This window comes from Onychomys torridus, chromosome 3, assembly GCF_903995425.1.
Source record: "Onychomys torridus chromosome 3, mOncTor1.1, whole genome shotgun sequence".
NCBI classification, from domain to species: domain Eukaryota; kingdom Metazoa; phylum Chordata; class Mammalia; order Rodentia; family Cricetidae; genus Onychomys; species Onychomys torridus.
This window is the reverse complement of record NC_050445.1, coordinates 22,301,848-22,373,936: the sequence shown is the minus strand read 5'-3', so window position 1 is coordinate 22,373,936 and position 72,089 is coordinate 22,301,848. Positions and strand designations below refer to the sequence as shown.

Here is a 72,089-nt window from a genome sequence, read left to right as displayed (position 1 = left end):
TGGTATGATTGAGCATTCCTTGGGTATATGCCCAATAGTGCTATAGCTGGGTCTTGGGGGAGATGGATTCCCAATTTTCTAAGGAAGCATCATATTGATTTCCAAAGTGGCTGTACAAGCTTGCATTCCCACCAGCAGTGGAGGAGAGTTCCCCTTGCTCCACATCCTCTCCAGCATAAGCTGTCTTCTGTGTTTTTGATCTTAGCCATTCTGACAGGTGTAAGGTGGTATCTCAGAGTTGTTTTGATTTGCATTTCCTGCATAATTAGGGATGTTGAGCATTTCCTTAAATGTCTTTCAGCCATTTGAACTTCCTCTGTGGAGAATTCTCTGTTTAGTTCTATAGCCCATTTCTTAATTGGACTGTTGGGCATTTTGATGTCTAATTAATTGAGTTCTTTATATATTCTGGATATCAGCCCTCTGTCAGATGTGGGGTTGGTGAAGACTTTTTCCATTCTGTAGGGTGTCGCTTTGTCATGTTGACCGTGTCCTTTGCTCTACAAAAGCTTCTCAGTTTCCACAGGTCCCATTGATTGATTGTTTCTCTCAGTGTCTGTGCTACTGGTGTTATATTTAGAAAGTGCTCTCCAGTGCCAATGCGTTCAAGAGTACTTCCTACTTTCTCTTCTATCAGGTTCAGAGTAGCTGGATTTATGTTGAGGTCTTTGATCCAATTGGACTTAAGTTTTGTGCATGGTGACAGATATGGATCTATTTGCAGCCTTCTACACATTGACATCCAGTTATGCCAGCACCATTTGTTGAAGATGCTTTCTCTTTTCCATTGTACATTTTTGGATTCTTTGTCAAAAATTATATGTTCATAGGTGTGCGGGTTAACGTCAGGGTCTTCAATTCGATTCCATTGGTCCACATGTCAGTTTTTATGCCAGTACCAAGCTGTTTTTATTACAGTAGCTCTATAGTAGAGCTTGAGGTCGGGGATTGTGATGCCTTCAGAAGTTGTTTTATTGTACAGGATTCTTTTGGCTATCCTGGGTTTTTTGTTTTTCCATATGAAGTTGAGTATTATTCTTTCCAGATCTGTGAAGGATTGTGTCGGTAATTTGATGGGAATTGCGTTGAATCTGTAGATAGCTTTTGGTAAGATGGCCATTTTTACTATGTTAATCCTGCCTATCCATGAGCATGGGAGATCTTTCCATTTTCTGACATCTTCTTCAATTTCTTTTTTTCAGGGACTTAAAGTTTTTGTCTTATAGATCCTTCACATGCTTAGTTAGAGTAACCCCAAGGTATTTTATATCATTTGTGGCTGTTGTAAAGGGTGATGTATCTCTGATTTCATTCTCAGCCTGTTTGTCTACTGTATATAGAGGGGCTACTGATTTTTTTGAGTTGATCTTGTATCCTGCAATGTTGCTGAAGGTTTTTTATTAGCTGTATCAGTTCCTTGGTTGAATTTTTGGTGTCACTCATGTATACTATCATGTCATCTGCAAATAGGGAGAGCTTGACTTCTTCCTTTCCAATTTGTATCCCCTTAATCTCTTTATGTTGTCTTATAGCTCTGGCTAGAACTTCAAGTACTGTATTGAATAAGTATGGGGAGAGGGGACAGCCTTGCCTTGTTCCTGATTTTAGTGGTATTGCTTTGAGTTTCTCTCCATTTAATTTGATGTTGGCTGTTGGCTTGCTGTAGATTGCCTTTATTATGTTTAGGTATCTTCCCTGTATTCCTTATTGCTCCAAGACCTTCATCATGAAGGGGTGTTGGATTTTGTCAAATGCCTTTTCTGCATCTAGTGCGATGATCATGTGGTTTTTTTTTTCTTTGAATTTGTTTATATGGTGTATTACATTGACGGACTTTCGTATGTTGAACCACCCTTGCATCCCTGGGATGAAGCCTACTTGATCATGGTGGATAATTGTTTTGCTGTGTTCTTGGAATCTGTTTGCCAGAATTTTATTGAGTATCTTTGCATCAATGTTCATGAGGGAGATCGGTCTATAGTTCTCTTTCTTTGTTGCATCTTTGTTTGGTTTAGGAATCAGGGTAATTGTAGCCTCATAGAAGGAGTTTGGTAATATGCCTTCTGCTTCTATTGTGTGGAACAATTTAAAGAGTATTGGTATTAAGTCTTCTTTGAAGATCTGGTAGAATTCTGCAGTGAAACCATCAGGTCCAGGGCTTTTTTTTGGTTGGGAGACTTTTTATGACTGATTCTATTTCCTTAGGGGTTATTGGACTGTTTAAATGGTTTATCTGGTCTTGGTTTAACTTAGGTATATGGTACCTATCCAGAAAATTATCCATTTCTTTTATATTTTCCAGTTTTGTGGAGTAGAGATTTTTGAAGTATGACCTGATGATTCTCTGGATTTCCTCATTGTTTGTTGTTATGTCTCCTTTTTCATTTCTGATTTTGTTAATTTGGATGCTCTCTCTCTGTCTTTTGGTTAGTTTGGCTAAGGGCTTATCTATCTTGTTGATCTTCTCAAAGAACCAACTCTTTGTTTCATTAATCCTTTGTATTATTCTTTTTATTTTTATTTTATTGATTTCAGCTCTCAATTTGATAATTTCCTGGCGTGTGTTCCTTTGCTTCTTCCTATTCAAGGGCTTTCAGGTGTGCTGTCAAGTCAGTAGCATGAGATTTCTCCAGCTTCTTTATGTGGGCATTCAGTGCTATGAATTTCCCTCTTAGCACTGCTTTCATAGTATCCCATAAGTTTGGGTATGTGGTATATTCATTTTCATTGATCTCTAGGAAGTCTTTAATTTCTTTCTTTATTCTTCCTTAACCCATTGGTGATTCAGTTGAGCATTATTCAGTTTCCATGAGATTGTAGGATTTCTGTAGTTTTTTCTGTTGTTGAAATCTAACTTTAAACCATGGTGGTCTGATAGAACACAGGAGGTTATTCCAATTGTTTTGTATCTGTTGAGATTTGCTTTGTGGCCAAGTATGTGGTTGATTTTAGAGAAGGTTCCATGGGGTGCTGAGAAGAAGGTATATTCTTTTTTGTTTGGGTGGAATGTTCTGTAGATATCGATTAAGTCCATTTTTGCCATAACATCAGTTAAGTCCATTATGTCTCTGTTAAGTTTCAATTTGGCCAATCTGTCCCGAGGTGAAAGTGGTGTGTTGAAGTCTCCCACTATTAATGTGTGGGGTTTTATATGTGATTTGAGCTTTGGTAATGTTTCTTTTACATATGTGGGTGCCCTTGTGTTTGGGGCATAAATATTCAGAATTGAGACTTCATCTTGGTGGATCTTTCCTGCGATGAATATGTAATATCCTTCATCATCTCTTTTGATTGATTTTAGTTTGAAGTCTATTTTGCTAGATATTAGGATGGCTACACCAGTTTGTTTCTTAAGACCATTTGATTGGAAAGTCTTTTCCCAGCCTTTTATTCTTAGGAGGTGTCTGTCTTTGAATTTGAGGTGTGTTTCTTGTATGCAGCAGAAAGATGGATCCTGTTTTCATATCCATTCTATTAGTCTGTGTCTTTTTATAGGTGAATTAAGTCCATTGATATTAACAGATATTAATGACCAGTGATTGTTTGTTCTTGTTGTTATTTTTATTTTTTGGTGGTAGTGTGTGTGTACTTCTCTTCTTTGGGGTTTACTGCTGTGGTGTTATCTATTGCCTGTGTTTTCATGGGTATATCTGCCTTCCTTTGGTTGGAATTTTCCTTCTTGTGCTTTCTGTAGGGCTGGGTTTGTGGATAAGTATTGTTTAAATCTGGTTTTGTCTTGGAAGGTCTTGTTCACTCCATCTATGATGATTGAAAGTTTTGCTGGGTATATTAATCTTGGCTGGCATCCATGGTCTCTTAGTGTCTGCATTATATCTGTCCAGGTCCTTCTGGCTTTCAAAGTCTCCATTGAGAAGTCGGGTGTTATTCTGATGGGTTTGCCTTTATAAGTCACTTGGCCTTTTTCCTTTGCTGCCCTTAATATTCTTTCTTTATTCTGTACGTTTAGTTGTTTAATTATTATGTGGCGAGGAGACTTTTTGTGGGGGTCTAGTCTGTTTGGTGTTCTATCTGCTTCTTGTATCTTCATAGGCATTTCCTTCTTTAAGTTGGGAAAGTTTTCTTCTAAGATCTTGTTAAATATATTTTCTGTGCCTTTGAGTTGTTATTCTTGTCCTTCCTCTATCCCTATTATTTGTAGGTTTGGTCTTTTCATGGTGTCCCAAATTTCTTGGACATTTTGGGTCATGACTTTGTTTTTTTAGTGTTTTCTTTGACTGATGAATCTAAGAATCTTCTACCGTATCTTCAACACCAGAGATCCTCTCTTCCATCTCTTGCATTCTGTTGGTTATACTTGCCTCTGAAGTTCCTGTTTTTTTACTCAGATTTTCTCTTTCTAGCATTCCTTCTACTAGTGACTTCTTCATTTTTTTCTGTTTCCCTCTACAGGTCTTGGACTCTCTCCCTTGTTTTTTTATGATTTGATTTCAAGGACTTATTGTTTTCTTCTGCTTTAATTGTTCTTTCCTCTAGTTTTTTTTTATAGCATTCTTCCCATTTTTTGTTTGTCTGTTCCTCTACTTTATTTTTGATTTCTTCTATATAAGGCTCTAGCCTCTTCATGATGTTACTTATAAGGTTATTTTCTTCTTCTTCTTCCATTCCGTGATGTTCAGGTCTAGCTGTTGGAGAAGGGCTAGGTTCTGGTGATGCTCTATTGCTCTTCATTTTGTTGTATGTACTTCTGCCTTGACGTCTGCCCATCTCCTCTTGTGTTTGTTCTTGGTCTTATCAGTGTACTTGGTCCAGAGAGAGCTGACAGATTTAGGGAGCCTCTCTCTGGTCCAGATGGAAGCTCTGGGCCAGATGGGAGTGCTGGTCCAGATGAGAGTGCTGGCCGGATAGGAGCTGGGGTGCTGGACTCTGAGTCTCAGGAAGTCCCTGGGGTCTCCTTATTTTGTCCAGATGGGAGCTCCTCTTGTCCAGATGGGAGTTTCTCTGGTCTCTGGTCCAGATGGGAGTTCCAGGGCAGGATGGAAGCTTGGGGCTGGTCTCTGATTCTCAGGAAGTGGCTGGGGTCTCTGGCAGATGGGTGTGGGGGCAGGGTGTGGAGACTGCAGGGTCTGCCTGCAGTCTTGGAAAAGGGGATCCTTCCTGCAGGGCCCGCAGATTGGCAGGAAACTGGGGCCAAGTTGGTCAGGTCCTCCTGGGATGGCCTGTGTCCAGCGGTGGGACCCAGGGGCAGTTGCCTCTCTGGCTATAACCCCAGGCACTCACCACAATTCTTTATTGTGTTATTACAATGCTCTTCTTTGACATTACAATTCCCTGTTGTGGTCTCACAATGCCCAGTTATGACACCACAATTTTACACTGTGACATTGTAGTACCCCATTGTGATATCACAATTCTACATTGAGACATCACTACATTTGATTGTGATGTTATAATGCTATGCTGAGACATCACACCTCTCCATTCTTCCATCACAAGCTGAATTGTGTTCAATTGTGACTTCAAAATACCCTAGTGTGACAGCACAATGCCCAGTTGTCATGTGAAAATTAACCTGTTTTGGCATTACAGTGTTCTACTGTAAATCATAGTGACCCATTGTGACATCACAATGCTCCACTTTGACATCTCAGTTCTTTAATGTGACATCACAGTATCTCCCTAGGACACTGCAATACTTCTTGTGACAATGTAATCTCCTTAGAAATGATGTTTGTAAGTTGTTTTATAGGTCAAAGATTTCCTTCTTTTCTGCTGGAAAAAAACAAAAACAAAAACAAAACAAACCCTTAGCCTGCACTTAGTGTGATGTTATTGCAACCTTTTTTCTTTAAAATCCCTACCCTGCCTTGCTTTGGGTATGAGAGTTCCCTGTGGGAAGATCCTGCTCTTGGTCCAAGGCTTAAATAAAGAACTCTCTCTATATTTAATTAGCTTAATGAGTGTGATGACAAGTAACTTTCTTGTGTCATCTGTGACAAATTTGGAGGCACCACCACTCTGGACTCAGCCTCACTCCAGGCCTTCCTAGCCAATGTGGAGGTTTCATGGAAGCTGCCCACTGAAGATGTTCCAGGATCCCCCTTCTCTTGTTAACTCTGGAAAGGTCTGGAATGACTTTATTGTTCCTGGACACCAAAACAGACAGAGTCCTTCTGATCCCCTAGGAGGTAAGCCTGCACCCCGAGTTCAGTTCTGAGTCTGGTTTGGGAAAGGTGCTCCTGATGAGGAAGCTTTCCTGTCTTTTGGATTTACATTAAATTGCCAGTTACAAAAGACTTGGTATTAAAATTGTATCTTATGAGTGTGAGAGAGATTTGGTTTCAATTCTTTGTGCTGTGAGTATTTGGGAGACCTGGGTTTTGAGTGGATGGCTGATCAGATTGTATGTGAATGACTGGATGCCTTCTGGACAGGTTCTGCCCGAAAAATGTCTGTAGTTATTGGTGTTGTCTCTTTGTTGCTGTATGGAGAAATAGGCTGTCCTCATCACCTCTGTTGCCTGAGAGGAGTGTGTTTTTCAGGGTTATATTAACAGTTCTAGTAAACTCTGCCATCTGTGTTTGTCTGTTCTCCATTCTGTGTGTTGTCTGCAGACTCCTCCATCATCCTCTCCCCTCCTTTTCCCCTCCGAGGGTAAGAATTCTCCTATCAACATGAACCCACTCCAGGGTCCCCCTGCCTGGCTCACGCATCTGCTTGCCCCAGCACCACAGGTTTTGCTGGTCACACATAGGTTGCCTCTTATTTATTGTTGCTGCCTCTGTCCTTGTAATCCTAGACTTCATTGAGTCACATAAATCTTTTAAACATGGGGATCACTGAGCTTGCCCTACTTCAATACATGCTGAAATTTTTTCCTTAGGGGCTTGGGGATAATTACAGTGTTGCTCTGCTAAAAGGAAAACTGCACACCTTTTGTGAGATTGACTGCTCCTCTTAGGAGGTAGGATGCCTGTCACCCAAGCAGTTTGGTTTAAGGTTGTAGGAACTCCCGGACACCCTGATCAGTACCTTTACATTTATCAGTGGTTAATACTTGTCCCAAACCTTCCTGCCTCACTTGAATTCTGTCCTCTCAGGAATTATCCTACTGTCTTGTTTTCCAGAAAACTTCCTGCTACTCCACCCCCAGCTTGATCCCCTTACAATGTCCAAAGATCCCCTTGATTCCTTTCCCTCACCGTATAATCTACGTCCTGTAGCAGAAGTTTCTCTGGTTCTACCTGGCCCTGTGGTCCCATAGTCACTTACAAAATAATCATTCAGAGGCTTATATTAATTACCAACTGTATGGCCTATGGCAGGCTTTTTGCTAGCTAGCTCTTTCATCTTAAACCAACCCATTTCTATTTATCTATGTATTGCCACGTGTTCTGTGGCTCTATTTGCGTCCTGTTACATGTTGCTCCTTGGACCTCAGTTCTGCATATTCCCCCATTCTCCTTTCTCCTCTGATTCTCTCAGATTTTCCTGCCTGGCTCTATCCTGCCCTGCCATAGGCCAATGCAGCTTTATTTACTAAGCAATGAGAACAGCATATATTCACAGCGTACAGAAAGACATCCCACGGCAATGCCCAGCATCGTTATTTCTCTCCCCAGCCTCAGACTTCTCTACCTGCCAGACCCCACACTATCCATCCATTCCCTTTCCTCTACAACCCTCTGCCAACCTCACAACCTCTCCTGATTCAGGCGTGCATCCACTTTTATCCATCCACTTCCCTTCACCCCCAATGGCTTCTTGCTTAAAGTCCCATTGTGTCCCAGACCCGATCAGACCCCAAAATTTGTCCTTCCATTGCAGGAAGGTTCTCCTCCTAAATCAGAGAATGCTTTCTGGTGTACCTTCTGATCTCTGTAACTGAAAAACTCCAAGCTCTCCTTTTCTGGTACACCCTAACCACCCTTCTCAAGTCTATCCTTCCTATCTACTGCTCCACTTTGGATGACTGCCAACTTTGCTCTAACCTTGTTTACTTCAGAGGAATGAGAGTGTATTATAGTGGAGGCCTCAACAGCCAAATGGATGCACATAAACTACTTGATTTTTGAGGGAGTCTCCCCATCTAAACACCCTAATTGGGATTCCTATACATCTGCCAATTCTCAAGCATATCACTTTTCACCAGTACATTATGAATATGATATGGGGTACAACCTGAAAACTACTGACTTATATAAAATACCCAAGACTCTGAAAGGGCCAGCAGAATTCCTGAGTCATTCCTCAGGCATATGTGGAAGCTTTCTGGACCCTACATCCCCTTGCACCCTCTGGCTCAAGAAAATGCTAGGGCATTAAATTTGGCCCTTGTTTCTGAATCCGTTCCTTATAGCCTATAGGATGGAAAGCTTGAGAGCTTTGCTGGTATTAATACTTCCCAACTCCTAGAGGTGGCCCAGAAAGTCTTCAATAATCAAGATACCAAGAGACAAAGATAGGCTGTCCTGGCTGCTGATTGAGCCACATACTGGCAGGTCAAAATTACTATGGCAACATTCCAGCAGCTCATCCTGAGGCTTCAACTGACCATATCCAAGAAAGAGAACCCTAAAACAAAAACAAACCAACAGACAAAGAAAAATAGAGAGGATAGAGAGGCCCACACTAGAGAAAGACCCATGTGCTTACTGTAAAGAGAAAGAAAAGGGTCCTGATGGACAGAATGCTCCCAAGCCTAAGAAAGCACTGACCTCCCTGTTATGAGGGAAATGGACAGCAAAGCAGACTGAAGACGCCAGGGCTATAACCTGTCAGGCCTCCAGAGGTCATTGGCCATGGCATCGTTTGGAGTCCACTCTGTTAAGTTCTTGGTGGACACTCCAATGGGCTTGTTCCAAACAAATAAGCAAATGTCAGTTCAGGAGGCTCCCAGAACACTTAAGGATTATTCAGACCTCACACCTATAAAGATAGTCAGCTTAGCTACAAGCAGGTGACACCTTCATAATGATCCCAGACTGTCCTTTCCCAATTCTTGGCAGAGATCTTCAAAAACTAGGCACCACTGTAGTGGTTTGTATAGGAATGGCCCCCATTGCAGGGAATCATGGAGTTGGCCTGGTCTAGCTGCCTTGAGAGGCATGCATCATAGGTTTTTCAGGTTAGAGTCTGTGGCTCCTGGGACTCTGTATGCCTTTCAGTTCCTGAGAAATTGAGGCACTCCCTTGGGCAGTGAAGCATTCAGACCACCTGGTTATCTCTGTGTTCCCTAGAAATCAGTTAAGTATATAGAGGCTTGGATGAACAATTGGTCTTAGACATTAATCTTATGTACTCTGTGTAGCTTGCAAACATCACTGTATCCTAGTAACTAAAATTGCATTCTTCATGGCAACTGCCATTGTATTCTGTTTCTGATAAGGAGATAAAAGGCCTGATTGCTTGCAATAAGCTTGTCTCAGCCTTGGTTATATGTGTGTGTGTGTGTGTGTGTGTGTGTGTGTGTGTGTGTGTGTATTCTTTTTTGAGACAATGTTTCTTTGTGTAACAGCCCTGGCTGTCCTGGAACTCACTTTGTAGATTAGGCTGGCCTCGAACTCATTGAGATCTGCCTGCTTCTGTCTCCCAAGTGCTGGGATTAAAGGTATCAGCCTCAAGTCTTCTTGAGACCCCTGTGTCACAGCCTGGTTGACATTCCCTCTGACCATAATCAGGTAACCCTGGATTGATAAGTAAGTGCTTGTGATTGCTTAAGTAAGCTCATCTGTTTGAAGGCTTGGTTATTAGGGAGTGGCGCTACTTAATGGGGATTAGGAGGTGTGGCCTTGTTGGAGTAGGTGTGGCCTTGTTAGAGGAAGTGTGTCAGTGTGGATGGGCTTTGGGGTTTCAAATGCTCAAGCCAGGCCCAATCTCTCTCTCTTCTTGCTGCATGCTGATCCAGATGTAGAACTCTCAGCTTCTTCTCCAGCACCACATCTGACTGTGTGTCCCTATGCTTCCCACCATGATGACAATGGACTAAACCCCCATTTAAATGCTTTCCTTTATAAGAGTTGTCATGGTCATGGTGTCTCTTCACAGCAATATAACATTGACTAGTAAAACCACCATCAGCTTTACACCCCCAGAAGAGTAAACTTTCCTTTGCACCCACTTACCGACTCAGTCTAACTCTCTCTGTCTGAAGAATGCCTCCTAGCCCTTTCAGACTCCACAGAGGAAGCAACCTCTGATCCTCAAACCTGCTCTGAGACCTGCAGTCATTGTTTCCTAAGGTATAGGCAGAGGCAAACCCTCCAGGTTTGATGGCATACAATCTACCAGTCATAGTAAGTCTCTTGGCTACAGCTACACCAATACGAGTCTGGCAACATCCCTTAAGCCAAAAGGCTAGAACATGGATTGCCTCCACAATTCATACTTATCAAGAGACTGTTGGAAATAAGCATCTTCACCCCATGCCAGTCTGTCTGTAATGTACCTTTCCTGCCAGTCTACTAACCGGGAACTTCAGATTATCCGTTAGTCCAGGATTTCCAGAAGGCTAACAAGTGAACAGAGACCATTCCCATTATTGTTCCAAACCTTTACACTCTGCTTAGCCTCTTCCACCAGAGCATCAGGTTTGTTCAGTCCTGGACTTGAAGGAGGCTCTCTTTCCTATTTGACCTCACTGGGATTGGTATGTCTGCCTATATTTGTCTTTGAGTGGACTGATTCAGTGTTTGGTCAGACAAGCCAGTCAACCTGGATGTGATATCTAAGGATTAAATTTTTTCCTCCCACTCTTCTGGGAAGCGTTGGAGAAGGACTGGACAAATCTCTTGACTCAACTCTACTCCAGCATGTAGACAATCTTTTGTAGATGTAATTCTGAAAGTTTTATTAAATAAGAAACACAGAGCCAAATGCAGAGTTAAAAGCCCAAGAGATCAGAGAGCAGTAGCCAAGAGCTGAGACCACCTTCTTACCACCCACTGCTGCCGCCACTGTCTTTCCCCTGGTAAAGAGGCCTACTTCCTGTGTGTCTGTATTTTTTATTGACTTTCTGTTCTGCCTTCTCATGGTTGTAAAGCCAACCACATGACCTCCTCGTCACTGCCTGTCTATATAGACCTCCAGGTCTCTATGGTTGGTATTGAGATTAAAGGTGTGTGTCTCCATGCTGGTGGTGTCCTCGGGATTAAGGGCATGTGCAACCACTGCCAGACTTCTGCTAAATGGCTTTCTATTAGCTCTGACCCCCAGGTAACTTTATTTATTAACATACAAATAAAATCACATTTCAGCACAAATAAAATATTACCATAATCTTTTATTGGCAGTAACCAACTCAGTCACCTGTTTAAAAGACACCAAAGACTTGTTATACTTGCTTCAGATATTGGGGTATCAGGTCTCTACAGAAAAGGCCCAACTCTGCCAGATAGAAGTTTCCTACCTATGGTACAAGCTCACACAAAGGAGGAGGATTCTCAGTGCCATCCAGAAGGAAGCCATCCTCTGGGTCCCCATGTCCCAGACCAAGAAACAGGTATATGAATTTGTGGAGGACATGATCCTGCAGGCTCTGGATTTCATAATTTGCCAAAATAGCTCAGCCTTTCTAGTAAGCAACAGCCCTTAAGTTGGACAGAGATACAGTAATGGGGTTTCCAAGACTTGAAGTGGGCCCTAAGCAGAGCCCCTGCCTTGGCTTTAGCTCTTGCCACTAAGGTATCTCATCTTTTTGTCCATGAGACTTGAGGAATTTCAAGAAGTATTTTATCTTAGACACTGAGAACCTGGTAGAGGCCTGGGACACATCTAGTCAAGTGCTTGTATAGATCCAGTGGCCTTGGGAGGCCTTCCTGCCATGGGGCCATAGCCACAATCTCCATGATGATAAAAAGAGGCTGACAAGCTCAACTTAGACCAAGATTTGTGCTATCGAGACTCTCCTGCAGGAGGCAAATGGCCGATGAATGTCAAATGCCCGTATCACTCTGTATCATAGCCTCCTGCTGGACCAGGTCTGGCTCACCTCTCTTGCCATTCAGAGCATTAACCCAGTGGCACTGATGCCTGCTGACAGCCCCAAAGCCCCTCTGCATGACTGTGAAAATCTGCAGGATATCTCCCAGACTAGCTGCCAGGATCTCAGAGATGCTTCCTTGCCCCAAGTGGATATCAACCTGTTCATAGATCTGGCCACTGATGGAGTGATGACCTAACAGGATGTCGAAAGGCAGAACTGATTGCACTTGCCCCAGCTCGGTGTGAGGGAAGGAATAACCAAGTGAACATCTATACAGACAGCAGACATGTTTTTGTCACCCTGCATGCTCAGGTCATGACTTACAAGGAAAGAGGACTTTTGACAGCTGAGGGAAATATCATTAGAAAATAAAGAAAAGATGCTAGCTCTGCAAAGGCCAGCTGGCTCTCCAAAAAGGTGGTTGTCGTACACTGCAAGTGTACTACAAGACGACTAACCCTTTGAGGCCGAAGGAAACTGGATGGTGGGTCAGGCAGCCAGTAGGCTGTGGAGCTGCTTTACTATCTTACCTCTAACATTTCCTGACCCCAAACTTCCTCCATCACCAACTTGTGTCCTGGCAGGAAGAGAAATGGCTCACTCCCAAGGTGTGTGATGGAGCAGGGGCAGGACAGTGGGTCTCGCTGAAGTCTAGGATGATTCTCCTGGAGACCCTTGGACGTCTTCTGGTGAATCATTCAGGGGTTGTTAAGGAGACTTTACAAAAAGCCAGAGACGATTTAGATGCAAGACAGAAGCCTGAGTCAAATAACTCCCAGTGCTATGCAGGGTTGACTGGTTGACTGGAACCCCTGCTTACTGGCCTCCTCCTCCTCCTCACAAGGCATGTATTGTAGTGTGACCTTGTGAATCAACAGTGTCTTAAAAATTTGTTAAACAAAAGGACTCAACATTTACCCCTTAATAAGAAGCAAAGATCTGAAAGTTGCTAAAGAAGTGGGAAATGAAATGGCCTAGGAGAGGCCAGGTTACCCAACCCCATTTCTCCTCTCCCCTTTGGAGCCACAACCTGCTTGTAAACAAATGGTTTCTCCCCTCTGAGAAATGGCAGTTATAAGATATTTTATAGATCAAAGGATTCCTCCTTCCTTGCTGAAAATTACTTGAAACAAACAAACAAACAAACAAACAAATAAAATCAAACCCTTAAGCTTGTACTTAGTATGACTTGAATTTAGTCTTTTTATCTTTAAAAATCCTACCTTGTCCTGCTTATTGGGGGTGGGGTGAGAGTTCCCTGTGGCAGGAACTGCTTGAATGAAGGACTATTTTTATACCTAACTGGACTAATGAGTATGGTGGTCCGGAACGTTCTTGCATGATTTATAACATTATAATGCTAAATATAGCATCATAATGCCCTGTGTTACTCCACAGGGCTTCACTGTGTCACAGTTATCACAATTCTCCACTGTGAAATAATAGTGCTCTACTGTGACATCACAATAATTCACTTTGACACTACAGTGAGATCACAATGAAGCATTGCGTCATCCTGATGCTTCATTGTGAAATAAGTTTCTCCTTGTGACATCATAATGCCCCATTGAGATATCACGAGTCTCCATTCTACCACCACAAAGCTGAATTGTGACAACATAGTGCTCAATTGTGCCTTCAAAATGCACCATTCTGACCAGACAGTGTTCATTTTGGCATCAAGATGCTCTTATGTGAGGTCACAATTTACCATTGTGACATTGTAATACCCTACTAGAACACCATAATTCTTCATTATGGTATGATTCTCGTAATTTCCATTTTCACATTATAGTGCTCCACTGTGACTTTACAATCCTCCATTGTGACATAATTTAGATACCACAATTCTTCATTATGACAGGATAATAGTGGCATTGTGGTGATCACTGTTTGATCGCTTTTTAATCACAATTTTTGACAACACAATGCCCACTGTGACAACATAATGTCTTATAGAGACATAACAATGTCCCATTGTCATATCATAGTTTTTCCTTGTAACTTTCCACTTCCCAATTTGACAACACAATGCCCTGTTATGACACTGTGGTGATATTTTGTGTATGCTCTAACAAATAAAGCTTGCTTGAAGACCAGAAGGCAAAGCCAGCCACTAGTTAGCCATAGAGGCCAGGCAGTGGTGGCACACACCTTTACTCCCAGCACTTGGGAGGTGGAGACAGGAAGTGATATGACTGGGTGGAGAAAGGACTATAAAGTGGAAGACAGGAGCTCAGTCTTTTCAGCTTAGGAGTTGGTGAGGTGAGAGGTGATTGTGGCTTGTTCCTTTGTCTCTCTGATCATTCAGCATTTACCCTGCTATCTGGCTCTGGGTTTTTATTAAGACCAATTAGGATTTGTGCTGCATGACACAATTGTCTATATATTGTGACACCCTATTGTTTCATTTGGCATCAGACTGCTCAGCTTTGTGTTTACAGCTCTCCACTGTAACAACATAAAGTCCATTATGATGTCACAATGCCTGTTTTGAGATCAGAATTTAACATACTGTCTTGTTGTGACATCATGGTGCCCATTATTAAATCATAATTCTCCATTTTAACATCAAAATATCCTATTATGATGTGACAATGATATACTTTGACATCACAATTTTCCATTATGACAACATAATATTTTATTGTCACATTAAAAAGTCTCTCACCAGGAGGTGGTGGCACATGCCTTTAATCCCAGCACTCAGGAGGCAGAGCCAGGTGGATCTCTGTGGGTTTGAGGCCAGCCTGGTCTACAGATCTGAGATCCAGGACAGGCACCAAAACTACATAGAGAAACCCTGTCTCAGAAAACAAAAAACAAACAAATAAACAAAAAAGTCTCTCTGTGACAATTCAATTCCCTATAGAACATTACAATTTTCTATTGTGACAACAGAAGATTCCACTATGATAACACAATACCCTGCCGGGCGGTGGTGCCACACACCTTTAATCCCAGCACTCGGGAGGCAGAGCCAGGCAGATCTTTGTGAGTTCGAGGCCAGCCTGGTCTACAAAGTGAGTTCCAGGAAAGGCACCAAAACTACACAGAGAAACCCTGTCTCAAAAAACCAAAAAAAAAAAAAAACCAAAAAAAAAAGTTCAAATACAATACCCCATTACAGCATCTTATATCTCCATTTCTAAAAAATGGAGACCTTTTTAAGACAAGGTCTTGGTAGTCGGACTTTTTTTTGGGTGGCCTGCTCCAAAATAACAGGATGGAGACATTACTAATTAGAAAGCTTGGCCTTACCCTAATTGTCATCAGAGAACCTTTATCCAGTAACTGATGGAAGCAGATGCAGAGGTCCATAGCCAAGTACCAAGTGGAGCTCTGGGGAGTCCTGCTGAAGAAAGGGAGATGGGATTGTATGAGCCGGGGTGGGGTGGGTGGGGTGGGTGGGGTGGGGTGGGGGGTGTCAAGGTCATGATGGGGAACCCACAGAGACAGCTGACCTGAGCTTGTGAGAGCTCATGGACTCTAGACCAACACATAGGGAGCCTATATGGGACCAACCTAGGTCCTCTGCATGTGTCTGACAGATATGTAGCTTGATCTGTTTGTAAGGCTCCTAGCAGTGAGATCAGGACCTGTCCCTGGTGCTTAGCTGGCATTTGGGAATCTGTTCCCCATGATAGATTACCTCTTGCCTCAACTTGATGTGCTATGCTTTGTTAAAGTCTGTGGGAGACCTGCCCCTTTCTGAATGGAGATGGAGGAGGAGTGGATGGGGAGTGGGGTAGATGGGAGGTGGAGGAGGGGATGGGAGGAGAAGCGGGAGGGGAAACTGTGGTCAGAAAATAAATGAAAAAAAGTTAAATAAATAAATAAAAAAAAAGAATATAAGGAAAAAGAAAGCTTGGCCTTAGCTTAGGATTTTCCCACTAGCTGTTACAACTTAAATTGACCCATGTTTTTATTAGTCTACATTGTACCACATGGCTTTTACCTCTCTCCCATTCTGTGTGTCCCACTCATTCGGAATCTCCATGGCTTCTCTTCTTCCTCTCTCTGCCAGGAAGTTCCACCTAGCTCTCTTGCCTCGCTGTTGGCCATTCAGCTTTTTATTACACCAATCACAGAAACACATTTTCACACAGTGTACAAATATTCTGCATCAGGTTTCTTTACATAGCCTTGCCTGTCTTGGAACTTGCTATGTAGAACAACCTGGTCTTGGACTCATACAAATCTGCTTGCCTCCACCTCCTGAGTGCTGAAATTAAAGACTCATATGCCTAGCCATAAGTGACACCTTTGACATCACAATTATCCATTTTGACTACACCATGCTCCATTGTTACAACACAATATCTCCTTGTAACATCACAGGGAGCCATTATGACATCACAACTTTCCATTTTGACCACACAATGCCCCATGATGCCACTGTAATTCTCTATTGTATCATCATAATGCCCCATTGTAACATCATGCTTCACTGAGACATCACAATGCTCCAGAGTAACATGACAATTCTTTATTATGAAGTCATAGTTCACTATTGTTATAACATAAAAATTTTTAGGCAGCCTGGCTATTAGTTTCTTCTCATAAAATAGACAACCAACTTTATTCTTCATTTGTATTAACAGCCTCCAGGAGGTGTGCAGTCCTGAAGCCAGGGACCATATTACCTGACACACACCAACAGCTTAAAAGGAAAGAAGAAGGCACATATTCTCAAGTTCAGGATGATGTTCCTGTATGCTAACATGTGCAAATACCTGATAAGTAGACATTTTTGCAATATATGCAACCAAGTTTCTCTTCTCTTAACCTGATTTGATTATTTTTGATACTATTCAAATATGTTCTGATCCTTGGTTTGCTGTAGAATAATCCTCTTTTATACTATAAAGATTTGTCACTTGAATTGGTTTAATAAAACTCTAATTGACCAGTAGCCAGGCAGGAAGTATAGGTGGGGCAACCAAACTAAGAATGATGGGAAGGAGAAAGGCAGAGTTAGGAGTTACCAGCCAGATGCAGAGGGAGCAGGAGATGAACATGCCATGCTAATAAAGGTACCACCACATGGTAGAGCATAAATAAGGAATATGGGTTAACTTAAAATATAAGAGGTAGTTAGTAATAAGCCTGACCTATTGACCTAGCAGCCTGAGCTATTGGCCTAGCATTTATAAGTAATATTAAGCCTCCAAGTCAATTATTTGAGAAGTTACTGCCAGGTCTTTGGAAACAGGCAGACAGGGGAGAAATGTCCAATTACAGTGGCCCTGTTTGGGGATGCTTTGGAGGTGTGAACACACTGAAGAAATTATGTCACTGGAGGCTGGTGTTAAAAGCTCAAAGACTTGGTGCCATTTTGAGTTTGTTCTCTCTGCTTCCTGTTTATGAGTTGTGACATGTGAGTTCTCAGCTGCTGCTCAGCTAATACAACTGATGCTTGCAGTCATGCTTCTTGGCCATGATGGACTCTTATCCCCTGGAACTGTATACCAAATAAACTCTTCCTTTTATAAGTTGCCTTGGTTATGATGTCTTATGAGAACAACAGCTAACTAAGATACACTGGATGAAGAACAGCACCATGTCTTGAGATTTTTGGTTAGTAAATGAGAAGTGAGAAAAAAAGCATTTGAAGGAAGGTAAGGGACTCATTGCTCTGCTGCTGGCTTCTGGTTTGGTGCCTGGACTTTAGGATGAACTATCCAGTGGTTCTAAGACTGATTCATCAAAGCTGAATAAAGAGGTAGAGCTTTTCCATACCTAAGAGATGAGTCTAGCATTTCAAACGCTTCTCATTTTGATGCCATATAGATGTTCATTCCCCATATGAGGGTAATTTTAAATATGGATTGATGCTATTAGTGATGAGTACAATAAAACCTGCATCTGAGTATTTGCTCGTGCTAGCTCTCCTTAGAGTTCTGTAATCAAGAAGGCCATGACTCCCTGGAACATCAGGAGTATTCACTGGGGAGACTGGACTGAAACTGGCATCTAAACATCAAACATAAAAGTATAGTCTTGCCTGCAATGCATAGGCATTAGTCTACTATCCGATGGAGACTTTTACTCTATCTCCCTGTGACACTCTTTAGGGCCTCTGGATTCTGCCATGCCATCCCCCAGATATTTACATCTTAAGAGAAATCACTTGGCCTCTAGTTTACATTCATGGTTTTGAACAATTGTCCTTCTTCTTTCAGAGACTTCTCATGAAAAAACAAAATATGTTACTGTGCTTTGGTGGTGTTTCAGTAATTTCTGAGAAACTGAGTCATTGAGCCGTTTTTCAACCAGAGAGAGGAAAGTTTATGACGTTGGCTGGCCACACCTAGATCACTCTGTAATTGTGTAGGCCTCCTGCTTTGGGTTCAACAGCTTTTTATGGGAAGTGAGCAAACAGGAAGTGGAAATACAAAAGCAGTTGTGGTTAGGCAAGGTTAAAATTCCTTAACTCCACCCCCTTAGTGCCTTGAGTTCCTGGAGATATTGCAAGTCGGGCAGGGCAGTTCAACAGAACTGTTTCAGCACTGGGGAATTTCTTTGTTTCAACACATGGCAGTTTGGGGATTTCCCATCACATTCCCTCCATTAGGAATATATGCAAAGCCATTTTTGTATAACCTGGAAATTCTGTTGAAGACAAGTCACGTCATTTTAAACCACAAATTTATTTTGACAAAATGATTCTAAACATGTTTTGACTTAAAGAATATCTAAAATTATTGTTGTAAAAGGTGACAAGTATTTACAAACAGTGTGAACATAACATGTATTGACTGTGAACAAAACCAAGAAAAATTGTGCAAAATAATTATTTCAAAGTCAAACATGGTGAGCCTGATAAGCCATGAGCTGACACACCCAAAGAGTTAACTGAAATTAGACAGGGCCGAGGGACTGCAGGTCATCTCAAGCCTTTGCACTGACTTCCAGCAACAACAGGACTTTGAGGTTGGCTTCTGTGTGACTGACTCTGGCTGTTGTTGAGTGTCCAACGTCATTGCTGAGTCATCTGCAGTGGTCATCACTGGCTGGACCTTCTGGAATTTCCAACAGTGCCATTCCCCTGGCCTGCAATAGCTGAAGGACCTCATAGTGGATGTGGGTTGAATCTCTCCCAAAATCTCCTCCTAGGAGAGGGTTCCTCAGCAGATGCTGGCACCTTTTCCTGCCCTCCTTTTCTGCTTGGTGAGATGGCTGTTTATATGGATTACTGTAATCCTTATAATAGCATGATATTGTAAGAAATGTGAATAAATCAAGCATATTCAAGAAGAAAATCTCATGTGGGCATCCTAATTGCCAACTCCCCACAGCTCACAAGCTGTGCTCTCCCTGCCTTCTCTTCTTGGTCATAACCCCTTATGATCCTTCTGAAGAAATTCTCCAATACTGGTGGAGGATCTGGAGTCTAACTGCTTCTATCCTGTTTTGATGAAGAGAGTTAGAAGATTTATAAGACTTGGACCAAACAGTAGAGTCAGGAGAATCATAACCAAAGGCCTCACTACGGGGAGTTAGCCATGGACTCAAGGAGGGCCAGGTCTCACCCCAGTAAGATCATTTGGGTTTTGTCTCAGGCCTTGATTTGTTCTAACAATTATCATTTTCTCTTACTATCCATGACTGATTTGCATAGAAACAACATTCTTTTCCTCAGAAGCCACATTTGCCACCCTTTCCAGCCTTGATTAGGGCTAGCCTTCTACCATGGCGGTCAGGGAGTCTATTGGTCTACCTCTGATTCAAGGAGACTGTCTAGGTAGCAAGTCAGGAGTACCATCCTATACCCACCCCCCAATCACTTGCATGCTCAACAGGCATATACTCTACTAGTACAAGTGAAGTACGCGCCATTCAGGACCTTGGTTCTAGTTGCCAGCAGGTTATCTGCTTCGAGACAAAGTCCATTGTTTGGCCACCAATATATATTTTAACCATAGGCTCTTGTGAGCCAGGCCCAGGTGTGCCAGGCCACTTTCATTCCGAGTCTGTCTCTCAGGGGACAGCACCCCCCAATGGGGACTTTTGTTTCAGTGGGGTTACTGGAGGGGCCTCACTTCTTTCCTCTTCCTAGGGTACTTTTCTTCCAGTGTCCTTTTCTCTTACAGAGGTACATCCCCCCTCACCCCGGGCTCACAGATCCTCTCTCCTTTTGGTTTCTGGCTTCCATGAATTTACCCAGGCCCACAATGTAAGAGCCATCCCTTCTGCCTTTTTCTCTAAGTAGTTTCCTTTGTCTTTGCAGCCTCATAGCTAACAACCACTTTGATGATGAGACTATGGGCTGACTCACCCCATATCCCTCTAGCTTTTGGAATTATTGGCAAACTGTGCTGTTAGACAAAGCAGTGTTGACCATTGACTCATCAGCCTCTGGCTTGAAAGGGGTGTACCTCGTGTAAGCATCACAGAGAGGTACACAGAATTGGTTCCCAGACTTCTGGGACTCTTCAGGGCACTAGGAGAGGTCTCCAGTTTTGGCCAGGTTTGTGACTCAGGAGCTTCATTCTGAACTGCCTTGAGAACAAGTTGGCTTATTCTGAGAAGGGCCTGGAGGATCCTGGGTGTGTTGAGATCCCAGTTGAATGCTCCTCAGGAAGGATGGTGCCAGAAAATCACTTCCGGTTATTAGAGTGCTTGTGCAGGGTTGCTTGAGTGATCAGCCAGGCATCTGAAGGCAAACGGGCTGAGGTTAAAAATGCAGTCAGGAGCTGTTAGCAGTCATCCCCAATAGGCTGGTGGACATGCATAATGGTGGTCAGAAAGGTACCTGTGGCTGTTCCGGGGCACCTCTGATTACAGGAGGTGAGAAGCCATTCACGTTAAGCGATCTCAGCTGTACCACAGGCCCACTCAGACTCTGTAGCTTTAGATCCGTGGAGCCATCATCTTCATCCTCACATTCATACTCATTCATCCAGCATTTGAACAGGTGATCCCTAATTATTCACTTTGCATTCTGTTCTAGCCAGAAATCCAGAGCCTGAGTTATCTTGGCCAAGATGGAAGGATGGCTCCCTGAGTGCTGGCCTTACCCAACTGAGGGGCATGGGGCGGGACAGGGGTGCGTTGGTGCAGTTTCTCTGGAGCTTCTGGAATGCTGCTGAAATTTTTGGGAAACTGAGTCACAAAACCATTTGTAAGTTGGGGAGAGGGAAGTTTATTAAAGTAGTGGGCTTCACCTAGATCTCTCTGTAATGTCATTGGTATTTGGCCGTCTTTTAGAAGAGCAGACCCTCCCCCCTCCAAAAAAAAAAAAAAAAAAAAAAGAAGAAGAAGAACTACAAAAGCAGGTACATGGGAGTAAATGATGTGGCTGGGCTGGGTTACCTACCCCCTTTTCTGTTTCTCTATCCCCTCACAGCCAGATACCATGAGTAGAGAGGGGTAGTTCAAAAGAACTGTGCCAACACATGGCAGTTTGGGGATTTTCTACTAATGGTTAGTATTTTTTAAGTAATTTGACAATGTGTATTGTCAGAGAAGTGCTCTGATTCAGGTTTCCTCACACACAATGTTTATCAGGTTTATAAAGAGAGATTTCATTTCCCACTCTCAGCTCTGCAGCCAGGCTTCTCATAGGCAATGGGGTGGTTTTCCTTTCTCTACAATGACCTAGACAATGACCAGTGGGAAGCTGAGGGGCACTGAAAACTGGCAAGTTCAAAAACAGAGTTTGCAGGAGGGAAGAGCACACTCAGAATTTTCAGGAGTTCTCTACAAGATTTTTGTTTTGCCCCCCCCCCCCCCCCCCCCACCTTTCAGCCCTTCTCTGCCAAGAATTCTTAAAGGCTCTGCACTGTGAAAGTGGATTACATTTCTTCAGGAGTAGAGTGACATCTCCTTTTCTTCCAATTTGGCTTTATCAGCGATCTAAGCTGGTAAATCCTCACTTTGCCGTTCCATCTGGTGGAGATGCAGTACTGTGTTCAGGATAAGAACTAGAGTTAGACTCAACTTTCAGGGCCCCAGAATGTCTATGGAATGGACAATTTAAGATGTAGGAAGGCATCAGGATTGCGAGGATTTGATGCACACTTGGAGAACAGAACAGAGAATGCCATGGAATTTGCATTCAGAATGCCTGCTAAGGAGGTAAGAATGCCAAGATCTTAGGATTCTGCCAGAAAACCATGATGCGTGAAGATGTTCCAAACCTTAAAGATAATATACAATTTTATTAAGTTAATACATACCATTAAATAAATATACTTTCAGTTTTTCTCTTTTTTCTTGACACTTTTTTGGGTGTTTTAAAATGATGCATATACTACAAAAACCCAAAATGGTCAGGTGTTTTGGCATATTCCTCCATTTCTGTATTTGCCTGCAATCCTGGCACTAAGAGGCTGAGAGAGGAGAACAGAGAATTTAAGGCTAGCCAGGGGTACCTAGTGACATCTTGCTCCAAAAGAAAAAAATTATGAAAAGAGTGGGTATATATTGTCCTCAGATATGTCTCGAGTACTCCTTTTATTTTAATACTGAAAATACACATTTTGTAAAAAAAAATAAAATCATGGCTTGCTACTTTCTGATAGTTTAAAAGCTTTCTTAATTGTATTAGAAATGACCTCACATGATTGTTGCCAGGGCTTAAAAAAAAAGAAAAGAAAAAAAAGGAAAAACAAAGAAAGAAAGAAAAGAAGAGAGGAAAATGCAAGTCCAAGGCAATGCTATGTAATTCCCCACAGACATCACCACTGTTGTGATACTACAGGGCCAGGAAAGTTCTATTTCTTCCCTTGTTCCAATGGCTTTGTTTCAGTCAACCACACTGACAATCCAAGATTTTATTTTTTCATGGTTAAATTATTCTGATAACTATTTTAGAACAGGAATAACCCACTCATCAGTAACCATAAGAAAAATAATATAAAATATGACTGAAAAAAATGATAGTTTAGTTAAGAAAGATTTTAACAGTCCAAGTGTGATGATCTCTGCTGTGGGGTGTTCTGTATGCTGTGAATGTGTTGCTCTGATTGGCTGATAAAAAAACAAAAACAAAAACAAAAAACTGGGGTTGGGGATTTAGCTCAGTGGTAGAGAGCTTGCCTATCAAGCGCAAGGCCCTGGGTTCAGTCCTCTGCTCCGGAAGTGGGAGGGAAAGGAAAAAATAACTGAATGGCCAGTAGCCAGGCAGGAAGTATAGGCAGGATAAGCAGAGAGGAGAATTCTGGGAATAGGAAGGCTGAGTCAGGATGCTGCCAGCTGCCACGAGGAGAAGCAAAATGTAAAGATACCGGTCAGCCACGAGCCATGTGACAAAATGTAGATTTATAAAAATGGGTTAATTTAAGATGTAAGATCTTGCTAGCAAGAAGCCTGTGCCAACAGGCCATACAGTTTGTAATTAACATCAACCTCTGTGTGTTCATTTGGGTCTGAGCAGCTGCAAGACTGCAAGGACAAGGGAGCTGGGTAGGCACAGGAAAACTTTGAGCTACTGATCTCATTTTCTTTTTGTGCTGAGAAATGTTCTGGGCTTAGAGCAGATGTGCAGTGAATATTTCTATACGATTCAGAAGTGTGGCTGCAGTTTAGAATCTCCTTCCAAACAGAGCCTACATAGTGGTGAGGAAATGGAAAAGGTTTATTGGAATGTGGGTAATAATTGGGGGAAAGGATTTCTAATCATTTTCCTTCAGAACAAAAATTGGAGTATTTCCCATGAAATCTCCAAGAATCTTTCAGTAAAAAGCAGAAGAAAATTTGACATTTTTCTCTTCAGCTGGGCCAGATATTGTTGTGTGAAGACACACAACATGTAGGTTAGAATAAACACTTGGTAAATATTTCTTAAACGCATGAATGAATATTGCACAAGATCTTTGTTTTTATGGATTTTTAAAGTCTCACACTAAGCATTCATACCCTGAAGCTTCAGGTTACAAACCTGAGCTCCCTGAGTCTCTCAGTAGATCTCTCTGCTGCTTAACCATGAGTGGATATGGAGCTTCCTTCCAGCCAGGACAGAACCACCATTGGTAATCTTTCTTAGCACTCTGGGAGACAAAATACTAGTGGTCACAGAGAGCTTTCCACAGGAGACCCTTGAAGAACATGTTTCTTTCCTACTTCTGTATTTCAAAAGCTGAAAAATATTGAGGTAAGCAGAAAAGCTGCTCCATCCATGTGTCTGTCACTCATGGTCATGATTTCGGTGGTCCCGCTTCTCTTCCAGCCTCTGGAAGGAAACCCACCCTTTGCACTCCTTTTTGAAGAAGTGTACACTGCAGATGCACAAACTAACCAGCTGTTAATGTTTCCTGTGAATTAGAAATAATTTTCATGGCCTCTCTCTAAATGTGATGGCTATTTTTGGTTGTCAGTTTGACTGAATTTGAAATAAACTAAAACCCCCAAATGAGGACACCTGTGAGGGACATTGCCTTTGGATTCCTCTCCCTCATCTGTGCCTATAATTTCAAAGTTTGGGTTTTTCATGGTGTTCCACATTTCCTGTGTTTTTTTTTCACATTCTTTACTTAGTTTGTCTAGATCGTCTATTTTATCTTTGGGACTTGATATTCTGTCTTCTGAATGATTCATTCTGCTTGAAAGCTTTCCTTTGAGTTTTTTAGTTGGGCTAATGGATTTTTCAATTTCTTCTTCATTTCAGCTTGAGCCCTCTTCAATGACTCTGTATCCTGGTTGAATTCTGTTCTCAATTATTGTATTGTCTTCATCACTTCCATCAGCCGTAAGTTTGTGTTTCCATGGGCATCACTCAGGCATTTATTCCCTGTGTACTCTTTATCCTTCATTTCATTGAGATGTTTCTTGGTATCTCCTTGAAATCATTGAGGAGGTTTATAATTTTTTTTTTAAATTCTGTGTCCTGGGTTCATTTAAGAGGTTGGCAAACATTTCTACAGGACTGGTGGATTTTGGAAAGAAGATATTGGCTTAATCTTTCATATTATTTGTATTCCTGAGATGAGAGTGGAGCATGTGGACTTCCTTTGTTGGTTTTGAGTTTGTTATGGAAGGAGCAGGTTGGGGGAGAAGAGAAAATGTGGTGGTGAGGTGTCTAGGAATTGGAAACGGCTTTGGAAAAATGAGGTCCAATGGACAGAGGAGACTCAGCTGGTATACAGGATGTGCATCCTATTCTAAGATGTGAGTATGAGCTTAGATAGTCATCTTAGTTACTTTTCTATTGCTTTGAAGATATATTATGACTAAGTTAACTCATAAAAGGGAGCATTTAATTAGGGGCTTTCCTATATCTTCAGAGGGTTTGTCCATTATCATCACGGTAGGGAGCATTGTTGGCCAACAGGCTGGCATGACACTGGAACAGTAGCTGAGAACTCATATCTGATTCACAAGTGGCAGGCATAGAGAAGGAGACACTGAGCTTGGTATGGACTTTTCAGACCTCAGAGGCTATTGACATACCTCCACCAACAAGACCATACCTACCACACCTGGGCCACACCTTCTAATCCTTCTGAACTATTAACTGGAGGCCAGGCATTCAAACACACGAGCCTGTGAGGCCATTCTCATTCAGACCACCACACCCCCTCCCTAGCCCCATAGGCTCGTAGCCATATCATAATGTAAAGTGCATTGAGTCCAGCTTCAAAAGTCCCACTGTCTTTCATAGTCTCAATACTGTTTCAAAGTCCAAAGTCCATGTCTTTTCTGAGACTCAAGTCAATCTCTTAATTATAAAAAATATCTTTTATAATTTAGGGAAAGGGAAAAGCAAAAAAGCCAATCACATACATACAACGTAACAATGGCACAGAATATATGTTACCATCCCAAAAGGGGGGAAAGGGAGCACAGTGAGGAAATATTGGACCAAAGCAAAACCAAAACCCAACAGTGCAAAGTTCAAATCCTTCATCTCCATGTCTAATGTTAAAGCATTTAGTAAACTGCTCTTCCCTTTCAGCTTTGTTAATGGTAACATGTAGATGAATTTCTAAATGGTCTTATCAAATAAAAAAACACGTAGCCAAATATAGGGGTGAAAGCCTTAGAGAGATCAGGAAAATATGGAAAGCCACCAGCCAACCCTACCTCACCAACTCTGCAGCTTCCAAATGCGAGCTACTTCCTGTCTTACCCATGCCTTTATTGCCTTGCTGTTCTGCCCTCTCATTGGCTATCTTAGTCCAGCTACCTCACTTCCTTGTCTGGAGGTCTGTAGAGACCTCCAGGTCTCCATGGTCGGTACTGGGATTAAAGGTGTGTGTCACCATGTTTGGCTCTGTTATCTAGTATGGCCTTGAAAACACACACACACACACACACACACACACACACACACACACACACACACACACACATCCTGCCTGATAAGTGATTGGATTAAGGGCGTGTGTTGCCTGACTTCTTGTTTACTTAAAATGGCTGACTCCCTCCCCACTCCCCCCCCCCCCCCTCCTGCCCCATCTCCAGTCAAGCTTTATTAAATCATAAATAAAATATCGCCACAGTAAAATACTTTTCTCTCTTGGGCTGGTTCCACATCCTGTATGCAGCTTTCATTGGCAGGTATCCGATGGACCTGGCATCTCCACATCTTAGGGTCTCCACATAATCCAGGCTTCATGTCCATAGATTCACACAATGGCCTCTCTGGGTCACCATGTAGGGACTCCCTTATCACATGCCTGGCCTCATTGGCTTTCCTTAAGAGTAGAGAAAGATTCCACAACTCCTTCCCTGTATTGTTATTGACTTTAAATCCAGAATCAGATGGCCAAAGCTGCCATTTTTTTTCTTTTGGGGCTAGAACCTGCTCCCTCTACCATGACTTTGTAAACAGCTTTCTGTTATTGTTTGGGCCTAGGAAATCCCTCAGGCCTTTCCCATTCACTGATTATAGGATTAGCTGAGTGAGGTCTTGCCATTCCCTCTATTCCATTTACCATCAGGCTTTTCATTAAGACTTGGCTCCAACATTACATTTCCTGGTTCTCCTTTTCTCCTCAAATTGTACATTATATTCATCTTTGTCCTATTTGCTCCTTTTCAATGTAGACCTTTATAAAAGTCATCACTTATGACCATCTGACACAGTCAATACTAGGATGTCTTGAAATCTCTTTTGCCAAAGACATTAATCCAAAACTCTTCAGTTTAGCCTCAGGCAGATTCTTAGGACAAAGGCAGAAACCAGCCACATTCTTTGCCAAACTACCACAAGAATGATCTGTAGGCCATTTGCTAATATTTGTCTACTCTGAAACTGCTTAAGCCAGGGCATCCATTGTCCAAATTTCTCTCAGCACTATTGTCTTCTATGGTCCTAATAGAATGGTCCATTAAGCTCTATTAAAGCATTCAACTGCTTCTCTAGATCAAACTCTCAAAGTTTTCCACATTTTTCCAAGAATTGGTCTGAGCAGAAAGGCTGGATATGACATGGTAGAGAGCTGTGGTTTGGTGGGAAGAAGGTAAAGTAAGCTCTGGGCCAAGCCTAGAGCTCCTTTGCAGCAGAGGCAAAGAAGGTGAGACTAGGCTGGTGCACTGGCTATGGGACCACCCAGGATGAATTTGATAGTTACAGAAAAGGTGTGGATAAGGAGGTTGGGGTATTCACCAAGATTTATATCCTGTTGAAAGATCTGGAAACTCTGGGTATGGAGTGGAGTAATAGGGGTGGCACAAAGGATTCTCTGGGTAGATTCAGGTAGGTAGGTTATGGAGGAAGACTAGAGATTAGCTGTGTTGTAGGTGGAAGTCTCATATTTTTCAATTTAGTGGAATATACATTTTTTTTTTTTTTTTTTTGGTTTTTCGAGACAAGGTTTCTCTGTAGCTTTGGAGCCTGTCCTGGACTAGCTTTGTAGACCAGGCTGGCCTCGAACTCACAGAGATCCACCTGGCTCTGCCTTCCGAGTACTGGGACCACAGGTGCCATCACCGTCCAGCCTGGAATGTACATTTTAAAGGATTTTAAAGGAATATCTTTATGGTTTTCTTTTTTTTAATAATTTTTTTTTTTACTTTATTATTATGTGTTTTAAATTTTATACATCAGCCATGGGTTCTCCTGTTCTCCCCCCTTCTGCCCCCACGCCAACCTTCTCCCCAGCCCCCCCCCCTCCATTCCCATCTCCTCCAGGATCAAGGCACCCCTGGGGATTCATTTAAACCTGGTGGATTCAGTATAGGCAGATCCTGTCACCTCCTTCCAGACTGAGCAAAGTGTCCCTGTGTAAGCCCAAGGTTCCAAACAGCCAGCTCATGCACTAAGGACAGATCCTGGTCTGGGTGCCTCCCAAGCAGATCAAGCTATTCAATGGTCTCACTTATCCAGAGGGCCTGATCCAGCTGGGGCTCCACAGCCTTTGGTTCATAATTCATGTGCTTCCATTCGATTGGCTATTTGTCTCTGTGCTTTTTGCAATCTTGGATTCAACAATTCACGCTCTTGCAGACCCTCCTCTTTCTTGACAGTTGGACACCTGGAGCTCCATCTGGGGCCTGGCTGAGGATCTCTGCATCCACTTCTATCAGTTATTGGATGAGAGTTCCAAGATAACTGTTAGGGTGTTTGGCCATCTGATCACCAGACTAGGCCAGGTCAGGCTTTCTCTCGACCATTGCCAGCAGACTACAGAGTATATATCATTGTGGATTTCTGGGGACCTGTCGAGCATTCTGCCTATTCCTGGTTTCATGTGGTCTTCATTTATCATGGTCTGTTATTCCTCATTCTCCCTTTCTGTTCTTGATCCAGCTGGGATCTCCTGCTCCCCTAAGCTTTCTTTCCCTTAAATCTTGCCCTTCATTACTACCTCTGTCATCCAGGTTGTTCATGTAGATCTCATCCATTTCTCTGTCATTGGGTGATCCTTGGGTTTTTCCTAGGGTCCCGTTTTCTAGGTAGCCTCCCTGAAGTTGTGTAGCAGTCTAGTCATCTTTGTTTTACATCTAGTATCCTCCTATGAGTGAGTACATACCATGTTTGTCCTTCTGAGTCTGGGTTAAGTCACTCAGGATGATTTTTTCTAGATACATCCATTTGCCTGCAAACCTCATGATGTCATTGTTTTTCTCTGCTGAGTAGTAATCCATTGTGTATATGTACCATATTTTCCTTATTCATTCTTCAGTTGAAGGGCATCTAGGTTGTTTCCAGGTTCTGGCTATTACAAACAATGCTGATACAAACATAGCTGAGCAAATGCCCTTGTGGTATGATTGAGCATCCCTTGGGTATATGCCCAAGAGTGCTATTGCTGGGTCTTGGGGAAGATGGATTCCCAATTTTCTAAGGAAGCATCATATTGATTTCCAAAGTGGCTGTACAAGCTTGCATTCCCACCAGCAGTGGAGGAGAGTTCCCCTTGCTCCACATCTTCTCCAGCATAAGCTGTCTTCTGTGTTTTTGATCTTAGCCATTCTGACAGGTGTAAGGTGGTATCTCACAGTCATTTTGATTTGCATTTCCCGGGTAATTAGGGATGTTGAGCAATTCCTTAAATGTCTTTCAGCCATTTGAACTTCCTCTGTGGAGAATTCTCTGTTTAGTTCTATAGCCCATTTCTTAATTGGACTGTTGGGCATTTTGATGTCTAATTTCTTGAGTTCTTTATATATTCTGGATATCAGCCATCTGTCAGATGTGGGGTTGGTGAAGACCTTTTCCCATTCTGTAGGCTGTCGCTTTGTCTTGTTGACCGTGTCCTTTGCTCTACAAAAGCTTCTCAGTTTCCACAGGTCCCATTGATTGATTGTTTCTCTCAGTGTCTGTGCTACTGGTGTTATATTTAGAAAGTGCTCTCCAGTGCCAATGTGTTCAAGAGTACTTCCTACTTTCTCTTCTATCAGGTTCAGAGTAGCTGGATTTATGTTGAGGTCTTTGATCCAATTGGATTTAAGTTTTGTGCACGGTGACAGATATGGATCTATTTGCAGCCTTCTATACATTGACATCCAGTTATGCCAGCACCATTTGTTGAAGATGCTTTCTCTTTTCCATTGTACATTTTTGGCTTCTTTGTCAAAAATTTTATGTTCATAGGTGTGCAGGTTAATGTCAGGGTCTTCAATTCGATTCCATTGGTCCACATGTCAGTTTTTATGCCAGTACCAAGCTGTTTTTATTACAGTAGCTCTATAGTAGAGCTTGAGGTCGGGGATTGTGATGCCTCCAGAGGTTGTTTTATTGTATAGGATTCTTTTGGCTATCCTGGGTTTTTTGTTTTTCCATATGAAGTTGAGTATTATTCTTTCCAGATCTATGAAGAATTGTGTTGGTAATTTGATGGGGATTTTGTTGAATCTGTAGATTGCTTTTGGTAAGATCGCCATTTTTACTATGTTAATGCTGCCTATCTATGAGCATGGGAGATCTTTCCATTTTCTGACATCTTCTTTAATTTCTTTTTTCAGGACTTAAAGTTCTTGTCATATAGGTCCTTCACATGCTTAGTTAGAGTAACCCCAAGGTATTTTATAACATTTGTGGCTATTGTAAAGGGTGATGTATCTCTGATTTCATTCTCAGCCTGTTTGTCCACAGTAGAAGGGCTACTGATTTTTTTGAGTTGATCTTGAATCCTGCAATGTTGCTGAAGGTTTTTATTAGCTGTATCAGTTCCTTGGTTGAATTTTTGGGGTCACTCATGTATACTAACATGTCATCTGCAAATAGGGAGAGCTTGACTTCTTCCTTTCCAATTTGTATCCCCTTAATCTCTTTATGTTGTCTTATAGCTCTGGCTAGAACTTCAAGTACTGTATTGAATAAGTATGGGGAGAGGGGACAGCCTTGCCTTGTTCCTGATTTTAGTGGTATTGCTTTGAGTTTCTCTCCATTTAATTTGATGTTGGCTGTTGGCTTGCTGTAGATTGCCTTTATTATGTTTAGGTATGTTCCCTGTATTCCTGACTGCTCCAAGACCTTTATCATGAAGGGGTGTTGGATTTTGTCAAATGCCTTTTCTGCATCTAGTGAGATGATCATGTGGTTTTTTTCTTTGAGTTTATTTATATGGTGTATTACATTGACGGACTTTCGTATGTTGAACCACCCTTGCATCCCTGGGATGAAGCCTACTTGATCATGGTGGATAATTGTTTTGATGTGTTCTTAGAGTCTGTTTGCCAGAATTTTATTGAGTATTTTTGCATCAATGTTCATGAGAGAGATCGGTCTGTAGTTCTCTTTCTTTGTTGCATCTTTGTTTGGTTTAGGAATCAGGGTAATTGTAGCCTCATAGAAGGAGTTTGGTAATATGCCTTCTGCTTCTGTTGTGTGGAACAATTTAAAGAGTATTGGTATTAAGTCTTCTTTGAAGATCTGTTAGAATTCTGCAGTGAAACTATCAGGTCCAGGGCTTTTTTTGGTTGGGAGACTTTTTATGACTGATTTTATTTCCTTAGGGGTTATTGGACTATTTAAATGGTTTATCTGGTCTTGGTTTAACTTAGGTATGTGGTACCTATCCAGAAAATTATCCATTTCTTTTGTATTTTCCAGTTTTGTGGAGTAGAGATTTTTGAAGTATGACCTGATGATTCTCTGGATTTCCTCATTGTCTGTTGTTATGTCCCCCTTTACATTTGTGGATTTGTTAATTTGGATGCTCTCCCTCTGTCTTTTGGTTAGTTTGGCTAAGGGCTTGTCTATCTTGTTGATCTTCCTAAAGAACCAACTCTTTGTTTCATTAATCCCTTGTATTTTTCTCTTTATTTCTATTTTATTGATTTCAGCTCTCAATTTGATAATTTCCTGGCACCTGTTCCTCCTGGGAGACTTTGCTTCTTCTTGTTCAAGGGCTTTCAGGTGTGCTGTCAAGTCAGTAGCATGAGATTTCTCCAGCTTCTTTATGTGGGCATTCAGTGCTATGAATTTCCCTCTTAGCACTGCTTTCATAGTATCCCATAAGTTTGGGTATGTGGTGTATTCATTTTCATTGATCTCTAGGAAGTCTTTAATTTCTTTCTTTTTTTCTTCCTCAAACCATTGGTGATTCAGTTAGCATTATTCAGTTTCCATGAGATTGTAGTATTTCGGTAGTTTTTTTCTGTTGTTGAAATCTAACTTTAAACCATGGTGGTCTGATAGAACACAGGAGGTTATTCCAATTGTTTTGTATCTGTTGTGATTTGCTTTGTGGCCAAGTATGTGGTCGATTTTAGAGAAGGTTCCATGGGGTGCTGAGAAGAAGGTATATTGTTTTTGTTTGGGTGGAATGTTCTGTAGATATCGATTAAGTCCATTTGAGCCATAACATCAGTTAAGTCCATTATGTCTCTGTTAAGTTTCAATTTGGCCGATCTGTCCAGAGGTGCAAGTGGGGTGTTGAAGGCTCCCACTATTAATGTGTGGGGTTTTATATGTGATTTAAGCTTTAGTAATGTTTCTTTTACATATGTGGGTGCCCTTGTGTTTGGGGCATAAATGTTCAGAATTGAAACTTCATCTTGGTGGATCTTTCCTGCAATGAGTATGTAATGTCCTTCATCATCTCTTTTGATTGGTTTTAGTTTGAAGTCTATTTTGCCAGATATTAGGATGGCTACACCAGCTTGCTTCTTAAGACAATTGGATTGGAAAGTCTTTTCCCAGCCTTTTATTCTTAGGAGGTGTCTGTCTTTGAATTTGAGGTGTGTTTCTTGTATGCAGCAGAAAGATGGATCCTGTTTTCATATTCATTCTATTAGTCTGTGTCTTTTTATAGGTGAATTAAGTCCATTGATATTAAGGCATAATAATGACCAGTGATTGTTCATTCCTGTTGTTATTTTTATTTTTTGGTGGTAGTGTGTGTGTACTTCTCCTCTTTGGGGTTTACTGCTGTGGTGTTACCTATTGCCTTTGTTTTCATGGGTATATCTGCCTTCCTTAGGTTGCAATTTTCCTTCTAGTGCTTTTTGTAGGGCTGGGTTTATGGATAATTATTGTTTAAATCTGGTTTCGTCTTGGAAAATCTTGTTCACTCCATCTATGATGATTGAAAGTTTTGCTGGGTATATTAGTCTAGGTTGGCATCCATGGTCTCTTAGTGTCTGCATTATATCTGTCCAGGTCCTTCTGGCTTTCAAAGTCTCCATTGAGAAGTCGGGTGTTATTCTGATGGGTTTGCCTTTATAAGTCACTTGGCCTTTTTCCTTTGCTGCCCTTAATATTCTTTCTTTATTCTGTACGTTTAGTTTAATTATTATGTGGCGAGGGGACTTTTCTGGGGGGTCTAGTCTGTTTGTTGTTCTATAGGCTTCTTGTATCTTCATAGGCATTTCCTTGTTAAGTTGGGAAAGTTTTCTTCTATGATCTTGTTAAATATATTTTCTGTGCCTTTGAGTTGTTATTCTTGTCCTTCCTCTATCCCTATTATTTGTAGGTTTGGTCTTTTCATGGTGTCCCAAATTTCTTGGACATTTTGGATCATGACTTTGTTGGTTTTAGTGTTTTCTTTGACTGATGAATCTATTTCTTCAACCGTATCTTCAACACCAGAGATCCTCTCTTCCATCTCTTGCATTCTGTTGGTTATACTTGCTTCTGAAGTTCCTGTTTGTTTACTCAGATTTTCCATTTCCAACATTCCTTCTTCTAGTGGCTTCTTCATTTTTTATATTTCTCTCTTTAGGTCTTGGATTGTCTCCCTTGCTTTTTCATGATTTTCATTCAAGGATTTATTGTTTTCTTCTGCTTTAATTGTCCTTTCCTCTAGTTTTTTTATAGCTTTCTTCCCATTTTTTGTTTGTCTGTTCCTCTACTTTATTTTTGATTTCTTCTATATAAGTCTCTAGCCTCTTCATGATGTTATTTATAAAGTTGTTTTCTTCTTCTTCCATTCCTTGATGTTCAGGTCTAGCTGTTGGAGAAGGGCTAGGTTCTGGTGATGCTCTATTGCTCTTCATTTTGTTGTATGTACTTCTGCCTTGACGTCTGCCCATCTCCTCTTGTGTTCGTTCTTGGTCTTATCAGTGTACTTGGTCCAGAGAGAGTTGACAGATTTAGGGAGCCTCTCTCTTGTCCAGATGGAAGCTCTGGGCCAGATGGGAGTGCTGGTCCAGATGACAGTGCTGGCCAGATAGGAGCTAGGGGCTGGACTCTGAGTCTCAGGAAGTCCCTGGGGTCTCCTTATTTTGTCCAGATGGGAGCTCCTCTTGTCCAGATGGGAGTTCCTCTGGTCTCTTTGGTCCAGATGGGAGTTCCAGGGCAGGATGGAAACTTGGGGCTGGTCTCTGAGTCTCAGGAAGTGGCTGGGGTCTCTGGCAGATGGGTGTGGGGGCAGGATGTGGAGACTGCAGGGTCTGCCTGCAGTCTTGGAAAAGGGGAGCCTTCCTGCAGGGCCTGCTGATTGGCAAGAAACTCGGGCCCAGTTGGTCAGGTCCTCCCGGGGCGGCCTGTGTCCAGCGGTGGGACCCAGGCACAGTTGCCTCTCTGACTATCTCTTTATGATTTTCTAAATTTCATCAGTGTCTGTTGTAATGACTCTCTTTTCTGCTCTAATTTTCTTAATTTGGGTCTTATCTTTGTTTCAGTTTGGCTAAGGGCTTTTTAGTCTTGAGTATCTATATTTGCTCTCTTGATCTGTCATTCAGTGGTAGCTGTATCTTCTGTGTTGGTGCTTTTACCAGTGTGAGTGAGAGCATCCAGATGAAGGTCACCAAATCCTGCTCACTCTTCCCCTTGAACTACATTACCAGGGCACTGATTTTAACAGTGATAACCTCCAAGATGTCTTTCTTATAGGAGTTATGCTGATCACAAGTGCATATGTGGTGATTATCTTGTTCAGATATCAGAGGCAATGCAAATATCTTCACAGCCTCAGTCACCCGAGAACATCCCCTGAGAAGAGGGCCACCCAGACCATCTTGCTGCTGGTGGTTTTCTTTGTGGTTATGTACTGGGTGGACTTCATCATCTCATCCACTGCAGTCCTGTTATGGATGTACAACCCAGTCATCCTGACTGTTCAGAAGTTTGTGATGAATGCCCATCCCACAATTACTCTTTTGGTATAAGTCAGGTTCTGATAATAGAATAATTAATATACTGAAAAACTTTGGTTTCAGAATATTTTCTTAGATAATATTGTCAAATCTAATTATATATAATAATTTATATGGTAAAAATAATCTTATTATGTATGTAGTATTTTGCCATCCATAATATACCAATTGACATATATTATTTCATATCTTGGTTCTTGTGAATAGTGCTGAAGTGAACACTGGAATGCAATTGTTTCTGTGGACTATCAACTTAATGTCCTGTATATACATTCACAAAAGTGGAATCATAGTTGTACTTTATAAATCTACTTTGAATCCTTGTGAGGAACCACAATAGTCTTTCACACAGTGTCTGCACCAATCTACCCTTTCACCAAAAATGAATAAGTATTCATTTTTCTCCACGTCCTAACTCTTGTTATCTGTTGAGATTTTGATAAAAGTCATTCTAACATATGTGAGGTGATATCCATATTTTTTGTCTTTCCTTGACAATGAATAATAATACTGTGCATGTTTGGCCATTTGTATTATTGGAAAAACCCCTGTTCAGATGCTAGTTTCAAATTGAGTTATTTATGTATTTGTTGAATTATGTAAGTTCTTTGTGTATTGCATTGGCTCATTTATTAAATGGGTTGTTTGACTTCTTGTTTAGTTTTTTCAGTTCTTGGCATATTTGAGCTATCAATCCTCTGTCAGATGCACAGCTGCCCAAGCTTTGTCTCCCATTCTGTGGGCTGTCTTTTCAGTTTATTAACTGTGTCCTTTGCTATGCAGAAGCTGTTCCATTTCACAAGGTTTCCGTTTGTCAACTGTTGGCATTATCCCCTGAGCAACTGGAGCCTGATTTGGAAAGCCCTCCCTATGTCTATATGTTAAAGTGTTTCCCCTACTTTTTCCTTTAACAGTTTCAGAGATTCAGGTCTTACATTCAGGTCTTCAAGACTCTTGGAATTAATTTTTGTGAGGGTGCAAGATAGGGCTATAGATTAATTATCTTCCATGTGGACATAACATTTTCCTGCACTGAAAGCTGAAGCGTCTGGCTTTTCTCCAGTGTGTGATGTTCGCATCTCTGTCAGAGATCCGTGGCTGTAGATAACGACCTTATACCTGGATCTTCTGTTCTGTTTCACTGATCTATGTGTCAGGTTTTGTGTAAGTACCATGCTTTCTTTTTTATTATGCCTCTGTAAAATAGTTTGAAATAAAATATTGTGATACCTTCTGTTATATTCAGTGGGTATAAAATAACTATGTAAGTTTCATTATCCTTCCAACAAAATTGAAATAAAACTAACTTCATTGTGAAATAAGCCATATGCTAGTAATACCAATTAGAAAAATCTCTAGGGGAAAGGTTATTCCACCATGTAATTATTTAATATCACAGATTCAAGTATCTATAAAATGATTATTATGGTATGCAGAAATATGTGGTATCAGCTTTCCCAGACATTTCTATATTATATCTTAATTCTTAGTCATATAGTCTGTTTTAATAATACAGAACCCAGATTTCAAGTAATTTGAATATTAAAGTGCAGTAATAATTTGTTCTGCTTCTCATTCATTTAATACAATAGTAATGTTACTTCCCTTATGAAACACTCTAAGATACATCCCCAAACATGTAGATATCATCACTTGTTTAATCCCAGAAGTGTCAATCTATATAATTATTAGACATTTATGATACTATCTTTAATTAAAATCATTATATGGTATCTTTTGTGGTCATTTGCAAATTCTGGAAAAGTAGGCCATAAAAGACACTAATTGAATTATGCTGAATCATCCTTATGCTGTGCACCACAGAAATAACCCACCCTCCATCCAAACACAACCTCACCAATGTCTAATTTGTGTCAAGAACAGTGCTAGGCACTAGAAAAAGAAGAACGTACAAGAATCATGTTTTCAATATGATCTAAGTGCAGTTTCCAGCCACTCTACTGGCTACAGCCCAGGAATCAGTAGACAATTGCACATCTGGCCATTTCTCCTTCCAAACAAAACATACAACCATGTGCACTGACTGAAGTTGTACCTACTATGAAGATTTCCCTTCACGTATGTCTTCCATGGCTGTTCCAGAAGGGGCTGTAATGCTGCAGCCGTCCACTTCTGGGTGCTGTCTGCACAGCGTGCAGAACCATCACTAACCAGGCACTGGTCTCTACTCATCTCATCATAGGCCACACCCCATAACGCCATCGGCGGCGGGTGCTTGAGGACAGAAGATGGTGCAATAGGAGTAGAATAATAGGCATTCTTCATTACTTGCTGTGCCCTCAGAACCTGCTGAGGCCTTATCACATATGTACCTCTTCCATTTGATGATGGATGGCTCCAGTGCACATCCAACCTTTGCAAAGCAGTCTGTACCACAGCATGGACTTCTTATTTTAGCACCATACAAAACTAGCACTTTTCCACGTTACTTTGCATATGGCCTGGAGTAACACATTCTAGTAAGGGATATGCTGTTTCCAGAATCTGTATAGGCCTACTAAGCATTCTGTTTCTTTCTTGGAACTGGGAGGGACCAGGTACAGCAACTTACCTTCCACTATAGAAGGAATATTTCTACATGCCCCACACCACTGGACTCCTAGAAATTTCACTGAGGTAGAATGTCCTTGGATTTTGGTTGGTGCTGTGGGATAAGGCTTTTGTACACTGATTTAATAAAACACGGATTGGCCAGTAGCCAGGCAGGAAAGTATAGGCAGGGCAAGCAGACTAAAGGAATGCTGGAAAGAGGAAGAGCAGAATCAGGATTCACCAGTCAGACATAGAGGAAGCAAGATGACAGGGCAGAACTGAGAAAAGGCACCAAACCACATGGCTGAACATGGATAGATTATGGGTTAATTTGCTTGTAAGAGCTAGTCAGTAATAGGCCCGAGCTAATGGCCAAGCAGTTATGATTTATATAAGCTTCTGGATGATTATTTAATAAAGGCTGCAGGACTGTTGGTGAGATTTGTCCCAACCATGGGCCAGGCGGGACACAGAAAATCTTCCAGCTACAGGTTGGAATTGCTTCTCATCTTCTAATGTGCATATGTTTTATCAAGTCCAAAAAGGCTTCTACTGCCTGCTTACTTGGTCTAAGCAGCATAATGTTACCAGTGTTGCAGATTAGCATGATACCTTGAGGAAGAGGCAGGAGATCAAGATCTCTTTGAACTTATTTGTGAAAGAGATGGAGAATGAATATACCTTGAGGTAGAAATATAAAGATGTACTGCTGGCATTGCCAGATGAAAACAAATAGGTTTTGGTAGTCCTTATGAACAAGATTTTAGAAAAGCATTTGTGAGATCTCTATTTGCTTACCAGGTATCAGGAGATATGTTTATCTGCTCCAGTAAAGAAATGGCATATCTGGTATATCAAGTGCAATGGAGTCACTTCTTCACTCAGTTAAGTTCATCAGAGTCAACAGTCATTCTCTATAAATGAATGCTCTATCATGGAGTTCCTCAGAAGTTTTCTACAGATGCCAAATAATAGTCAAAGGGACATGTGATAAGAACTATTACATCTGTATCTCTCAAATCCTTGATGGTGGCATTAATTTTTGTATTCCTCTGGGAATGTGAAGTTGGTTTTGGTTTGCTGTCTTACTTGGTACAAGCAACTCCAATGATCTCCATTTGATCTTTCCAACCACAGTAGTCCTCAAATAACAGGTGAGGGAACAAATGTGGGGATTTTGCTGTGAACAAAAATTCCTGAGAAGAAGCTGTGTCTGGCTATGAACAAAAGACTCCCTGAAGGAGTCTCTGTCTGCAGAGACTGATGAACCAACTGGAATCTCAGTACTGCGGAGAGACTGAAATTTTGTAGGATCAGAGGCTAACTGCTTTGCCTTGGGCTAGTTTATGTCCCCTGGAACAGTCATTCCATGCCCTACTGTGTATCTGAACTAACACCTCATGATAAATAAGTTAAAAATCTCTTAGAAGCTATTGATTTAAACTAACAGCTCATGATTATAACTAAAAACTTTTCAGAAACTATTAACTTAGCAGAACACTAGCTTCTACCAGTCCAAGAGCTAAGAATGTCGCCTGGAAACATCTAGGGCCTATAAAAAAGCTTTCCACATCTCCATGTACCCACATCTCCAGTGTGTCCACCAATGGATTTTAAACTTGTCTTGATTTATAATGTTCTTTGTTCTGTAAAACTATAAAAACTTTATGGAACTGCTTCCACATTGGAACATAGAGTTTTGGGGCAACCTGAATTTGTGTTTCTGGGCCATGGTCACTCATGAATTAATCAAGTCTTTTATTGATGTGAGAGCTGTTTCTTTTGCGGACATTGCCAACTTCAAAGGTTATGTATCTTAATTATACATTCTGGGACTGTGTAAAATACCACAGCTTGAATTTGGGGCCCCATTGTGAATTGGATCTTAGCTGCAATTCTTTCAAACTCCTGCCATCCATCAGCCCATACTTCAACTGGAAAGCCATGATGTTTTTGAGATCTCTCGGAACCCCTGTCAATTCAGAACCAATATCGATAGTTTCTTTTCCCCCAATGTATACCTACCCTAGAAAAAGCTTGGAGGTCTTTCTTAAGGATAATGGGGAAAAAGGCTATCAGTAAAACTCTACTTTTGAGCTGCTCAATGTGGGTGCTGGGAACTGGATTTGCGTCCTTTGGAAGAGCAGCAAGTGTTCTTAACCACTGAGCCATCTCTCTAGCACCAAGACAAATTTTAAGCAGTGAATCTGCTCAAACATTCTAATTACCCTGAGCCTTAAAAACCTTTCATTAACACTAAACCAAGGGCTATCAGGCATCCCCAGCTCCTTCTCAATAGGTTATCATTTGACAAATACTTCAGTAAACTCTTGATGTCTTAAAAAAAAAAAAAGTGTGAGCCTCAATGTTAACCCTTGAAGCTCTGCTCAGCGATCTCATTACAATAAACTCAGACTGATTCAGTTTTACATTCCTTCTGCCATTACCCCATAAGCCTTAAAATGCACTCCTACACATCTCCTGAAGACTTGTGCTTCCCATTCTTTGGAAATACGGCATACCTCTTCATGCACAACTCTTTGTATCTTACCTCTAGGGGCCTATTTAGCCTGGAGTCTAGTTACAGGTCCAACAAAATGATTGATGGGCCCTGAGGAACATCCCCATTGTCTGTTCTGTCATCTCTGTAGGAAAGGTCACTGCTTGCTCCATGGATGTGGCAGGATTTTTCAGAAAGAAAAACATAAGCATCTAGAATTGTTAATGCCTCACTTTTCATCATTGTTTGTCCATGGTTTTATGTCTCCACCATATAAATAACTTGAGAGAATTTAAACCATACATGGCTTTGTTTGTTGGTGGGACATTTTCTCAAAAACTGCCCTTGAGAACTAACTAGAGCTAACTTGCTCAGCAGGAATTTTGCTGTGCCTTTTGTAATTGAATGTTCTTGGGTTCATGTTTGGGACCAGAGACCTCTGACATGTTTTCTAATGACTTGAAAGTATGTGTGACATGAAAGAAAGGTGGTCTCTTTGTGGGGAGGGAAGAGGCCAGAAAGAACGAGTAGGATGGCTGGGGAAAGGTAGTGAGAAAGGGCTACGGAAACCCAATGGACTCTGAGGAGGTTTGAAAGAAAATGGACCCCAAAAGGAGGGGCACTATTAGGAGGTGTGGCCTTGTTGGAGTAGGTCTTGTTAGAGAAAATGTGTCACTGTGGAGGTGGGCTTTGAGGTCTCATATATGCTCAAGACACTGCCCAGTGTCTCAGGCCACTTCCTGTTGCCTGCAGGTTGTAGGACTCTGAGCTACTTCTCCAGCATCATATCTACCTGCACATCACCATGTCCTACCATGACAATAATGGACTGAACCTCTAAACTGTAAGCAAGCCCCTCCCCTACAATTAAATGTTTTCCTTATAAGAGTTGCTGTGCCTCATGGTATCTCTTCACATCAATAGAAACCCTAACTAAGTCTGTCTTCACAGGCTCAGTGAGGTAGATGTTAGTATTAGTGTTAAGTCTGGGGCAGATTCCTTGGGCTGAGTTTGAACCTTGTTGTCCACACCTAAGTGAGTCTGACTAGGGAGCCAGATCTAGTTCTTTCTCCTCAGTGAGGAGCTGAAGGTGACTGGGCAGAAAGGACCCTGTCTAGTTCCCTTATCCTCAGCATGCCCCACCTTGGCCATTGTCATGGCTTTTGTCCTCACAGTGAGTTCTTGGCTTTTTGTCTTGGTGTAGGAAAACTGCACTGTGATGGGTAAGGTGTAACCCAACTTTCTCTGCATGGATATGTCTCCTCCTATGAATCATTAGCCAGAAAGCCCTTCACTTTGTATGGCTTTTGGAGCAAACTCAGATTGGGTAACCAGTTATCTCTGGACCAGATGTTCGTCATGGCCTTGAGAAAGAGGTCTGCAGATGAAGAGGTAAGTGACAGGTTGTGTAAGCAAAGGGTGGTCTTGGCAGCGTAGAGAAGGCTTCAGGATTTATATACCCAAATGGCATCCAAAGTAAGCATAGGGCCTGGCACAAGTAGGCATGCCTTGGGATTTAAACAAAGGAATGAATGTAGGGAGGCAAGTATTCGAGAAGAAAGTGGGCCTGAGAGGGTGTGGACCTGAGGCTCCTGCATATAAACTGAGTAGTAGGTATGGCAAGACCTCAGTGTCCTGGTAAAAGGAGCCCAGTAGACACTGAAAGCAGGTGTCTGATCCCAGGAAGGGCCTATAATGACCAAAGTGGCACAGGGAAGGCCATGCAGCCCCTGCTTAGCAGAAGTGCCTCTGCTCAATGAACACAGAATGTTTCTTTTAGGTGTAGGATGTGTGTGTTTGGGGGATCTTGGTGGCCCTGAAGATGACTGTGGCATCCATAGGCCACAGTGACTAAAGTGTCATAGAGTAGAAGGCAGAGGAAGTTGGAGAAAGAACTAGGGGCTTGGGAGATGGGGATGAGGGGGGAATTCCCTTAAATCACGCTGAAGCCATTTTGATTCCCCCACTCTAGGGGTCAAGCCTTAGCTTCAAGCCAGGGCTGCACCCTGGGCATGGGAAACAAGCTACCCCCACAACTAGTCTTGGGGAAAAGAAAATAACAGAGGGCATGGTGAGTCCTGGAGCTGGAGACCTTGAGGCCTGGAGAGCAAACAAAGACTGTTATTCAAGACCTATTACCTGAGCTGAAGCCCCAATAAGGGCAAAAGGAGCCTGCAGGGCAGTACCAACTGCACAAAGATGGCTACTGTGCCAGGCCCTGATCTGAATTATACTCCGAAGAGTGGGCTTTTAAACATGGGGCTCAGCATGCCCTGAAGCTAGGGTGGAGCCTGGCACAGTCTATTTAATGGAGCAGTCACTGGCTTGGCGACTATCCAAATACAGGGCAAACGGAATTGAGCTCAGTGGGCCCCTAGTACTGCCTTCTATGCCAGACACAGACTTAGACCTGTGCCTGACCCGGTGGCAGGCCTCAGCCCCTTGTGGTTATTGTGGGGCACTCAGATTTGGCCAACAGAAGCTCCTTACCCTCGTCTTGGTGTCTACAGGGTAGCCTGTGCACACCTTCAACTACCACAAGGAAAAGGTCAAATTGAACACCCTGGGAGTACAGGAGAGGGAGAGAAATAGACAGTCACGGGTGTATTTGTCCCCAGGAGTCAGCAAACTGTGAAGAGAGTGCCCTGGGGAGTGGTGAAAAAGACTGACAAAGTCCAGCAAGCCTCCATGGTAAAAGTCTTAGAGAATGCAGGGCCAGAGGGAACATGCCTCAACCCCGTGAGAACCATATATGGGAAACACACAGCTGACATTATGCTAAATGGAGAAAAGCCTGAAGCAATCTCAGTGATGCCAGGAACAAGACAGGAACCTCGTTCTTTTTCCACGTTTTGCTCAAAGTACTAGCTGGAGTAATAGGGCAAAAGATGAAAACTGAAGGGATAAAAATAGATTAAAAATCAGTCAGACTATCCCTATTTGCCGATGATATGATACTATACACTAGAAACTCCAAGAATTCTATCAGAAAACTTCTAGAAATCATGAGCAAATTCAGCAACAAACTTGCAAAAATCAATAGCTTTTAACACACTAACAACAAACATACAGAAAAGGAGATTATAGACACTCCAAACCTGTGAAGTAAGAGACGAGAAAGTCACAAGAAGATGGAAAGACATCCCATGCTCATGGATTGGTAGAAACAAGATTGTGAAAATGACCATTCTACTAAAAACCATTTACAGATTCAGTACAACCCCAATCAAAATTCCCATATCCTTCTTTGCGGACATGGAAAAAACTATCCTAAAATTCATATGGAACCACAATAGACCACAGGTTGTCAAAACAATCCTGACCAAAAAAGGACAATGCTGAAGAGATTACAATTCCAGATCTTAAGATATATTACAGAACCATTATGGTGATGTATTGTGTCCCCAATAAATTGTATACCCTAATAAAATTTATCTGAGGGCCGAGAACAGAACAGCCACTAGCTTAGACACAGAGGCCAAAAAATGGTGGCACACACACCTTAATCCTATCACTTGGGAGGTAGAGATCCATCCAGATCTCCGTGAGTTCAAGTCCACACTGGAAACAGCCAGGCATGGTGATACACACTTTTAATCCCAGCACTTGAGATCTCATGTCTTGCTTGGGAAAAACACACATGCCTTTAATCCCAGGAAGTGATGGCAGGAAGCAGAAAGGAATATAGGCATGAGGACCAGGAACTAGAGGCTTTTAAGCTTTAAGGCTTTTAGCAGCAGTTCAGCTGAGATCCATTCGGGTGAGAACTCAGAAGCTTTCAGTCTGAAGATTGGTGGAAACAGAACCCGATGAGGAGTTGTTGAGGTGAGGTTAGCTGTGGCTTCTCTGATCTTTCAGCATTCACCTCAATACTGGGATCTAGGTTTTTAATTAATAAGACTGCTTAGAAATCTGCATTACAAGCCATAGTTATAAAACCAATATGGTCCCAGCACAAAAACAGACATGTAGACCAATGGAACAAAAATTAAAGACCCAAACATGAGCATGTACTAAAATTCAGCAACCTAATATTTGACAAAGATGTCAAAAACAAGCCGTGGAGGGGGCGCTGGGGGGAAGTATCTTCAACAAATGATGCTGAGAAAATTGGATATCATGCAGCAATAATGAAATTATACCATATCTATCACTTTGGAAAAGGTAACTCCAAATAGATCAAAGACCTAAATACGAAACACTGAAACTGCTAAAAGAAAACATAATCAATACCCTACAGGTGTTGGATATAGGTGTAGGAAAGGACTTTCTGAGTAGAATTTGATTTGCCTAAGAGTTAAGGACAACAATTGGCAAGTGAAGCCTCATGAAACTAAAAAACTTCTGCATAGCTAAATAAACAATCACTCAGGTGAAAAGGAAGTCCACAGAGGAGGATGGGAGAAAATCTTTGTTAGTTATACATGAGATAAAGGATTATTATCCAGAATATACAAATAACTCAAAAAATCAAAGAGAAAAAACAGCCTAACAAACAAATGACCCATTTAAAAAAAAAAAAAAAAGCCTGAGACCTGAATAGAAAGCTCTCCAAAATGAGACAAAATGGCTAATAAATACCTCAACAAATGTTCATCACTCTTAGCAATTAGGAAAATGCAAACAAAAACTTTCAGATTTTGTCTTAACCCAGGTATACTAGCAAAGATCAATGGAACAACCAACAAATTCTGGAGGGAATTGGGGGAAAAAATTGAACCCTCATTCACTGTTGGTGGGATTGCAAGCTGTACAGCCAGCATGGAAATCAGTGTGGAAAATTCTCAAAAAGCTATAAATAAATCTACTATAGGACTCAGCTATACCATTCCTTGGCATATGCCCAAAGGACTCAACACTCCACTCCACAGACACTTGCTCAGCCATGATTATTGTGCTCTAATCACAATAGGTAGGGAATTAAAAAACAAAACAAGGGTTGGGGATTTAGCTCAGCAATAAAGCGCTTGCCTAGCAAGCACAGGGCCCTGGGTTCGATCCTCAGGTTAAAAAAAAAAAACAAAAAAACCAAGAAACCAAGAAAACCAAACAAACAAAAAACCCAAAACTAAATGTCCTACAATCAATGAATCTGATATATGTACACTATGGAATAATATTCAGATGTAAAGAAAAACAAAATCAGAAACATTGTAGGTAAACAGATGAAAGTAGAAAAATATCATATTGAGTGAGGTAACCCAAATCCAGAAAAACAAACTGAATGTTCTTATTGGAGGCTCTTAGCTCCAAATTGTTAGATGTGAGTACATAGTCTGTAGTAACTCTAGAAACCAGGAAAGTAAGCAGAACTACTTCCAGATAGGTGTTTGGGGGAGCAACAGAGAGAAATAATAGGGTACAGGTCTGATCAGGGAAATGGGAAAAGGGAAGGCTCTTTAGGGAAGGGGAGGACGGAAAATATAGAAGGAGAGAGGTTGGTAAAATAACAATAAGGATGTCTAAAAAAGTGATAAGGAATTATACTATTAGCTATTTTAAAAAAACCCTCTACTACATGTAACTCTGTGTATAAACATATAGTTTTAATGAACTTTTCTTGTCTGGGCTGATGGTGCTCCCTCCAAGAGCCAAAGACCATTTAACAAAACCCCAATACCAGATATGAGAAGCCCTCTTTCGAGTTGTTGGCCAGGGTTGTCCAAGAGACTCCTGAAACAACAGCCTATTGCTGTTGCCCCCCCAGAGGTAGAAGTGAGTCTCTATTTTTGAAGACACCATATACTTCAGAAGCAGGGCTCAGACACCTGTGAGCTAGACATGACCTGAATGGTCCCTCCCTAAGGACTACCTTTCATGATACCAGAAGAGGTCATGCAAGCTTCTAAAGGAGGGAAACAACCAATAGTCCTACCCAGCTATGATGCCTATGGACATCAATGACCAGCATGGCACAATAACCCTTATAATGCAGTAGTGGCACACATATCTTGGTGGTAACCAATGGCTTTCTAATTGGACTTAATACCTAATCAACAACAGGGAGAGTATGTCTGGTACTGGAAACCTAGCTAACTACTCAGTGCTAGTGAAGTCATGGTTATTGAAAGAGAATCTATAATCACTAATTTACCAAACAAGTACAATCCTTATCAATAATCTATAAACATTTGTCCCAATACCCACAGATAAATGGAGATAAAAACCATCATCAAGGAAATTTCTCTTTGCAAAAGATGGAGACCACTGCAGAAAACCACAACCGATCAGAATGCAGAAATGTAGAGTCCTGTAAGTGCCAGTACTTACTTAGCAGGCCAAGGTTACCTGATACAGCTGGTGAGAGATGAAAACCAGGCACAGATTGGAAGGGCCACAGCAAGACTGAGGCTGGGACAAGTTTATTCCAAGCAACCAGACTTTTTATACCCTTACCTGAAACAGAATATAATGGTGGTTGCCAGGATCAATACAATGGTAGTTGCCAGGATACTATGACATTTGCAAGCAATACAGGGTACATAAGATTAATGTCTAAGACCAATTGCCAGCCAAGTTTCTATATGCTTCCTTGACTTCTAGGAACAGAGCAGATGGAATGCTTCACTACCTGCGTGAGTGCCTTGGTTTCCCAGGAACTGAAAGACACACAGTGCCTCATGAGCCATGGAATCTAACCTGAAAAATTTATGATGCATGCTTCTCAAGGCAGCTAGACCAGGTCAATGCCATGATTCTCTACAGAGCCCCACCCCAATAGATACATTTACAAAATTCTCCTGCACCTAAGGTTCAGGGAACATTGTGGAAGAGGGAATTGAAGGAATGTAAAGGCCAGAGGACCAGGGAGTTTCCTGTGAGATTGTGTCTTTAAGTAACATCTGAAGCAGCACCTATAAAGTCTTACCATCATGACTACCCAGATGTGAGTTAAACAAGGATGATACCAAAGAACATGAAAAACCAGACAAGAGAAAAACACAAGGCCTCAACCCTACAGGAAGAACTACAGGTAACAGAGAAAAGCTGAGGATGGGAGATGTGCCCCTCCCTCAGGGAAGAGTACATCAAGTGGTTGTCTATTGCCAAATGGTCAACCCTAAATACATCCATACAGGTAGCATCATACAGACAGAACAGGTTGTATTCCATCTCCCTCTCTACAATTCAGTAGAGTGCCATTTATCACATTCTCAGCACCAGCATCCAAGGGACAACATATTCTAATGTCAAAAATGCATATCAAAGCATGTCCTTCAGGAATTATCCCAGAGATTGAACCCTCAAGAGATCATCTCAATAAATAGGTATGAAAAGGGAGGAAACATAAAAGAAGATGCAAAAAGAGCAACCTTAATTTCTTAAATGCCCAAGTATTGCTCTGGAAGAAGCAATTCCTTAAATTTCTTAATCAATATTATACAATGTTTATGCATCTACAGGTACCATTGTATATAAATACATAATATTGACATAAAATAGACATTTTTTACTTGGACTATAGACTTATAGAGCAATTTCATTGTGCTATGATGCTTATTTCACATGGAATTTGAACTGAGGATGCAAGAGGAGTGACCATGCAGAGATTAATATCATATACAGTTGCTACATTTAGTTTAAAGCTGGGCTGACGAAATATGGCTTGGACATGTATAACAATCAAGTACCTTGCAATAATATTTAGACATATTTATTTCAATATTTATGGAACATAAAAACAGAGTTGATTTTTAAACGAAAAGAGCTTACAAGTCACCTACAGGTGCTTCCAGGAATGTTACTTCTCTATAATATCATCCACTGTGCCTGAATTTGTTGCTATTACAGCTAAAGGCTAAAAAAAATAAAATATTACTAATAAAAATTTGAAAGCCCACATATTAATAGTTATTACCCACACTCTGTAACTGAAACTTGTTTCTAGGTAACAATACACTAAGGCATGTAGAGAGCACATTTTTTTGTTTGTTTGTTTTGTTTTTTGAGACAGAGTTTCTCTGTGTAGTTTTGGTACTTGTCCTGGATCTTCCTCTGTAGACCAGGCTAGCCTTGAACTCACAGAGATCTGCCTGTCTCTGCCTCCAGAGTGCTGGGATTAAAGGCATGTGATACTACCACTCAGCCTAAGAGCACAAATTGTAATTATAACTTTTTTTCCCTTGATTTTGTATTTAACATGAAGCCAGTAGTAAGACTTTTCATCTAATGTTTTTAATTTAAAAATAAAGATCTGGAGCAGTCAAAATAGAATCTGTTAGGCTGGACAATGAGGAAAGGTAATATGGATTCAGAAAAGGCATAGGGTTGTCCTCAGCTCTTTGAGTCCACTTTCATAGTGGGATGGGTGCTACAGAAAGAGGAGTGAAGGCTTTCTCTTTTCTATCCAAATCCTGACCATAGGATGATTTACTTCTTTGTGTGTTGTATACTAAGTTATAGTAAAGTCAGAAATGAACTGGGTAGAAACATTTTTCTTCAAAGTCTGATCATTTATTTGTTACTCTTAAATCCTTCTTCTTGACTGGACTCAGAAGTAGAACCTCTCAGAAGGACAGCCTTTGTCTCTTGGCAATCTGTTCCCTGTGTTTTTCATTCTCTTGGCCAAGAGTTTAACACATTCTGCAGCTGCATCCTTGTTTGTTTTTGTCTTGTTTTGTTGGTTGTTGGTGTTAATTTGTTTGTTTATTTATGTATTTGTTTTATGTGTTGTTTCTTCCAGAGTACTTTGGCATTTGTGTTACAGGATGGTGGAGTAAGAAGATGCTGATGTTGTGTGCTGGGTTCTTACCTTCATTATTGAAAGGCTGTCTGACAATATATTGGCAAAAATTATCTTCTTTAGAGAGATTAAAAAACTTGTGGATTCTGTTAGCTCTTTTGTGCCCCAACTGTATAGGATTGTTGTACCAGTTAGTTCTCCTCCTCTTCCTCCTTCTCACTGTTTTAAAAACAAACACAAAAAACCAAGAAACAAAACTCCCAACAAAAGAACAATAAAAAGGAAATGAAATACACCAGCAAAAGATCAATAAGAAAAAAGAAAATGCCCAAATAAAGCAAAATGAGTAAAAATGTCTGCAAAAACATCAATAAGTTTGTTTTGTGCTGGCCAACTACTCCTGGGCATGGGTCCTTCCCTGAAGTATGGTAACTACATCCCATGATACTATATTGTAGAAAACAAAGTTTTCCTTTGCCAGTGGGTATCAATTGATGATAGCTTCATTGTTAGAGGCAGAGGTCTGTCTTAGTTTGGGTTAATATTGCTGTGATGAAACACGTGACCAAAAAGCAAGTTGGAGAGGAAAGTGTTTATTTGGCTTATATTTCCACATTGTAGTCCTTCATCAAAGGAAGCCAGGGCAGGATCTTAAACAATGCAGAGACCTGAAGGCAGGAACTGATGCAGAAACCATTGAGGTATACTGTTTACTAGCATGCTCCCCAAGGCTTGCTCATCTTGCTTTCTTATAGAACCACCCAGGACCACCAGCCCAGGGACTAGCACCATCTACAATGGGTTGGGCCCTCCCCCATCAATCACTAATTAAGAAAATACTCCAAAGGTTTGTGTACAGCCCAGTATAATAGAGGCATTTTCTCAATGAGGGTTTCCTCCTCTGAGATGACTCTAGCTTGCATAAAGCTGATATAAAATTAGCTAGCATGGAACCCGTATCCACTTCTCTCTTTCAGTGGTGGGACCCCAATGGCTTGAATCTACGCAGGCCTTGTGTGTGTTGTCATAGTCTTTGTGAATTCACTGTGCATCAGTCCTGTTTGCCATTTAAGACTGAGTGCTCCAAAGTGTCTCACTCTTTGCACATTGTTCAGTTGTGGGCCCCTGTGTTAGTTCCCATCTACTGTGAAAAGGAGCTTTTCTGATGATGGCTGACAGAGGAACTGACCTATGGGTATAGTGTGTGTCTTTAGGAATCATTATACTGTTATGATCTGATGGGGGAATGTCTTTCTGTATGCTATGAATGTGTTGCTCTGATTGGTTGATAAATAAAGCCATTTGGCCTATGGCAAGGCAGCTTAGAGGCAGGCAGGAAATTCAAAGAGAGACAGGAAGAAGACAGGGAGAGACACCAGCTAGCTGTCCAAGGAGCAATATGTAATGAGATGCAGGTAAAGCCACAGAACATGTGCCAATATATAGATTAATAGTTATGGGTTAATTTAAGATGCAAGAGCTAGTTAGCTAGCAAGAAGCCTGAACCATATAGTTTAAAAATAATATAAGCCTTTGTGTGTTTATTTGGGTCTGAGTGGCTGCGGACCAGGTGGGACACAGGAAAACTTCCAACTACAATGATCCTTTAGGAGAATAATAGCAATTGATTTCCCCCTAGGTCCATGGCTTATCCAGTGCTGTGGGATGTTCTGTATGTCAAATGTGTTGCTCTGATTGGTTAAAATAAATAAAGTGCTGATTGGCCAGTAGCCAGGCAGGAAGGATAGGGTAGGCAGGACAAGGAGAAGAGAATTCTGGGAAATGAAGGCTGGAGCAGAGAGATGATGCCAGCCGCCGCCATGGCAAGGAAGATAAGGTACTGGTAAGCCATGAGCCATGTGGCAAAGTATAGATTAATAGAAATGGGTTAATTTAAGATAGAAGAACTAGATAACAAGAAGCCTGCCACAGCCATACAGTTTGTAAACAATGTAAGTTTCTGTGTGTTTACTTGGCTGGTTCTGAGCATCTATGGGCCTGGCAGGTGAGAGAGATTTGTCCTGACTATGGGCCAGGCAGGAAAACTCTAACTACAATCCAGTCTCAGGTTCTTGGCTATTTTAGCAATGCCAGGTATGGACTTCATCTCACAAAGTGGGCCTTAAATCCACCCAGACATGGTTGGTTACTCCCATAACATTTGTGCCACTGCTGCAGCAGTGTGTTTTTCAGGCAGTTTACTGTTGTAGGTCATAATGTTGGTAACTGGGTGACCTTGATGATTACCTTTTCTCTCTGGAAGTGTGCAGAGTACCTTCCAGTACTATGAACACTATCCATTAGGGGTGAAGCTCCTGGTTAGGAGCAAATTAAACTTCTCCACGTTTGATGACATAGGTAAGTGTTTTCCTCAGCAATAGGTCCTTACCATCAATCAAATTGGTCACCACTGTTCTGCCTGTATGTGACCTGAAGTGACTTGTGAAAATGGTTCACTACTTTCTTGACCTTGAAAATCATACAAAATAAACAAAATTAAGAGTTTCAAATCTTCAAGTCCACTTTAAGTGCACCCATGAAACTGTCCAGGCCATCAAGGGTATTCATATCTGAAAAGCCACCAAAGTATTTGAAAGGTGTCACTTTCAAGAAGCAATATGTGCCCAGACCAAACATGGAGCTGGACACAGTGTCAGTGGCCCCCAAATGGTGCTGAATTATTGTTGCACAGGTTTAAAAATGCAGAGAGTAATCCTGGACTTAAGGGAGACATTTTTGTTCATTCAACCTGGTGATGATGCCGAAGAAATGGAAAGAGAGAGAGAGAGAGAGAGAGAGAGAGAGAGAGAGAGCGAGCTGATAATGGATAATGAATTCTCTAGTTGAAAATAAGTATGAAAGTTGGTATGTGGTTTTTCAGGGTAGTAGATGTATGTTATACAATCCCTGTGAATCCAGAAGTTCCACACATGTTCTTCCAGGCACATGGATATATCTCCTACCTTTGTGCTAGCCTAAGACTGTGTATTGGAAAACTACACCCAAACCTGCACCCAACAAATCAATCCTCTGAGATGCTACATCATTCAAAGAAGCCTCCAATAGATCATAAATGGTTATGTTAGTGAGTTCTCATGAGGCAATGAAACAAAAGGGCAAAGAGGGATAGAGAGCAGCTGTCCTAACACATGGAAGACACTGATGTGAAGGCAAGTGGAAAAGTGCTTCCAATTTGGTTTTGTTTATGAAAATTCAGATAAATGAATATTATGGGAAAGGTAATCTCATCTTATCTGAAACAATGGTAAAATTTTGGGAAGAGCTGCTAAAAAATAGCAAACAATATTGGAAACATCAAAAAGTTTCTTAACTCAAGGGAATTCTTTGAGGTTTAGTTGAGGTCTGACCACTTTCCAGCAAGGCTCTGTGGCCACCATGGGTAAAACAACTAAATTGAGCAGAATGTAAAGTCTTACAACCAGGGTGGATCTTAGATTTAGAGACATGTACCTCTTGTGGAGCTCAGAACACAGCTCCCCTGATAGTCAAGCCCACTCGCTGAAGTTTGACATGGAAAGTCACAAGCAGGAGTAACTTCTCATGAAACCAATGCTGAAGCTAAGAATTAGTGTACATGATTTCAAGAAAAACAGGCCCCACCAAAAAGATAAAAAACCAGGAATTAAAAAGATACTTTTACAGTAAAGCCTTGAACTTTTTGTTTTCTTTCTTTCTTGGTACTGAAGACCAAAAATGGCAGACCAACTGCTGAATTCTAGAATTCTGCTATAGCCAGGGGTCACTGACTACTATGATGTCAAAGTTCTGAGGTTTATGCTGTAGCTGAAAAACTCATACACTTGTCTGATTTTCTTTCACTTTTTTAAAGCTTCCAAAATTAATTTTTATCTAGACAATTTTAGATACAAGTGCAATTTCAAAAATCTAATGCAGGAATTCCACCCATCTTTTGTCTGGTTTGCTACAGATGGTATGTATCCCCAAAACTGAAGCACAGTATTATAAGCAGATGTGATAAAATGGCAGGCATTACAGCTTGCACTCATGTGAGAGAGCTCCTGATAAGGTAGGAAGCCAAGCAGCATGCAGAAGGTCCCCTCTTGCTCTCTGATAATAATGCTCCTGCAAAGGCTCATGACAGACTCACTAAAACAGGGGCCGAATTTCCAATGACAGGACAGCTGTCCTAGAAGCCCAGTATTTTAAAGTCCGTCTTCTCTCATTGTAACACTAAGGGTTAAGCTTCTAACACATGAACCCTTGAGTGCCAAGTCATATCCAATTACAGAACCAGGATGTCAATATTTATACTATTAGGACACAGGACAGTTGTTTATATGCTCCCTTTACAGTGACACCAATTGTCTCTTCCTGTTGGCCTCCCTGTAATTCCTAGCAACCACTTATCCATTCTCCATTTCTGTTTTTTTTTCTTTTCAGAATGATGTGTAATCAGAACCATATGGCATATTTTTCATTCTGCATAATTAGAGATTCATTCATATTATTGCTGGCATCATAGATTATTTTTGTCTTTGTATCTCTTAATTGTATTGTATGCAGTTTCTTTAATTGTTTGGCTCTTTGAATGACTGTTGAATTGTCTCCAGCTTGGGCCATTATAAATAAAGTTGCTATATAAATTGATGAACAGATATTTTCTCCTGAAGGCCATAATAAATTAATTTTTTAAAAACCAGTACCACCTTGCTCATGGTGACCAGTATATACATTATGATGGATTTTCTCTTGGGTATTTATACTGCAATATTTTTATACATGTAAATGTTCCATCAGGACTGAGAAAATCAGAGAATAGAGCTTAACTGGACATACATGCTAACATCTCTGGCATCTTGACTCACAATGAATTTATATTTCCTGAGAATCAGCTATGCCCTATAGTTATGAAGAACAAAGGATTTAGGCAGCATTAACCTGTATTTCTCTATACTTTAATGTTTAGATTTTGTAACTATGGCTAAAGCACCTAAGTCAGTTGTGAGGGTTAATATTGTCAACTAGACAGGGTCTAGAATCATCCATGAGCCAAGCCTCTTGGTACTCCTCGAGGGATTATTTAGACTAGGTTACTCCTGGGCATGCCTGGGAAGGGCCTCTTGATTTAAAGTGTGCACTGCAAATGAAAGGCTTCTGTTGTCTCCCTGTTTGCCTCTGTTACTGAGTTCTCAGCCTCACCAGTACTAAGACAGCCACCGTTGGACTACCAGATAGTATCCTGTACACGAGTGTAATAGCTGGTTAAATTGCATGATTTTAATGATTGTAAAAAAAAAAGGTGGGGTGTAGCTTAATTGTTCAGTGCTTGCCTAGCATGTGCAAAGAAAGCTCTAGGTTCAATCCCTATCACTGAATACATGGGCATGATGGCTCATATCAGTGATATGAGTGATATGAAGCTGGCTTCAGAAAGGAACAAAGACAGCAAATGTAAAGCACAAAATTACTTAGCTGTTTCAGTTGGGGTTTGTAGAGTTGAATTTAGGTAATCAATCCACAAGCATCAAAAGAAATCCAGTTTTTTTTTTTTTTTTTTTTTTTTTTTTTTTTGAGGAATTTCATGGGTGTTGAGGCCTTTAAAATATGCTGAAGAAAAAAAAATCAAGCAAAAAGGCAAATAGTATAATCATTCTAAAGATTGCAATGGTAATGTAGGCATACGTAGTATACTGTAGTTACAAAGTGGTTAAGAACACTTGCTGTTCTTACAGAGGATCTGGCCTTAGTTCCAACACTTACATGGTGGCTCACAACTCCCTAACTCATTCCCAGGGATCTTCTAGCCTCTGCTAGTATAAGGTACGCATATGGGACACAGATATATATGTAGACAAAACACCCATAATTTTTTTTTTTTTTCTTTTAAGTACAGGAGTTCTCCACTGTCACACTCAGAAAGGGCTGGATCTGGTGGATGAAGGCCATCCATCAATGTTACCGAAGTGTGTCATCTTCTAGAACTTCCTGTCCTGCCTGGAAGAAGTCAAGAAAAGGCCTAGAAGGAGCTTATGGTGGACACCTACTGCTTCCTGATCTTGAGCATGGCCCTACTGCAACCCTGGACCGGCTTAGTTCAAAGTATTCAAGGACTTCACCAAGAAGATGGATGACACAGGGTGCAACTCAATTATACAGTCCTGTTCTTTAAAAAAGCATCAGGAGGACCATTCCTTTTACCAGGGCTTTAAGCTGGCCTCTCACTGGGCCTGAAGTAAACTAAGGCTTTCCCTAGAGCCTGGGAGGATGCCATTAGCAAGCTCTTCCCATAGTAGAACAAGCAGTACCTGAAATCTGTAATGAACCTGTTAGAGCTGAGTCCGAAGCACCTTAAGATCCCAGACATGAGTCATATAGCCACAAGCGTGCATGTGCGCACGCTCTTGCACTTAAAAATAAATGTTTAAAAAAATAAACTTAATGTGGTACAAGAATGGTTTTGAGTTCAAACCTGGCTGAGTATGTAATGGAGGAGAGAAACAGTTAATGTTTAAATAATAAAGTATGGTTCGGTTTTCAGTTTTATGCAGGAGGCATAGAATTTCAATATATAACATTTAGTCAGGAGATCAGGGACACTGACAGAGGGTGAAGACAGTGAAATCATGCTGCAAAGTCCTTGGTCCTTATAGATTTTTATCTTGAAACCAAATTATCGGAGACATGTGGTAGCCATCTTGAGAGGCTTTTAATAGCTTTTGAAACATATGAATACATTAATTGTATACATGAGTGTGGCATAGTGTTAAGGTATTTCCATACAGACAGCATTAGTCAAACAAGCTCTTCTCCTCCTTCTCTACCCTCCTCCAGCACCCTTACCAACACTTGCTAATTACTATTTCAAGTCATCAAGTTTTCGCCTCTTGTGAAAGAAAACATGTAGTCCTTGCCTTTTTGTCCCTATTTTATTTGACAAAGTAGTGTGGTTCTACCTGTTTTACTGCAAATGACAGATTTCTCACTTTATGGGTAATAGCACACTTATTTTGTAGTTTTACTTTGCATTTCTCTGATGCCTGAAGATTTTGACTTTTTTCATGTATTTGTTGGGAATTTAAATTTCTTGAAAAATATCTATACAGTTCATTTGTCCATCTTAAAATAACCTACCAAACTTGTTGAAATTTGCAAGTTCCTTATCCATTATGGATATTAAACTTCTGTCTTAGCTAAGGCTCTGTAGAGGACCAGAAACAATGGGATAAAAATATGTATACACATATAACATATCTATTAAAATTTATTAAATCAGCTTACCTTGAAATAATAACAGCTCGGTCACACCTGAGAGGCCAAGTGCCTGGCAGTTGTTTGGTCCTGGGGCTGAGTGCTGAGCAGTCAGAGCAATCCCACAGTTGCTGTCTCACTGGAGAGGCTGAGAACTCAGTGCATGGGGGCTGCATGCTTCAGATGGCCCCATCCAGTGTCAAAAACCTGGGGACACTGGATTTGGTATCAGCAAAGGAATCCTTTTTTTTTTTTTTTTTAAATCTAGATTGCTACCAAAGGTGCCAGCCACCTTTGGGGTGGGTCATTCTATATCAATTAAGGCAATTAAGAAAATTCCACAGTGAAGCTCCCTACTCAGGTGATTCTCATTTTCTGCAAGTTGCCATTAAACTAACCATCACAACTTCTCCCCAAATAAACACTGACAAATGTTTTCTTCTATTCTGTAGGGCATTTGTTTCATTGTGGTGGTTATTCCCTTTGCTGTGCTTTTTAGTTGGATGTAAAATGCTATTTGTCAGCCTTTGCTGTTATTTCTTGTGCCTTGGAGGCCTGTCCAAAAACTAATGTCTGTACTGATACCGTAAAGTGCTTCCACTATGTTTTCTGATAGCTGTTGTGTAGTCTTACGTGACTTATTTGAACTTTGGCTCTCCAATTATCTGGAGCGGATTTTGTACAGGGATAACTATCTGTAAAGGGACAAGCTCACTGGGTAGCACTGCCCTTACATCAAACCTCCAAGGATCCATTTAAGATCCAAAATGCTGGCAGTCTCATTTCTGTACCTTTCCCAACCCCAGATTGTAGCAGGCCCACCCTCCCATTCCCTGACTTCAGAGAAGCTAGGGACGGACCTCTGTACTTTTAGAATCTATTCACCACTGATAAACCCTGCTAGGCATTAACAGTCCCTTGGAGGAATTTTCAGATTCTCCTACCGCCTGCCCCACAGTAATTCATCAAATCCAGGAAGCCTGTATGCTTAAGAGGTGCTGCCAGGGGATTCTTACACTTGGCTAAGACTATGCCTGAGGTTTAGGTATTTTTAATTTTTTTCTTTTCTTTCTTTTTTCTTTTTTCTTTTTTCTTCCTTCCTTCCTTCCTTCCTTCCTTCCTTCCTTCCTTCCTTCCTTCCTTCCTTTATTTTTCTTTTTTTTTTTTTAACTTTGTGAGACACAAGGTCTTCTATGTAGCCCAGGCTGGCCTCAAACTCAAGAGAGATCCTCCTGCCTCTGCTTCTGGAATGCTAGGATTGAAAGTATTTGCCTCAGTTGGGCTGTGGTGACTTTTAATCCCAGCACTCAGGAGGCAAAGGCAGGCGAATCTGAGTTTGAGTCCAGCCTGGTCTATAGAGTGAGTTCTAGGACAGCCAGGGCTACACAGAGAAACCCTGTCTCGAAAAACAAATTAAAAAGTGTAGACCGAGAGCACTGTAGACACCTGAAAGTCCTGTTCAGCTCTGAACTTCTTTCACAGGACAGGTGAATAAACCTTTCAAAGTATTTGCTGTTAGAAAGAAAGAGTACGCTGACACCACCTTCTTCGTGCAATAATTAATTATGTGTAATAGCTAGTGCCGACTCTCTCTCCAGTGTCGTTGTGAAGAGGGGGTTCTGGAGAAGTAGGAGCACCAGACCGGCAGAACTTTGGCAGAGTGTAACCAGAAGAGAGCAAAAATGGCTGTACCAACAGAGGCTTCAATGAAAAGACAGAACACAACGGGTCCTATGTATTTTAAGGTCAGTACAGAAAGGAGACAGCAGGCACAAATATTACAGACCTAGAATGCCATGCGCTGCAATGGTTAGAAAATGGAAGGGCTTTGAAGACAGCACACTACCAGCAAGGGGCTTTCAAACCTTGCCAGCACTAATGTATGGAACAGAGGGGATGAAAAGTGGAATTTACCTATAAATTGGCTATGGTGTGACATATATGACTGTCCCCAACAATAATAGCCAGTGCAGAAAACAGTATGTTGGTTCCTCAAAAAACTGAAAAAATTTTTTTATACAATCCTGCAGCGTATTTGGATATATGCCCCAAATGACTGAACACCTGGACTCGAAATATGTGCATATACAGTTACAACTGCATTATTCACACTAGCTGAAACATGGAAGCATCCCAAACATCCACAGATGGATAAATGGATAAACAAAGTGTGGTGGTTTACACACACACACACACACACACACACACACACACACACACACACACACCACACACACAGAGTATATTACATGGGAATGGATGGCAGAGACAGAAGCGCAGCATTATCAACGGATTTAATATGACTATATATGAGAAAGCAGGAAACACTGGTGCAGGGTAATTTATGCCTACAACTCCAGCACTAGGAAGGCTGAGTTAGGAGAGGCTGCAGGTTCTAGAACAGCCTGTGTTACATGAATTCCAAGACCAACCTGGGCTACAGTGGGGGGACCTTGTCTCAAAAAGTCTAAAATATAAGGAATAAAAGTTAAATTCATATAAGGTCTATTTTCCTTCAATAAAAGAATTGGAGAGAAAGAAAAGAGTCAGTAAAAATTCTTGTTTTCTTTAAAATTAAAATTATGTGTGAATGGATGTTTTGCCTGTATACATGTGCACCACATGTGTGCAATGCCAGAGGTCAGAAGACACTGGAAGTGGAGTTACAGAGGGTTGTGAGCCACCATGTAGGTTCTGGGAATGGAAACTGGGTCCTCTGCAAGAGCAGCCCGTGCTCTTACTGAGCCATCTCTCCAGGCTCCCACTGTTATGTCTTTTAGGAATAGCTTTTCCCGGATGACTGACAGGCTTTGATTCTTGGTCAGCTTTATCTGCAGTAACAAAATATTGAGGTACAGACAGACACTATTTCTTACATTGTGGAAGCCAGAAGCACCCCATGTCTGGATTCTGGTGAGGGCCTCTGTCTAGTTTGTAACAGTCATCTTCTCAATGAGGAAGATAGATATTAACACACGAACACAGGAGTCTGAGGGAACACAACACAGAAGTCTCTATTCATTTGGTCCCCATGAGCTCCAAGATAGAACCTCAGGGAACGGCCAGCTGTGCTGTCGAGAGAATGGAGTCCACATGCTATCAGGACGGACCCCAGTAGGGAGCTCATGGAGGTAACAAATGATACAAGTGAGCCTTCACAATTATAAAATGAGATGCTCAACTCAGAAGGGGTGTAAATATCTGGCCTACAGCCCCCTTGACCTAAAACAGGGTTTAGTAATTGTAATCCTCAAGACAAATCAGATCACTTGACTTTTGTTGTTGAAACATGTTTTTTATGCTAGAATAAAATTAAGGAAATAATTTTGGTTTAATACCAAACATTAAAAATTTAAAGTTTGGCTTCACTGTCTTACAATCATCTTATCTAGTTTCTTATTTTCTTCTGGAATGATAAAATAGCTACACAGGAAGCAAGCTTGTCCTTGGTGCTCATCCCTCTCCTCTCTACTGGCTGTGAACCCTTGGCCACTGTTGGCAGCATGTTCTCAACCCCAGGCCCGAGTTCCCAGCAGTTCCCTTGATTGACAGTGGACTCCTGCTTCTTTAAGGACCCCACACCTTGGGCTTCCTGCAGGTGGGACTGAGCCCTGGAAACTGTGAAGGTGCTGGGAAGGTCTCCCTGTTCTATGATAGACTGTGAATCTCCCGCTTTAACTATTTCACTCAAGCGTTCTTTCGAGTCTCCACCCCAGTTTACTGTCATCCTGACAAGTGTCTTGGCTGCCCTCTGCTGACAAAAGCTGGAAATCTCTGTTGCTGTCTGAGGCCTTGGCCAGGAGAATGAAGCTAGGAACACAAAATATGAAGATGCATCATAAAACCAAGTTAAACAAGGTTACATTTTTGGAAAATATTTTAAAAAGTCAAAATAATAATAACAAACCACAGCGAACAAAAACTGTCCTGATGAACAGTTTAGAGCCTCCTGCCCAACAGTAACTGGGTGATTAGAGTTCAGGTCTGACCCAGAGACCCACCAGGTTAGAGCTGCACCTTGACTTCCTACGAGAACAAGCTAGTCGCAAATTTTTTGGCTATCAGATGGAATACCTTTGTCCCAAGATGATTCTCAAAGTGAGAGGCGCACATCTATTTGGAACCACAGGCTAAATCTTTCCAACTCACTTCCAATAAAGTCAGCTTGACTCCAAAATGTATATTTAAATAATATAAAATCTTCAAGAGATAAGAAATGTTTAAGGTATACGATCAACTTCTAAGAATGCGATTTTACATAATTTAGTTATAAACTTGAAAATTATTATAAAGAGGAGCAGTGAAGGCAAAGGAAAATGGTGCTCAAGGTCATAAGAAACATGAGGTCAACACTACTAAGAGTCTAGGGGATCCTAGGAAAAGCTGGGCTGGGCTCTGCAACCACCTAGGTCTGAGGACTGCCACTCCTTGAGAAAACTCAGAGAAAATTGAAGTGAGAGTTTGCTGTCTGCCACCCCTGCACCCAAGAGCAATAATGGAGCAAACTTCACTACAGGATACCTCTCCTCTGCTCTAGCAATTCTCGTTTGGCTCCAACCTTGTACTACTTAAAAAATGACACTGGTGATGGGATGTTCCTTCAGTGAGTGCTCTGTGCTGCCGTTTGCTTGGTTGCCTTGGTGGTCAACTTCATAGCATGCTGCCCTAAATTCTTGCCTTTGGTGATGATCAGTGGCTGCATTTTGGCAACAGGGAACAATTATCAAAACCATCGGTTTAGGTCTTAGGATCCTTATCTGGGGCAAGCTCAAGGTTCGGTTGGTTTGGGATAGATGCAGAAATGTCAAACTTCATGCTGAATTACTTTGGAGCTGGGCGGTCAGTGCTAAATGCTCTCACAGTTTTGTTCATCAAAAGTGAAATTCTGAGTAACCCAAGCAGCGTGGGACAACACACCAATGACAGAGCCTGTGATCAACACAATCAAAGTCTCCTGTGCCATTTCCTCCCCTCCTGGGTGGACAGACTTTCTGCTACGGGTCACCATATTGTGACCTGCAGCCTTTCAGTGATATTTGAAATACTCTATGGATCTAAATTTGTGCCAATCATTTATAGCAAGGACCACAGCAAAAGAATCAGCAGCATATATGCAGGCACTAGTCAGTATTATTTAGACTATGTTTTTGCACACTCCAGTGGCATCTTTCTTACAAGTACAGTCTACTTTGTGGCCTATTGTGTAGCCATGAAATAGGCCAAAGCTACATCCAGAGGCAGTCTTACCAGGCTTTCTGTCAGTGGTGCTGTGGGCCATCGCCACCTGCTGCTGGTTCATAGCCCATCACTCACCAAGCGACATGATCAGCTTCCCAAATCACTGCCGGTCCTGGACTTGCTGCTGCACTGTGGGGTATCTTCATTTTCAAGGAAATACAGGGTCATACTACTTAATGATGATGCTTGCATTCTGTGTCATCCTGATAGGCCCTTGTGCACTTTTTCTGAACTCTAACTATTCACAGCAAGACCAGCAGATGGCAGCAGTAGCTACTTAGAATGCCTTTCCTGCACAAGCTAATACTGCTAGGCAGTCTGTGTAATAACACTGGCTCTCTGCCACTCTGGGAATGAACAGATAAATGACTGTCTACTCTGCAAACATGAGAATGAAGACAGACCGTGAAAAGCCCTCCCATGAGCTTTAATGCATGCAGTACTTCTCTGATAGCTCAAAGACATGCTGCACTCTTGGATCATCCTGTCTGGTTCCATCAGTGTCTACTTAGTGTTATGATCCTGAAAATAGGATGCAGTTTGTACAAAGGAAATTACCACCTAAATTTCTAACTTATTAATGAAGAGAAGCAGAAATAAATACTTTGTTGGTTGAGGGAAGGAACTCAGGCTTACCTTATGGAATTCAAGTTCAATGAAACCGGGCCCCTTTGTTAGAGAAAGTAAATGTCATGGTTGCTAACTGAATGTTTAAAGGCCAGCTCATTATTTTCAGTCAAAAATTATTTTACTTTAATAATGCTCATCTCTTAACATTGTCCCTTCTTAGCTGAAAATATTTTGACTATTCCAGATAAAATCCATCCCCAGAGAGCAAGTCATGGTCACTCACAATGTGTGATATAATGTAAACATTCAAAGTACATACATGTGTACCCATGGTTCCAGATTTGGAGAATATTTTAGAGTTGCTAAAATAAAGGTTTTAGTTTTAGTTTCTTGGGTCCAGTTTAAAGGGAGCATACTTGTTGAACTGTACAGCTATATTTTTGTTCTTAAAAGTTAAACTCCTTTTAATCCGAAGTGTTTTGTTTTGATCCCATTTGAACTGATTCTCAGGAGACAAAAGAACATAGTAAATGTATTGATTTGATTCTTTAAGAAAACCAGCCCTGAAAGTACACTGCTCATTACCATGGTGTCTGTACCGTAATATAGTAACTGTGTTTGGCTGTGCCTCTTATCCATTCCCTCCTGATACTGCAGTACTGTGCTGTGCTAGAGAAACAGAATAGCATCCTGCACCTGTCTAGGCTTCAACTTCATTGATGCTCCCTTTGAGTAATGTGGCACTGGATCTGAGCTCTTGGCATGGCATGCTTCCTGTGATGGGGAGTTAAAGACAGATATGTAACTGTCTTAAATTCTGTTGTCCAGGGTAGTCAAATCTCTAAGTATGTTCACAAATGTATTGCTGCCTGACAAACACTCAAAACTTATTTGCTATTGTTATTACATGTTAATCAAGGGGAAAGACAGTTTATAGACAGGAAAAACCTTGAACTTATCAAACTAGTGTCCTTACTATTCTCATCCCGATTTGTTTCCAATCAGCAATGCCACTCGAGTCCCTGTCTAATCATTGACTTGCTAGCACAGACATTTGATAATGTCTTTTACCCATTTCAGTTTTTACTTCAAATGTCATTAAATTATGCTGATAACTTCTGAATAAATGTGTATGACAGAAAACAACAACAACAATCCAGGGATACTATAGCCTGATACTTGAAGTAATTTCAAGGGACAGTTGCATCTTCACATTAACTGCACTGTTGAGAGAAGAAGGTAGCAGCACATAATCAAAATGAACAATTCCCACACTCAATCCACTGCAGTATCTGATTATATTAATACCACACCATCCATCAAAGATACTCTAACACAAATTTAAAACACAAGAGTTAACTTAATTTTTTGTATCACTGCTATTTAAAGCTTGATTTTTATAAAACATTAAAACAAGAGTTCTTTATTACAGAAATTAAACAGTATCAATTGCTTTGTGAGTTCAAGGTATATACACGAAAACCAAACAATTAGCATATATTTCAATATGGGGTCTATACAAAGAGAATTGACAAATGGACCCAGTAAGGCAGTATTCATGACTCTCAGAACTAGACAAAGCTTCAGTTCCTTCTGCTGTATTTACATTCAGATACTTCTTTATCCTGGTCAAGATTCCCAAGCTAAATAGTTCAAGGATGTATTTAGCTTTCTAACAAAAGAATTTCTATCTACAGTGACCACTTTTAAAGGAATCCACTCCACAATGCTGACAAAATCTGTTGGTTCCCCTTACTAATGTGCAGCAATCTATTATGTTGACTCTGTGGCAAGTCCAGGAGGAACCCAAGAAATGGAACAATGAGGCACACTTATCAAAGTTGGATCCTGGCTTTCTTCACCTCTTTTCAGTCATTGACAGGGACTTTGTAGGCCACCATACTGTTCACTTTGTGGATGGTGGTAGTAAACGAACGGAGACGGACTTCTTCAGAATTGGTAATGAACTGGGGTCCCGATTCCTCCCATTTTTCGGGTACAACCAAATCTTTGTCAGTGTAAATCAGCAAATCAAATGAACCTAAGGTGGAAATGAGATTAAAGTACAGAACTTTTTGAAAGTGAAGCTGTCCTCCCCACCTGTCTCACTGTGCCTCACTTGAATTCCCCCTTGCTAAAGATAGCTTAGCTTGCTCTAATTATGATTTTCCTCAAGAAAACCCGAGTTTAGAACAAAGTAGTATACTTTGTAGTAGAAAGTAAAAGGAGTAAAAACAACTGTGAGAACACTTTCACAAAGTACTGCGGAATGTTTTCATTTTCTTGAGTGGTGTGGGGAGTGCGCAGGAGGAGGCCCCAAGCTAATGGCGGCTCTTGCACTTTATGCACGGGGGCAGGCATTCTCAAGCAACCCAGGGCTTGCCAGCATGTCTACTTTTGCTAGCCAGGTTGTTTTGGTGATCCCATCTCTGCCTTGCTGGGCTGGAGTTATAGGTGGGCCACCCTAAGCACCTGGAGGGTCCCACTGGTGGGGATCCTAATCCAGGTCTTTATAGTAACCTGCTCAGCAAGGACTTTAACCCTGGGCCACCCTCTCAGTCCTTGTCCTCACATTTTCGGGAACACACATGTGGTATATGTGCTGCACTCGGCTTCCCATATCCCATTATATCACAAGGCAGTGATAAATTAAGAGATTTAACAAGTGGAGATCCTTCCACAGGAGTGTACATTTTCCCCAGCAAATTTAAGAAGGTGTATACTACTTACAAGAAACTTCCAACAGCGGCAGAAAAGTCACGGTAGCTGTGATCTGCCTGATCACTGAACGGATTTCATCCTGGATGGCTTTCTGTGACTTTTCTCTACAAACACTATAGAAGAACCAAACAAATGATTCATTCTGGTCTCATTAAGTCAATTAAAATACACCGGTGAGCATTTACCTGAACAAAATGCTTCTACCAACACAGAAACGATACATTAGAAGACTAAAGATTAATGGCTAGAGGGATTCTTGGGCTACTGCATTTGCATCTGTCCTTCCCATCATCCTTCAGGGCTAATCTTAGTATCAGGTCATTCAGTGTATGATGGTTACTAAGTTTCTCAACCACTCCCAATAAGGATATTTCCAGTAACTTTAAGATAAAGGGAAATGGATTCTAACACACACACTTGTTAGAATTTTGGTATTTTTAGTAACATCTAAATACCTAATTCCTTATTGAGTCAAGTAAAATAAATTACACATAAAATATTTTAGAAGCTAAAAATTTCCTACAGATCAAAGAGCCAAATGTACTTCATTACAGGACTTTACAGAAAAGTATGCCTAGCATAGCAGGCACTCTGATGTACAGCGATTGCAATCTTCAAGTTTACAAAGTTCATGGCATTAGATGAAGCAGAGCTACATCTAAGTTAGGAAAAGGTCTAGGTTCATCTCCTGAAGTTAACAGTACCTTTAAGCACTTGACTAAACGGCCCACATATTATATCATAGTTCTGGTATAACCAGAAACATCAAAGTCAAACTTCGCCGAGTTAGCCTAAAGACAGCGTGTTAAAAGCATCTTAGCTACACAACTACTAACAGGCTGAGAGGAACTCAGAAGTCCCTCACAAGCCTCTATCTTTAAAAACATACAATTTGAACTCACATAACAACAGAAGTTGGAAAAACGAAGCAGGAGTAACTGAACTCGCACTTACCCATCTTCTTTTGCAGTTTTGTCACACTCGATATCAAACTGCCATCTCTCCAGGACCTCACCACTTTCAATGTTGGAGATGACCACCACCAGCTTCTGAACCGAGCACTTGCAGAGCCAGTCTGTAACACACAGGGCACGGCTCACGCTTCACCTGCAACAACCTCTCCCCAGGACCCGCTCCAGCCCTACACAGTTCTTACACTGGTATTTTGGATTTCCTTTCACACACAAGGAAAAAGTTCCCATCAATAATTTAGCCAATTTTTAAATTCTCTACATTACTAATAGGTGTGACCGAGGGCATCACAGTGAACCTGTATTTCCACTGTAATTCACAGTTAAGAGAAAGAATACGAGATAGGCTTTCATCTAACCATTGTTAAAACATCTGTCATGTCACATCTGTGGTGGTTGTTAGTAACAGATAGTATAAGAGCATAAAAAAAAAATCTGATCCATTCCGGTAGGTGAAGGATAGATTAGTTTTTGCATTAATTGTGCAAAGGAGAGGGAAGTCCAGCCCTTAAATACTCAAAAGAGCATATGTAATTTGGAAGGATAATATAATTACAAAGAAAGGGAGACTATATTAATATGAAAAGTCAAGATGTTTTATCATATAAAATCTTATGTGTTGAATTAATGAAACTATGCTTTTAAGAATCAGGAAAACCACAGCTATGTTTTAAGCAGAATAACCTCTGGTAGTAAGTTAGCAGGAGCGGGTAAAAGGGGGTCTACAGAAACTAGGATTCAAAGCTCAGAGGAAAAACTGGTAGAGATGAAACAAGCAGATTTCATGCTTAAAACTGTTAAGATTTACTCGATTAGCTTTGAGTAAGGATTATTTTGAGGTAGTTTTCAGGTTTCTGACTTCACTGTTGGTTGGACTGTTAACCTTGTCACTGATAAAGCATTTGGGAGATCATCCTACATTTCGTTTTTATTCTGCAGAAGCATGTTTGGGAGAATGACGAGAGACAGGCTGCTCCTCAGTGTATATATATCATCTGCACTTGAGAACAGAAGCCTATGTCCACGTATTTACCAAGTACTTCATCTTTCCTATTCTAGCAGTCTAATCTACCAAAGACGTTCTCAACCAAGGGCAGGTTTGCCTACCAGGCTACCTGGGGCAATTGACATTTGGTGAACAGGAGCCAGGATGCTGCCACATTATCTTACAACACACAGAGCCAATTGCAGAGTTAAAAGCCAAGAGGTCAGAGCAATAGCTGAGAGCTGAAAACCTTACCCTTCACTGCTGCTGTCTTTCCTCTCCGCAAGAGACCTACTTCCTGTGTCCTGTCTTTTATATAGACTTTCTATTGGTGAAATTATTAAGGCCACTCCACGTAGTTAAAAGGGAGGTTTATTTTGTGGGGTAACTTACAAATGAAGGGGTAGGTTGCAGGGTCTGGCAAAGGTATAGGGTAGTCTGGTGGTGTTCTCTGGAGAACTTTGCTCGGTCCACCTCTAGCGTCCCACGTCCCGGAACCAAGAGAGCCACCTCCTCCCGCTCTTCAGTCTTCCGCTCCTTCCTCTGCCCCGCCTTGTGGGCGTGATCATTACTGAAGCCTCAATGGGGGTTGGAACTTCCAGGCCAATGCTGGGATGGCTACCCACTACAACTTTCTGTTTTGCCTTCTCATTGGTTGTAAACCCAACCACATGACCTCCTCGTCCGTCACTGCCTGTCTGTAGAGACCTCCAGCTCTTCGATGGCTGGTATTGAGATTAAAGGCGTGTGTCGCCATGCTGGCTGTATCCTTGAACACACAGAGATCCACCTAGCTCTGCCTCCCAAGTGCTGGGATTAAAGGCGTGCACTACCACCACCCAGCTTCTGCTATGGCTTGCTCTGACCCCAAGGCAACTTTATTAATATACAAATAAAATCACATTCCAGTACAAATAAAATATCACTATAGAAAGCTCCCCAATAAATATCTAGATCAAAATATCACTAATGTAAGATTGAGAAAATTTCTAAAGAGTAAACCCTACCTTCTTTGCTTGTGAATTCATACTCAACCTGAACAAGTGTTGATGGATACTCTACTATGGACATGAATAGCAAGGAATGTTTTGGAGTATGGCCTTAAGCTGGGCATAGTGGCGAATGCTTTTAGTCCCACTACTTGGGAGGCTGATCTCTGTGAGTTCAAGGTTAGCCTGGTCTACATAGCAAGTTTCAGGACATCTGGAGCTATGAAAGACCCTGTCTCAAAAGCAAAGCAAAACAAAACAAAACAAGAACATGGCCTTAAAGAGATGTTAAGCTAACTATGTTCACTTGGTCACTAAAAGAAGGCCATTTTAATGGGAAGTTATCAGAAATGAACACTGTAGTGAAACCATAGAAACAAACGCAAACACTCTAATAAAAGAATTTCTGGGGGCTGGAACAATGTCTCAGTGGTTAAGAGCACAGGCTGCTCTTCCTGAGAACTGACATCCTCTTCAGGAACCAGACATGCACCTGCTATATACATACAGAATCCAGGAAAAGCACCCAATCACATAAAATAAAAACTCAAAGAGAAAAAAAAAAAAAAAAAGACAGTTGCAATGCTTTTAGAATTGGTATTTTGTAAGACTACGTTGGGAGATTCAAGGCTAAACACAGAAAGATTATAATTAGAGTGGCAATCCTAAGTGATGTGCAACCTGAGAAATAAGGAATTCCAGAAGGAATAAAAATAGGTAGAAATAAGTATTGGCCTAACAGGCAGTATAACACTGAGCTACCAATGAATAAGCATAGTGTCTATATACTGAATTACTGCCACAAGTTTTAAGAAAGGTAAAGAATAGTTGAAAAGGAAAAATGTAAAACTTTCCTGTATATTGTAATTTAGTAATACCTAATTACAACAATTACCACATGTTAATCTATGCCTCAGAAGAGCGAAATCATTTTGTGTAAAATTATCAATTTGTTGTACCTGTTTAAACTGTAAAAATTCATTTCTAAAGCAGCTGATAAGGCACTTCAGACTCAAAGACTCCTAACATCAAGACATTCAGTCTGACTGAAAGCAGTGGGAGGAAGGGCGGGCTTTCCCTTCATATTTCCTTTTGCCCAATTCAGAAGCACTGTATTTGAGAAGGCATACTGCTTTATGCTACCCTTATAAATGTAATCCTGTAAGACGTAAAACTCAAGACGTGATTACCTTTTAGCTGCTCCACCACATTATTGAGATACTTTATGAGCTCGGGGTCAGTAGTTACAAGCAAGGTGAGTCCATACTTCTGCACTCGGGTAAAGGTTTCCGATGGGTAGATGCCACGCTGATACAAAATGCTGTTGATGCCAAATGCTGAAAACGGAAGAAATAGAGATATAAACGTCTACTCACGTTTGTAAGTCTTCCAGAAAGCAGAGTAGGCACAAAACAACATGCCTTTAACTCGGCAATGCCAAATTTCACCGTATCGCAATCTAAGTGTAAATACAGATTATGTGGTCAGAGGATGTCAACATAGACCCGGGCTTTTAAAGAGCAATGGGATGGCTCCCCGGTGAGCCCCTTCTGTTCCAGGAGGCGGAAGCCTGCGCGGGGCGGCGCAGCGCTCCCCGCCAGCGGGAATGAGCCGGAGACCGTGCGGTGGTTCCGCCCTACCGCGCGTCCTAGGGCCCGGGCCAGGCCGCTCTCTGGCAGCGGGGCCGCACTCAGCACTCACAAAAAAATTCGGCTACGATCTCCGCGCTCCCGCGCAGGGTGATGCCTTGCTCCCGGGCGAGCTGCTGTGCCATCGCTAGGTCTAACGGAGAACTCTGTCAACCTCACGGCACACGGCGCCCTTGCTGTTCAGCTCCTTCAGCTATTCCCCGCCACCCGGTTCAAAAGTAACTACGCAGCCCGCCGGGCGCTCCGTGCGCAAGCGCAACGTGCCCGAAGCCCCGCCTACCCCGCCGGTTTCCGGCCCCAGCCTTCTCCTATCAACACTTAATCTCTCCCTAAGCCCGCCTCAAGCTTCCGGTTTCCGCCCTAAGCTCCACCCACATGACAGAACTTGCTTTGACCAGTCTATTCGCCTCAAAATTCCGTTCTGAACCTCGGCTTCCGCTGTAAGCCCAGTCCCACGAGGACCAGCGAACAGCCCCTAAGCCCCGCCCACAGCGACTTGTATCTGCTCCTGGCTCCGCCCCCGCTGGCAGACACTTGCGCAGGCGCAGAGAGGGCCTCGCTCTGTGTCCGGAGCTTTGGTGCCCCAGGGTCCTTGGTGGGTGGGGACTCTGGTCCGATGGCTAAGAAGAGGACCCGGATGGTGGAGCGGAAGCTCACCTGCTAAGCCCGTGGTCTGCGTATTCTTGAAGTACAGTCTCAGCTTCGCGGATCGTGTCAAATTGGGGAGAGCCTGTGTTTTGTGTGGGAACGGGACTTTTCTGGAGAAATAAGATGAAGGGGGACTGGGTCCTCGAGAAGGCTCAGAGAGTAAGTCTGCAGCTCCTTGGGAGAGTATCCTGCTGCAAGTTGTACACACACACACACACACACACACACACACACACATACTATAGAAACCCTTTCTTTGCAATTAAATTAGCCTGCTTTTAAGTTCTTCATATGCTCCTCCTGTTTGAGTAGGTAAAGCCTGCACCAGAGCATATAAGATCACACATGGGATTCATGTTACAGTTTTAATTTTTGTACAGTGTACGGGGTCCAGGAGATGGCACGTCTTCCAAGTGTCCCAAGTGTTTCTAATGTTAGTACTCAGACCACACTTTGAAACCAATCGACTATTATAGATATTTTAATATGAAGGTTTAAGACATTGAGTGCCTGAACTAAATAGTTGCTAGAGAGTTTGAATAAGAAAGGATGCAGCAGAGAAGGAAATTGTGGAGCAAGAATTGATGACAGATGAGGAAGAACGAAACGGTGCATAGATAAAGCTGAGGTACCATGCTCTTTCCTTCCAAACTGTGGATGGATTTTTCTAATTTATCATAGCAGTATTTAAGATTCTGGAATTTGAAGGTTGATTTCTTTCCTGTTAACTTTTGGGCACTTGGTTTAACACTCTCCCACACAACTTATCAAAAGTAGTGCTATAAATGCTTCTTGGAAACGTCCCAATTTCTTGAGTTTACTTTTCCTCATAATTCAGTGGACTCTTGCTGTGTATTGTTTAGGGAAAGGATGTTTGAACAGGGAAGAATAAAAATTGAGTTTTTTTTCTAAAGAGAATTCAAACAATAAACAGTCAATCTTTTATTAATAAAACAAATAAATATGGAGATTATGTCATAAATAGTCCTATATTTTATATTAGGGTATAAAAAAGTATTTTTTTCTAAATCTAGAAGCACATGAAATTTTAGGCTGAAGAGCTCCATTAATGACTTAGTTAAATAATCTTATAGATAGGAACTAAGCTCTAGACTTCTTATAGAGTTAGTCCAAGATACAGTATCTACTTAGTGGCAGATTTATTGGAGAGTTTAGACTGCCTAGCTTAGTCTCCTTTTAAAGCATACCCGTTTGGAAACATGGCGATAAGTGTCTTTACTGTTGTGAGGATTTTTTTTTTTAGAGGGAGGAGATTTGGGCTGAGAACATTTACCCATTATCTAATGCACATAATTTGTTGAGAGATTTGCAGTAATAAACCATAAAAAGTTTGGTGTAGATACGCAAATATTTGCAGTTGCCAGGAGAGGGCAGTGTTTACCTGTATAATAAAACTTGAAACTAAAGCTGAATACTTAATAGTTTTTAGGCATTTGTGTGAGTATGGCAAACTTCAGAATGAAATGTTGAATTGAAATATAAAACAGAACTTACACTATTTTTAGCATTTAATATATGTGCACCACACATATTGGAAATATATGTAAATGGGTTCTTGAAACTAAGCAGTTTATTCTAAATCTCATAAAACTGGATATGCATATCATATTTTTGTGCAATTTTAATCTGCCAATTTTCTTAAAAATAGTATTTTATACAGTAGGGATTTTATTATATGGATTCGAAGTATTTGGTTTTCTTTAAAATTCTTTTTTCTTTTTTTTAATCACAAAACTTAGTTTTACTCAGATTCTTTTTTGGATTGTCCTTGAAACAGGTTCTCATGTATCCCAGGCTGGCCTAAAACTTTTCATGTCGCCCAGGGTGACCAGAACTTCTTATCTTCCTGTCTCCACCAGCTGACTGCTAGAATCACAAGTATGCATCACCATGCCCAATTTATTCAGTGGTAGGAATTGAAAGCAGGAGTTGGTACAAGCACTCTATCAGCTGAGTTGCATCCTCATCCCTTATTTGTAGCTGGAGGCTTTTCTTTGTCCTGCCCAGTCCCGCAGCTGCTTATAAAATAATTACTCAGAGGCTTATATTAATTATAAATGTTTGGCCGGTGGCTCAGGCTTGTTATTAACCAGTACTCACAGCTTAAATTAACCCATTTCTATTCATCTATATATTGCCATGTGGCCATGGCATCACCGGTCTGTTGGCATCCTGCTCCTTGGGTGGTGCCCCTCTCACTCTGCTCTTCTTCTCCCTGTATCTCCGCTTGGATTTCCCACCTGGCTCTTATCCTGCCTTGCCATAGGCCAAAGCAGCTTTATTTATTAACCAATGGCAGCAATACAAATTCACAGCATACAGAAAGACCACCCCACAGTGCTTATTTTTTTCTTATGTGGAATGCTTTTCACTTTATGTGAAGAACAAGAATTATAAATCGTGCATTTTCTGTTCTGATTACTAAGGCTCATTTATTATGTCTAATGACTATATA

General features: G+C 41.3%; 1 protein-coding gene and 2 pseudogenes across 1 annotated transcript; 2 read left to right on the top strand and 1 right to left on the bottom strand.

The window, feature by feature from the left end:
* The first annotated feature begins 12,597 nt into the window (after positions 1–12,597).
* On the top strand, positions 12,598–34,952 carry LOC118579537 (annotated as a pseudogene).
* Positions 34,953–41,288: 6,336 nt separating this feature from the next.
* Positions 41,289–61,361, top strand: LOC118579536 (annotated as a pseudogene).
* Positions 61,362–61,848: 487 nt separating this feature from the next.
* Mad2l1 (mitotic arrest deficient 2 like 1) lies at positions 61,849–69,225 on the bottom strand. Its single transcript, XM_036181792.1, has 5 exons — positions 69,018–69,225; positions 68,507–68,653; positions 65,326–65,446; positions 64,381–64,484; positions 61,849–63,691 (listed from the first exon to the last, which is right to left on the bottom strand). The coding sequence occupies exons 1-5, from the start codon at positions 69,088–69,090 to the stop codon at positions 63,519–63,521; spliced, it is 618 nt and encodes a 205-aa protein (XP_036037685.1). The 5' UTR covers positions 69,091–69,225; the 3' UTR covers positions 61,849–63,518.
* Between the last annotated feature and the right edge of the window lie 2,864 nt (positions 69,226–72,089).

Bases quoted from the DNA above. Each gene is read 5' to 3' on its own strand.
- Mad2l1 (XM_036181792.1), bottom strand. From the start codon at position 69,090: ATGGCACAGCAGCTCGCCCGGGAGCAAGGCATCACCCTGCGCGGGAGC. The intron at 65,447-68,506 runs GTAATCACGTCT...TGTGTGTTACAG, and splicing joins TGTGGTGGAGCAGCTAAAAG to ACTGGCTCTGCAAGTGCTCG. The intron at 64,485-65,325 runs GTAAGTGCGAGT...GTTCTTCTATAG, and splicing joins AAAACTGCAAAAGAAGATGG to TGTTTGTAGAGAAAAGTCAC.